At 40.3% G+C, this 72,089-nt stretch overlaps 3 protein-coding genes across 3 annotated transcripts; 1 reads left to right on the top strand and 2 right to left on the bottom strand.

Moving 5' to 3' along the window:
* Positions 1–20,260: 20,260 nt before the first annotated feature.
* Positions 20,261–26,984, bottom strand: LOC104606322 (ABC transporter G family member 15-like). Its single transcript, XM_010271459.2, has 9 exons — positions 26,640–26,984; positions 23,310–23,389; positions 22,731–23,192; positions 22,509–22,631; positions 22,207–22,338; positions 21,701–21,985; positions 21,341–21,613; positions 21,125–21,232; positions 20,261–20,806 (listed from the first exon to the last, which is right to left on the bottom strand). The coding sequence occupies exons 1-9, from the start codon at positions 26,881–26,883 to the stop codon at positions 20,456–20,458; spliced, it is 2,058 nt and encodes a 685-aa protein (XP_010269761.1). The 5' UTR covers positions 26,884–26,984; the 3' UTR covers positions 20,261–20,455.
* Positions 26,985–44,844: 17,860 nt separating this feature from the next.
* On the bottom strand, positions 44,845–54,390 carry LOC104606321 (ABC transporter G family member 15-like). Its single transcript, XM_010271457.3, has 9 exons — positions 54,007–54,390; positions 48,324–48,400; positions 47,764–48,225; positions 47,546–47,671; positions 47,332–47,463; positions 46,939–47,223; positions 46,577–46,849; positions 46,362–46,469; positions 44,845–45,387 (listed from the first exon to the last, which is right to left on the bottom strand). Exons 1-9 carry the CDS (start codon positions 54,245–54,247, stop codon positions 45,040–45,042), a joined length of 2,052 nt encoding a protein of 683 aa, XP_010269759.2. The 5' UTR covers positions 54,248–54,390; the 3' UTR covers positions 44,845–45,039.
* A 994-nt stretch (positions 54,391–55,384) lies between these two features.
* On the top strand, positions 55,385–60,535 carry LOC104606320 (wall-associated receptor kinase-like 2). The gene is made up of 3 exons (XM_010271456.2): positions 55,385–56,585; positions 56,704–56,766; positions 59,188–60,535. The coding sequence occupies exons 1-3, from the start codon at positions 55,778–55,780 to the stop codon at positions 60,387–60,389; spliced, it is 2,073 nt and encodes a 690-aa protein (XP_010269758.1). The 5' UTR covers positions 55,385–55,777; the 3' UTR covers positions 60,390–60,535.
* The last annotated feature ends 11,554 nt before the right edge of the window (positions 60,536–72,089 follow it).

The raw sequence follows: 72,089 nt of genomic DNA, 5'->3' as shown, positions 1-72,089 counted from the left end.
AACTCCAAGAAAGGAAACGTTCCTTTCAGGCATGGAGTCACTGTCTCCAAAGACTTCTGAGGAGATTGAGGGCATCAGAGATGTTCCCTATGCCTCAGCCGTCGGGAGCATCATGTATGCCATGCTGTGCACTCGCCCGGACATTGCTCAGGCGGTGAGTGTGGTAAGCAGATTCCAGGCCAACCCAGGGCAGGAGCATTGGACTGCTGTGAAGAACATACTCAAATACCTTCGAAGGAAAAAAGAGTTTTGTCTGGTATTCGAGGGTGGTTCACTACAAGTTCTAGGGTATACTGATGCCGATTTCTATTCGGATCCAGATGATAGAAAGTCTACATCTGGATATGTTTTCACGATAGGATCGTGTGTTGTTTGCTGGAAAAGCAGCAAATAGGGGTCCACTGCAGATTCCACAACCGAGGCCGAATACATTGCCGCAAGTGAATCTGCCAAGGAAGCCGTGTGGATGAAAAAATTCATACACGAATTGGGAGTGATTCTGTCTAGCACATCACCCATCCCATTGTTGTGTGACAACAATGGAGCGATCGCCCAGGCTAAAGAGCCTCGAGTCCACTTGAAGTCAAAGCACATCGAGAGGAAGTACCACGTACTATGGGAGATTGTTAGTAGAGGGGACATCCTAATTCAGAAGGTAGCATCAGCGGAAAATGTGGCAGACCCATTGAGTAAGGCACTGACACAGAAGGTGTTTAAGAAACACGTGGAAAGTATGGGACTTCGGCTTGTACCAGATTGGACCTAAGTGCAAGTGGGAGCTGTTAGACGGTTTTGTATGCCCTTAGCTTCAATCCAATTTGATGTACTTTTGACATTTAGTGTAAATAAAAAAAGTGCATGTTTGATTCATGTTGTTTGGTATAATTCTGTGTAAGACCCTAAAACTGGACACTTATAGAGACTCGTGTTAGTTTTAAATGTTCACAGCCATTGGATAAGTCTGGGGAGATTTATCCTGCCAAGGCTGATATTGGTGTGCCACCAAGTGTTGGGATGGCCTGTCTCGGCCACCAGGGTAAGACCCAAGGCACATGCAGTATGGGATTACTCGAATCCTTGAACCGGACCAGATTTCCAGTGTTACCCTGGACCTTGGAGACAAATGGGCAAAACTGGAAAGTTACAGCTGACCCTTAGACTCGATTATGACACTTCACTAGGGGTCGGATCGGGCTGTCTTTGATATGCCAATCAGTGAGATCCTTAGCGGGTATGTTGGGACAGTCCGAGAATTCATCTGAGTGGGTGATCATAGTGACAGGATCAGCCTCTTTGTCGGACAAAGGTAATGATCGGGAATGCACTCTCTCTGATGGAAACCAAACTGCCGACAGTTGATTTCAATCGTTGGAATTTTGTTTTGCAAAATTAATATATATATATATATATATGTATATGTACGGTTTCAAAATGTTTGCAAATGGTTTTAATTCCTGGGATCCATGTGAGTAGAGAGTGCGGCATTGTTCCTTGCAGCCGAGGGAGAGGTCCTCTCTTGTTGGGCAGTGCTTGATCATTAAGGGCTGAGAGGTTAAGTGTAAGAGCATTTAGGATAGTACCTGATGGGCTAATCTTGCACCTACTCACAGTCCCTGGGCTTTTATAAGATGGCTTGGCCTAGGGACCACTTAATGTAAGTGTTGGACTCATAGAGTCCATGTAATGGGCTCAGGGGTTTACTGAGATTTTCAGTGAATTCGGCTGGGCGTTGTAATAAAGGCTGGGCCGAACCCATGTGGCTGGTGTGTAGATCAATGCTTGGGTCCCACTTCATACAAAGAAGCCCAACTGGGCAGTAGATTGGAAACTAGTTAAGCACTGAACACTTAAATGGGCCAAAAGCCCATTTCGAGTTGGGCTGATATGATCACCCATCTATGGGGCATATCTGGGATTAAAGTTAGAAAAGGATAGGGCCTTTTAACCTTATCCACTCTAGGAGACCAAATTCAAATTAGATTTGAATCTGGTAACCTCCTGATAAGACCAGGAGTAAGCTAACTTAATCAACAGATAGGATTAAGATCATCCCCTATCCAAATACCGATTTGGATTGGGATAACTCCTAATTAGGAGGTTTCGTAATCAAGAAGAAATGAGGAAAACTTTAAGAGAGAAATCAATATCAGATTTTGAACCTAAGGGTTTTGAAAAAGCAAGAAAGCATCCTGCGAATAGAGATTGGATCTCATACAGACTCTAGAAAGAAGAGAAGATATTCCGCCATCTTCGTCTCAGGAGTTCTCCTGCAGCCGCCACCATTCTTCCTTACAAGATTCGATCTTTGAAGACGAAAGAAATCAAGAAATTGTTTCTTGACATCAGCTTTGCAGAAAAGACTGAAAAGAACTGGTGCTCAGAGTTTTCAAAGGATTCTTGCGAAGGATCTAGTGTGTATGACGCACTCTGCTGGTTCCGTTCCTCATACAGCTGTGTCATTTTCAGCAAGAGTGGATCTTGGTGTCCTCTTTGGGCGTGAACACCAACTTTGGGAGATACTGTTTCTCTGGATCAGGTATAATTCCTCCCTTTCCCTTTGGTTCAGATCTGGTTCGATTATGGTTCAAGTAGGATCCTTGAATATTGTATTCTAAATTTAGGGAATATGATTCCCAATTGAAAGAAGGTAGGAAAATTTTTGAAATTCGCTCACCCATTCCGCAACCTTCTTGGCGTCCATTTGATGGATCCTACCATTCTTTCATATCCCAGTTTTGACCCGGCCCGAAGAGGGCGATGTTCTAGAACTATATCTTTCAGCAAGTGACAAAGTGGTCAACTCTGTACTAATAAAGGTAGTAGATCGGGTCCAACGACCTATCTACTATGTTAGTAAAGTGTTGTAGGGAGTAGAGACGAGATATTCAGAAATAGAAAAACTGGCCCATGCGCTGGTCATTGCGACCCGCAAGCTCCACCCATACTTCCAAGCCCATACCATTATCGTCCTCACGGACAAACCCTTGAGGCAAGTGTTGCTCAAGCCCGAGGTCTCTTGTCGATTGACGAAGTGGGCCATCAATCTTAGTGACTACGACCTCCAGTACAAGCCGTGAACTGCTATCAAAGCCCAAGCCTTGGCGAATTTTGTTGCGGAATGCACATTCAGCTCCGAAGTCCCTAGCCCGGTTGAGCACGAGGCCCCCAGTCCGGGTGAGCTCGGTGCGCCCTGGCCGGTTGAGTCTGAGCACCGTAAGGTCGCACCTAGTTCGGTATCTCTCTAGTCAGGTCAAGCGCAAACTGGGATGAAGAGCCCTGGATCCTTCACGTAAATGGCTCCTCAAATCAGTTGGGAAGCGGAGCCGATGTAGTTCTTCACGGTCTGAGTGGCACAAAACTGGAGTACGCACTACGCTTCGAGTTCGCGGTATCCAACAATGAGGCGGAATACGAGGCATTGATATCCGGGCTATCCCTGGCACAAGAGGTAAAAGCGAAACACATAGTCATCTGCAGTGATTCCCAGCTTGTGGTCATCCAATTTACAAGCGAATATGAAGCCCGCAAACCAACTATGATCGCCTATTTAGCAAAAGTAAAGGAGGCTCTGCTTAACTTCCAGTCACACTTCATTAGGCAAATCCCAAGGTCAGAGAACGCTGAGGCCGATGCCCTGTCCCAGTTAGCCAGCACCAGTGACAACACCATGAGAACTGTGTACATGGAGGACTTACCTCGACCTGGCATTCTCGGGGGGGTAGAGGAGGTCGCTCTTGTCACCCAAGCAGAGCCGAGCTGGATTGATCCGATCACGAGCTTCCTGCTACATGGAACCCTCCCCATAGACCGCAACGCCGCTAGGAGGGTAGAGCGCTAGGTAGCCAAATACGCCATAATAGATGAACGGTTGTACCGAAGATCCTACACGCTCCCCTACCTGCGCTGTTTGCAACGCCGAGCTTGTACTCCACAACATTAATGAAGGCCTGTGTGGCGGACACCTGAGGGGCATGGCTCTCGCCCAAAAAACACTATGACAAGGGTACTATTGGCCAACAATGAAAGCAGACGCCATTGAGTTAGTTAGGAAATGCGATAAGTGCCAGAAGCATGGCAATATTCACCACCAACCCGCTGCCGACCTCAAGTATCTCACCAGCCCATGGCCCTTTGTGCAATGGGGCATCGATCTACTCGGGCCATTCCCGCCAGCAACGGGTGGGAGGAAGTTCCTAGTAGTGGTGGTAGATTACTTCACAAAGTGGGTTGAAGCTGAATCTCTCGTAACAATCACAACTCGAAACGTCCAGAACTTCTTCTGGAAAAACATAGTGTGCCGCTTCGGGCTACCTCAGATACTGATTTCTATCAACGGCAAGCAGTTCGAAGACATCAAATTACAAGAATGGTGTCAAGACATGGAGATCCGGCAAAACTTCACGTCGGTCGTGCACCCACAAGAAAACAGTCAGGCAGAAGTCACGAACAGAGTTATTCTCCGCGGACTAAAGGCCAGGCTAGACCGAGCTAAAGGGTTATGGGCGGACGAGCTGCCCAGCGTTCTATGGGCATACCGAACTACAGAGAAAACCGCCACCGAAGAAACTCCCTTCAACCTCACCTATGGCTCGGAGGTAGTCATCCCAACCGAAATCGAAATCCCCTCACTTCGATTGGAAGCATACAACGACAATACCAATAATGACGAGGTACGTACCAACCTCGACCTGCTCGATGAGGTGAGGGACCTCGCATACATCAGGACCGCGGCGTACCAGCAAAGGATAGCTCGGTACTACAATACCAGAGTCAAGAAGCGAAACTTCCGCGTCGGTGACCTGGTTCTTCGCAAGGTCATGGTACCTGAGCCCGACGTTGGCAAACTCGGGCCGAACTGGGAAGGACCCTACCAAGTAAAGAGAGCACTCGGAGGAGCGTACGAGCTCGAGACCCTGGAGGGTAGGCAAATACCCCGAGCATGGAACATCATCAACCTAAGGCAATATTACCTGTAAGTTACCGAACTGGGCGGACTGTGAGCCGCTCCCAGAGCCCAAGGGCCAGAATGCCGAGGTAACAAAGACCTCGACGCTACAAGACCCAGTCGCCTCTCCGGCATGGGCAAAACCTAGGAAAGTATCCTAAGGGCTAAAGCGCCGAGCTGAGGATGACCTCGGGACCTCATCAACGCAAACCAAGTGGTAGTGCCAAGAGAGCAGGCGGCACGGGTATGAAACCCGAGGTGTATAGCTTGCTCCAAGTCAGTCCTACTGAACTGATGTTTCCTTTACCCAGGCGGAGAACAAATTGGGCATATAGCCTTAATATGTTAACCCGCCTCAAGGAACCCCCTCGTTTCGGGGACCTAATTCTATGTAGCTCGGCAATACAGTCACTTCGGAAAAAAGAGAATAATTGCACAACACTTAAGCAAAAAAGGTACTTCATTACTGATGTTTACTTTACAGTATTCAAAAAACAAAAAAAAAAAATGAGCTCGCAGGCTTGATACATATCACTTCGGGCTCGTAGGCCCGATACACATCACTTCGGAACTACATCCCCCTTGCCCTCAGAAGTGACTTCGGCAACACTTGGGGGGTCAACCTCATCTTCAGAGTCTGGATCCTCATCAGCTGCAAGAGCCATCTCCGGAGTAATACGCAAGGTGGTGATGGCACGAGTATCAAGTTCGGGGTATGCATGCCTTATCATCCACCGGCTCAGTTTGAAGCCTCTTCGGTACGAGCCCACCATCAGGTCGTCGAAGTAGTCCGATGTTTTGTAATCGTCAACGGCCTTCACCTTGGTGTCCTCAAGAGCTTGGAAGAAGATCTCAGACTTCTCCTTGATGTCGGCCTTGAGGTATTCCACCTCATGCTCCAAGACCCCTTTCGAGGTCGCGAGGTGTTTCACGACAAGCCTCAGGGCGCCATTCTCTCTTCGGAGTCTCTCCAACTCACTCCTCTGAGCCGAAGTCTCGCCCTCAAGACGCTGGACCCGCTTCCAAGCTGATCCCAAAGCCTCTTCGGCAGTTTGTGCCCGCTTCAGATTCCTCTCTGATTGGATGATCAGGGCATGGATGGAGGAGTTTGCCTACCAAGCAAGGAGTCAGTTCGGCAAGAAAGTAAAAAACGAAGGAAAAAACACAAAGGGAAAAACCACGTGAACTTACCACCATAACATGAGACGCAACACGTGCACCGATGTGTCCCAGAGGAAGTTCGGACCATGCCACGACCTTGCTTGGATAGACGGCCTTCTGGCTCTTCCGGAGAACACAGCTCGGAGTCAGCACACTGCCAACTCCCTCTTGGCTCCCCGAGCTGGAAAATACTGTCTGCGTTCGGGAAGCCTCTGTAGTTTCAGCTTCCCGAGCCTCTGCGACACCGGGCTCTGCTGCCATTTTCGGGATTGGCCCGGCCGCCTCAGGTTCCCTGGGAATCTAGGTTGATGATCAAAGGATGGCTCGGGACTTCGGATTCCATGGCCCGAGGAGACTCCACACGAGCTTGCTTGGTGACCCGCTTCCTCGTCTTCATTCTGCCAAGTAGGTTGACACCGCGGGTCTTCTCTGCCTCCATGATACATGCGGAAAGAGCTCGGCATCAGTAAAAAAAGAAAAAAAACTGAGTAAAGAAGCCTACCCGGACTCAGACCGACCTAAATAAGCTTATCCTCTGAGAGGCAATCTCCGCACTCGAGCCCAACCTGGGCCCAAGACTGAAAGGTCTCTGCTATGTCTTTATCTAACATGACGCCGGAATCAGGGACAACCGCCCTCCAATGAGTAGGAAACGGCCACCCCGTAGCACTTCGGACCATGAAGTAGTCTCACTTCCATGCTGGGACCTTATTCGAAAACTTATGAAGAAGTTTAAATCCCGGGCGGGGAGACAGGTAGTAGGCCCACCTGTGCTCGGGAAGGAAGCTCGCTTGCTTCTTGAGCATGAGGAGGGCAGAGAAAATTTCTAAGTCTAAGGGAAGAACATACTCGCAGCAGAGGGATATGGTCCCGACTACGGATGGAGTTCCGGTGAAGTTGACCGACTGAGACGCCAAAGTGGTTCAAGACTTCAATGAGTAGGGGATGGAGAGGAAGGCGCAGCTCGGCAATGAGCTGCTGCAGGAAGATCATGATCTCATCCGGACCGTGCTCCCAAGGGAAGTTTCCCGTAGGTAAGCTACAAGCGTACTCCCCGGGCAGGTTGAACTGACGAACAAGGGACCGAAGTCTCTCAGACGTCGTAGTGGAGGGTTCGTACGTGTCCGGCATCCGAACCCGATGAGAAGTGGATTCCAGGCTACCAGGGGTGACCCGAACTGAAGGCCCTACCACGGGCTCATCTAGAAGGCTGTCGAAAGAGGCAGCCCAAATCGAGGTCTCCGCCTCAGGCCCTCCTAAAGGGTTATCTAAACTACCCGAGCTACTCGAACTAGACATTGCAAAAGGAAAGGAAAGGAAATTGAAAAGGCTAAGGGGACTCACCAAGGGAACGCTACCGAACTAGGGAAGGTGACGCGAGCTCAAGAAACGATCGCGGAATATTGACAAACGAAAAAGTGACCAGGGCCCCCACTATTTATAGCCGTTGTACCTACGCATCAACGGTCGAGATCAAAGCCATCCAATGGCTCTCAGGAAAGCTAGCTGCATGACGCCCGAGGTGAAATCAGTTTAGCGTGAATTTTTGATGTCTGAAAGCTAATAGATCGTTTGACGTCCGCGCGTGAGCTGTACGCGACCCGGGTTGACTCTGGTCGAGTTGCGCTGACCCTCGTTGAGCCAAGAACATAGGTGGGCCAGACCGGAGGATCTCTGAGCTGGATGAAGCACGCCACAGGGCAAATCCACCCGTCAGTCCGTGAACGCCCCACGCCGGGTCAAGACCCCAGGTACGGGGAGTGGGGGGCAATTGATGGAGGTAGATTTGGCCCGACCCCTTGGCTGTGCGACACGTGGAAGAAACCGGGTGAGACCTGGCAGGAACACCAGCTCGGCATAGTGACAGAGCAACGACCATATTCCAAGAAGAGGCCCAAGCTTCCCAAGCTCCCAAAGAAGAGGTTCGAGCTTCCTGAGCTCCCCAAGAAGAGGCCCGAGCTACCCGAGCTCCCTAAGAAGAGGCCCGAACTCCCCAAAAGGAACCCACACTTCCTGGGAGGTGAAACCTGAGCTCTCCCTAAGAATCCCGAGGCTAACAAGGAAACCCACGAGGGGCAAAGCCTGGACTAGCCCACCTCGGGTCAATCTGGGCCACACCCCGGCACCTCGGGACAGTGGGCCATACCCTCATCCGAACTCAAGACTTCACCTCGTGCCCCACTCTGGCACCTCGGCTCCAGGTCGCACGACTGAATAGTCGTACCTGACAGAGGTCCATACTCTGAGGCAACACGCCTGACTAGTCAGGATCTGACAGATGACAATCACACTCCAACGGCCACCTGCTACCGCCATCTCAGCTGTTGCAGAGACGGCCCTGACAGAGAGGACAGTGGCGGTTATGTTTGCCCCCCACAGAGGCGGTTACACTTGATTTGGCAGAAGCTTGGGAGTGAGTGCACCAGGTGGTTATAAAAGACCTTCTTCCCCTAGAGAAAGAGGTAAGTGATATTTTTGTGCCTTCTGGTCTTAGAATCTCTTATTTTTCCTTGCCTTCTCAAGAGTACTAACTTGAGTTTCGGAGCACTCCCACCGGGTTCCTCCCCGGAAACCTCTTATTTCCTCCTTGTTTCAGGCATCTTCAGCTCCGTCAGAGGCAGGGTTATCGGCAGCTAAGACCGACCGGATCGTGCATCATCAGAAACGTTCATACTCCTTGCATTCATAGCATTGAACTTGAGACAAATCCTTCTTGGGCCTGGATTTGTTCATCAAAAAAATTGTCTCTATTCCAGAATCAGATTTTAACTCATGATTGATTGAGTAATGAGCCTAGTTTCTTCTTTGAGAAGTTCTCCCAAAACTGTGTTAAGTGTGGGTGGAGTACTCCTACTAAGAATGTTGGATCTTTCACTTTCATACTCGGGTCTCAGATTCATTAGAAAGTGCATGATCTTCCTCCTATCAAAATATTCTTCCAGATTTTTGATGTAGAAAGCAGAAGTATATTCACCCATATGAACCAACGTAACATATATTCTATCCAAATTTCATGAAGTTAGCATAGTACTCCTGTATTTTCTTCTCACCCTAATTGTAAGAAAAGATTTCCGTCTCAATTTGATATTGACGAGAGATGTTTGACTATTGATGATACACCTTTTCCTTATAAGTGAGCATCTCACTAGCAGTTCGGAAACTTCTCATTGGAATAGTAATATTGGTTTCAATGGAACCAAGAAGCCAATATACTACTTTGGCATTATCGATCTTCCACTGTTTCAGCCCCTTGGAACTAGACTCATTGGGTTGTTTTGTGGAACCATCTACAAACCCCTATAAACCATTTCCCTCAACATAGAACTAGAAATGGAACTTCTAGAAAGCATTGTTGGTCCCATTGAACTTCACTAGGAGAATATCCCTTTTCTGCATATCCATGCCGAAGGCCTAAATAAAACAAGACTTATGACAGATGTGTGTCTAATCATACAATACAAAGAGGTATCAAAACCCAATCACAAATCAGCCAGTATAAGGTTGTGAATTGGTGACATTCCAAAAATGGTAAGTTTCCTAGATTGTCGAATAAGAAGGACAACAAAACACCCCTTAGTCTGAACAAGAAACAAATTGTAGATCTAAATAAAATTGACCTATGTGACTTTAGATTTGAAGTTTCAAAGCAATTGAAGTAACCAGTTTCTAGAAAACATACAAGAAACTTGTATTGATCAGTAGAACAACTAGAGAAATCCAAAGTTAAAGTAGATAGGTCGATCTAGTAGAGATTCAGTTGATCTCACAAAGCCAATGACATATTTCAATCAAAGACAGGTTGAAAGACCTGCTCTGATATCTTGTCAACTTAGTTTGAACAAGAGAGAGAGAATTAGTAAATGAAAGGGTGTGTTAATTCTCACACGCCTTAGAAAGATATCTAATATAAGAGAGTGTACAAAGATGAGAATGGACAATTGTGTCCCTCTCTTACAAAAGAATAAAACAAAAAAGATAATATACATAAGATACATTATAAAAGAGTGCTCCCAAGAGTCAAAAAAGGAAATAAGATATAAGAGATGTAAACATAAGGCACTTGAAGACTCACATTCATAAGTCTCCAAACTTGGCTACACAATTCACACTTAATGAATAGGTGATGAATGTTCTCATCTTTACCACAATGTGTACATGTCAGAGTTATGTTAAAACAACTTGCAATTAGTTTATTTTTTTGTGGGCAGCTTGTCATTAAATAAAAGGAAGTGAAAGACTTTAATTTTTGGAGAAACCTTAAGATTCCAAATTTTTTTTTGGAGTACCATTAGATAAAATATTTCCTCCATTAGATTTGCATTCCTCATTATGTGTAGTCTTTACAAAAAATATACCATCTAAAGTAAATTTTTGAACATGTCCTGTCCTCTATACCCATAGAAGGAATCAATATTGGTTTAATACGTTGTCAAATATGGAAGGGAATAATAGACTTTATGAAGTCTTTTTTCCAAACTTTATTGTCTTGGTTAATCAGACTGATTATTGGCGTATCTATATCAGATATATATTGTGGATTCACATCAACTAAAATCGGAGAGCTTCTAGCCCAAGTATCTATCCAGAAATTGACCAACTTTCCATCTTCAATTTTCCAATTAGAGCATTTCTTGAAAAGCTCTCTTTAAGGCCAGAATACCTATCCATGCCCAAGAGATGCCACTCTTTGGTTCAGTCTCCCAAAAAATTGTGATTATTTAATATTTACAACGTACAATCTTCACCCAGAGGTTATCTTTGCAAGTAATGACTTTCCAACAAAATTTTGCTAAGAGAGCCTTATTGATCCATTTAAGGTTTCTCACACCCAACCCATCCCAATCTTTGGACGTATAGACTCTCTTCCAATTACAAGATGGATGTGATTTTGGCTCCTTGAATTCGACCAAATAAAGTCTTTTGGGTTTTTTTCCATCTCACCAATGACATTGTTTGGAATTTTGAAAGATTGCATGACAAATTAATGAACCATGGAGGCAACATAATTAATTAGAGTGATCTTGCCTACATGGGAAAGGAAGATTTTTTCCAACTGGAAAGCTTTTTGGACATTTTTTCCAACCAAGATAAGTTTTGTTTTTACTCCTAAGGGGGATTTTAAGAATTTTTTACATGATTTTTGGTGCCTATTAGGAATATTCCTGAGAAAACTGATTTTGAATAGTTAGGAAGTTGCCTAGAAGCCCTAGCAAATTTATTTGGGATATCTTTAATTTTAAAACAAGCATTAATTGATGATTTAGCAAAAATTATACAATCATCAACAAATTGGAGGAAGGGGATGGAAGGGCCCCCTAAAGAATCATTACACCCAATCAATTTATCTCCATTTGATTTTTTTTTTGAATTCAAACTCATTGTTAAGGCCTTTGCACAAAGCACAAAAATATAAGGGGGAAGAGGGTCCCCTTGTCTGATACTTCTACTGGCTCTAATAGTCCTTGTAAGGGATTCATTAATGAGAATTTGGAAGGAAGTCGACTTGATACATTCTATCACGCAGTGCATCCATTTATTAGGAAACCCATATTTCTCCAAAACATCTATAACAAAATCCCATTCCAGCCTATCATAGACTTTCTCCATATTAATCTCATACACCAACATCCTAGTTTTGCCTTTTTTTTTATTTCTCATTGTATGCATCATTCCATGAGAAATAGGGATGTTATTAGTAATTTTCCTATTGGGAATAAGGGCACTCTAGAATGGAGAAATGTTATCATCCAAAAAAGGTTTGATTTGATTAATTAGAATTTTGGATATAATTTTATAGACCACATTGCAAAGACTAATGGGCTTGTAGTTATTAACTCCTCCAGGATTATCACATTTAGTAATAAGGGTGATCAATGTCTTGTTCAGGTTATGATTCATTTTCCCTAAATGAAAGAAAGCATTGACAATATTGCACACAAAATCTCCAACTATGTTCCAGAATTTTTTAAAAAATTAGAACATTTATCCCATCTAGTCTAGGGGCTTTCAACTCTTTCATGGAAAGAAGGTTGTTTTAGATTTCCTCATTAGTCACCTCCTTTCTTAAATTACTATTAATATCCTTAGTAGCACAATGAAGCTGTCAACCTCCTCAGTTCCTTCAGATTTAAATCTTTCCTCAAACTTATTGCATAAGTGTTCTTTTACAGCTTCCTCATCTTCTAACCAATTAACATTATCATCCTTGACTTTCTTGATTTATTTTATTTTTGCAGATTGTTGCAAAAGTATGAAATAAATCTATCATTCTTGTCTCCCAGCTTAAGCCAAACCACTCTATACTTTTGAGCCCAAAAAATTTCTTCTTGAGCAAGGGTGTTGTTGAGACACTTTTAGAGAGCATTCTCATGGTTAATAAGACTCCTATTATTTGAGTCCTCCTCTAATTTATTTTGAATAGATTGAAGATTTTTAATAATTTATTATTTTTTATTTTTAAAATTCCCAAAATTATGTTTATTCCAAAATTTCGATTCTCTAACAAGATTATCCCCTTTTTGCAAAATTGGCAGGCCCTAGTTCCATTGTCATCAATATCCCAAGATTTCTTTATAACTTCATTAACACCAGGTTCAAGGCACCACATGAACTTGAACCTAAATGGTTTAGGGCCATTAGATACATGGGAGTTAGTATCTGGAATCATAAGGGTATGATCTGAAGCCATGAAAGGTAGATTTACAAGTCTACTCGATGTGAAATCACATCTACAGTCAACATTGGTAAGAACCCAATTGATTCTTTCTTTAGTTGTGCTACTTTTCAATGTGAATTGGGACCCTTCATTTCCATTTCGATGAGGTTATAGTAGTCAATCATTTGGTTAAAATCTTTATTGTGGTGAGTGTAAATTTTCATACCCCATTTTTTTTTTTTATTTTCACTACTTCTAAAAGCATTGAAGTCTCCCATAAGACAATGAGCCCCATTTGTGTTGTTTGCAATTTCTTTAATTTAGTCCCATACTATCGATTGATCAATTTTATAGGGAGGGGCATAAACAAAGGTATTAAACCAACACTTCCTAAGTGTCTCCATGAAGTTTGATTACTATCCCCACATCTCTAAGGATCACTTCTAGGTCCTTCCTAGACTGGAACTCTAAATGAAGGCCAGGGAGCCTCACCCAAATATCTGTTTCCTCTAGTTTTGCTTTAAGAGGGTTATACCCAATCTTCTATCTCATAACGGACAAGTGCTTTTTCATTCACAACCCAAGGTCCTTTTGTGAGAATCTTGTTATAATCTAATTCAGTTGTGAAAGAGAAAAGGAAGAAACCATTACCGATAATTTGAATATTCAATTTGCTTTCTAATTTCCATTCACGAGCTTTATCCATGAGGACCTTGAGGGGTTTTGGATGGCCGAAGAACTTGGCAAAGAGACTTAGGGACCATTTTTTCTTCATAAGTCTCTTTCCTTTAAGTTCCTCAAGATTAACTATACAAACCACTCTGGACTTTTAAGTCTTAGGCTCCGTTTGGTTTGTGAGAAGATTTGGGTGGGATGGGAAAAGATGGGATGGAATGGAAAAGTGTAAAAAATTAAGTTTCCATTGTTTGGTTTTATTGGGATGGGATGGGAAAATGTAAAAAGGGGGAGAAGTTTACGAAGGAACACTATTCACCCTCGTCCTCCTCTCGACTGAACAAAGTGGCAACTAGGAAGAGAAGCGACGGATCTGAACCCATCTTCGGCTTCCCCCTCCTGCTCTCTCTCCCTGATCTTCTTCTCTCTTCTCCTTCTTCTTCCCCTCTTCCTCCATTTTCTCTCTTGCTCCGTTTCGTCACCGTTGCTGTAAGTTGCAATGGCGGTAGATCTGTGCATCCCGTCTCTAATCTCTCTCTTTCTTCTTCTTCTTCTTCTTCTTCTTTTGCTTCTTTTTCTTTTTCATTTTTCGTCTCCACTACTCTGTCACCATCGAACCAAAACTGATGAGAGTAGTGGCGGCGTACTAGTGGATCAGCATCGACTTTGGCATGGTCATTTTACGGGAGTGGCGGCGGCGTACCAGTGGATTCCTTCTCTGTTACGGGAGGAGGGAGATGAAAACTCGAGTTTTCTCACTGGGGTCACACGGTTTTGGTGCGACCCCAAATTTATGATTTTGGGATCTGACATCCTACACTTTTCTCATCCCATCCCTTTCTTTCCCTCAAAACAAATGAGAGAAAAATGAATATTTTCGAAATATTCCCTTTTTCTCATCCCATCACATAAACCAAACAGAACCTTAGCTAACTCCACCACACGAGATGCCTTCTCAGATTCCCTCTAAAAATCATCAGAGAGCGATGTTCTAGCTTTGCTAGATTCTCTAACAAAGAAGCCTGAGCTAGTATTGGATGCCATATTTGACTAAACCAATATGAATTTGGAATAAAACATCTAACCTGATCTATTTGACTAAATGTCTACATGGTCAGTCAAGAAACTCTTCCCCACCCACATGCACACTCCCCGTAGCAATTTCATTTGATTCCTTTTGAACTGATTAAATGAAGTGGTTGGCAAAGCCGGTACATAACCCCATTTAGTATTTTATAAAAAAAAGAAAATCATTGTCGTAAACATGTCTATCACTCAACTTACATTGACTATCGATCAATATTCTAGGATACTTAAAAATAATCCTTTTACCTGAGTTGGGATTTTCAAATGTTTCTCTATAGAAATTACATATTTTAAGATTATTATTTTACTAAATTCAGATCACAGGGAAAACATTCAAAAACATCTTTATCTTTCATTTGCTTTTAATTTTAAAAGCAAAGTAGATGCTTCTAAGAATTTCTCTGATTGAAATAGGCTTGGATAAGGAGGGCTTTAGTTTGTCTACAAGGTGTCTCAAGGTAGACGACAACTCTATTTCATGTTTTAGTAAGGGTAAAATTGTCTTTTTGTTCAAATCGTTTAAGATAACAGTGGAAAGGCATGTTTATGTCTATTATGAAAATTCAGGATATGCTTAAGTCAATAGAGATGAGGTTCTTAGATTCCTGGACTAAGGTATAGTGTGGGAAGATGTTAGGCACCCCACATTCATATGGTTTAATTGACCTCTAACTCATCACTGTTTCAAGGAAGATCTAAAAAATTGGGCTTTTAGTTATACAATTAGCACACATTAAGCAATTAATTTATCATAAATGAAAAAAAAACTCTATGTGAGATTAACAAAAATTAGAATAGATTAGGAAGAGATACGAGAAATGTTTATAGATTTGGTTGAACATCATGACTAAAAATGATTGGAGCTAGTGGTTTAAAATATTGATCAAACCAATGTTTACAGATTTGATGAGTAGGCCTTCAAGAACAAAGACTTGACAAGTATTCATATGGGCCTTATCACATTTCTTGTATGAGAATTGTGAGAACAAACTTATGAGAAATACAGAATAAGGATGGGGTCATGAACTTATCTGAGACATGGTTCAAGGTCCAAGAAAACATACAAGTTGTCATCTTCTTATATACTACGACTCTTTGTTCCAAGAGTGCTTCATACCCATCTCCATGGCTCTAAGCATGACCCCAACATTCTCTGCTGCTTGGAGATTTCCCTATAAAAGATGATTGATTGTTGTTAGAATGTGTGGTTTGCCCAAGATATGATAAAACCTGCTAGTGTCTTGGTATTCTGATGCAACACTTTTTTTGCTTTAAGTAAACCTCATGCTGTAATCATTGAGATTATCCCCGATCCCAATGACTTTGAAACAAATCTCCATCCTTGACCCCAATCCCCATTGGGGATAAAAGTTACCTCCTCCATCTTTGATCCTCAATGGGGACAGGCCCCACAGGAGTTTGAATCCCTAAAATTTTTTTATTAAAATTATATTTTAGAAAATAAATTTACTTAAAATAAATAAAAATTTTAAAATATCAGGGTGGGATGGGGACTTCACTCCTCATCCCCATTTCCGCCCCTGCCAAGGCAATCTCTATCCTTGACCCGATGGGGTCAAGGAGGTTGGGTACCCAACATGGATGGGGAAAATTGACATCCCTACTTTTATTGCATTTGCAAAACCATATTTTGAACTTTTCTCATCTTTTTTCTTTTCATTTGTTTAAGAGAGAGGGGAGTTGAACGAGGTAGATTGTCCATTATTGTTGGTTCTAACTAGCTTAGAGAACTCAATATAATAATGTTTGAACTTTCACAACCATGGATCCATGATCTTAAATACTATGCACACACACATACACACACATAGTAGAATTTTAAAACTTGATTTTGGAGTTGCAATAAAGGATAAGGCGAAATGATTTTGTAAAAGTTTAAAACTAACAGAATGCTAATGGGGAAGTAGCGTGTTGGGATAAAGTTAAGGGTAGCTCCGTTCATAAATGAAAGTTTGGAACCAAAGTATCACTACACCGTCAAGTACAAGGTAGGTCTTTGTATTTTAGCCTTTCTTATTTTGAAAAAAAAGGTAATGAGCATGAACAAAAAGCTTCTTTATGTTTGAGAAGTTCTCTAACTAAAATACAAGCTTCTTCATTTGAAACAATAGATGAATTAGGGTACAAACTTCTTTTTTTTTTTTAATTAAGAGTATAAACTTATATGGTTAGAGTACACACTTTTTGTTTGAGAAAAGCCTGTAATAATAGTATAAAAACTTGTACCTAGTGAGTTTACACTTTTTTTCTTATTGAAAAGCTTTTCAACTCCTTTATAGGAAGATCCGATTATTTTTGACATAGACAATGCTGCCTCAACCAGCCTTTCATCATCATATATTTTTCTATTAAAGCTTTTGCAGCAAACCTATAACCAAGACCCAGCTCAACAACCTATAGCTTGACTTTGAGAGATTGAAACTTTGGTAATTAAGACGTATTAGAGAATACAAAGGAATATCTTGATGAGACAAGATTGACAGACTAACAGCTAGTTATGGCAGAGTTTGAGATGGTTTAAGAGTTTGAGTTTGAACCGCATTTGTGTCTCAAAGTTTATAAATTGTTATAATTCTGATAGTTCAATAATGCAAGATTTTTACCCATTTTCCGTTACTTTTACATGGTATCAGAGCAGGTGAATTATACTTGATTGAACTCTCAACTCAAGGTGTTTCTCGCGATTCCCGTGGGTGGCTGACATCTTTGCCACTCGCCGGCTCGGGTGTAGTATTGTATTAATTAGTTTATTTCTGTTTTTTCTTGTTCCCTTCAGTCTTTTGCTTCTCATATCCATTAGGATTTATTTTTTGGTCTTTCTCTCACTGAAGCCAACAGCCTCCCTGTTTCATTTTATTACCTTGGTCTTTCAATCAAAATAGTGAGAAAACTTGTTTCCACGATCATCTAATTAATTAGGTTGAAGAGTGAATCCGCTGTTGCACCTGAGAACGTGAACAGTATTAGTATTCAGATTGTCCGGAGCCATAAGAACAAGCCCTGTTTCAACCTTGCACCGGTGAAGAGTGAATGGATTTGCCTTGGCCTTTCTTACCTGGATCCTGATCTTGGGGACACAGACACGACTCCTCCCTACACCTCACCCCAATCACAACAACCATTTAGGTTTCTTAGTTGTTGAGGCCGTTGCTATCTAATGCTGCTCGCCGCTTTGCTCTTCACATCAATTCATCTGTAACCTCTCAGGATCCTCTGCGGGCCCAATTATTCATAGCAACTGTGCTGATCGTATTCTTTCCCTGCATTGATTTCCTTCTCACCACTTCTTTCTGGTGACAATGATTTTCCCGCACTCTTGGTTTTGGTTTATTGTTCATCAACATTTAGCCCATTGGGGATCCACTGGGGTCTTTATGATTGACCCAATGTGGTCTTTATTGGCTGTTGTTGGCCCAATGTGACCTATTATTTGATCAGCTCAAAAAACCAACCTATAGAGGCTTTTTGAATGATTCAATAAGGTCTTTAATTTATTGGCCAATTTAATACAAGTCCATAGGGTCTCTCTCTCTCTGTCTCTTGAAGAAACGACAAGATTATTGCCATATCATCACAAGATTGCCACATCACTATAGCTGGCTAGCTTGGAGGTTTGCAAGACATCATTGTTGCAGCAATTTTATCAATCACTGCAAATCTTTGATCCCCATGTATTTGAAGGGGTATATTAGAGAACACAAAGGAATAAGGTTGAGAGACTAAGAGTTGGTTATGATATAGATTGAGAGAATTGGGATAGCCTAGGATATAGTTTAAGAGTTTGACTTTGAATTGGATTTGTGTGTCAAAGTTTATAAATTGAAGTAATTCTCATAGTTCAGTAATTCAAGTTTTTTACCCATTTTCTGTTGTTTTCATAAGATAGAAAACAGTTTTAACTCTCTAAATTTCTTTGTTCTACAGGCATGGTGGAACCTATGGAGTATGGACACACCCAACTTTCTCTTGTACGTAGTTTGTCTTTTCATGCACCTTGCCGCTATGCAGTTGTTTTCTAGCATTTCTTTGTCTTTTTTCTTCCCTTTTTATTCCTTCTCTTTTTCGACTGTTTCTTTTGGTGCATAAGGTGGGAGTTGATTGGGTACATTTCAACAAGCAAGAGAGCTAAGACAAGTAGGCATGATCAAATCAACAATCCTCAAAGACAATATGACATATGTCTCACCAAGAGCATTTCTCATCCTTTTCATAAGCAGTCCAGATCTGCTACCCACATGACACTATACCCGGAACATTGAGAACATATCCCGTGAATGACAAGATACAAGTATGAGAGATGTTTCCATGCGTGGTTGTATTGTCTTGTGGCCAGGGTTTGAGTAGCAAATCTAAGCTCTTTCATAAGAGAACCATCTGTTATGAGTTTCCGTTTGGTCATCCCCCTTCTAGGAGCAACTTAATTTGGCCCAAGCCAGACAGACTGAGGCCAGCCTAGAAAAGATGTTTATAGTACAGAGCTTTCATTGCAAGACTCAGCAGACTCTGAGCCAAGGCTAAGTTTGGTTCACAGGAATAGGGGTCTGGAATCGCAATCAAAATGGGCTATTCCGATTCCAACTATTTGGTTGGGTGGAATCGAAATCCCATTCCCATCCCTGCTGGAATGGCATTCCCCCATTTGAGGGAATGGCCATTCCCTGTCCTTCCCTTGGGAACAAAATCCTATTCCTGCTGATTCTAATTCTCATTCCCATTCCTGTCTGAACTAAACAGACTATGGGAATGGACCATTCTGATTCCGATTCCGGATGATTTCGACTCCAACTGCGAACCAAATGGACCCTATGTCTTTAGCCCAGTCCATGGTTTAATCCAAGATTTAAAGCATCAGTATTCCAAAGAGTCTGAATTGTCTCCATTACCATCCACCAGTACAGCTTTCTTTCATCTTTAAGATCTTAAAGAGTTCTTCCTGCTATGTCAGCAACATCAAATTCGAGGAACATACCATAATTGGATCCATTAGTTATAAGTCTTAAACTTTACAATATAGATTATTGCAATCATATGGAATATTTCAATTGTTCTATATATGACCCAGACGTTTGTGTTATTTTTGGATTTGACAATTTAACTTTCCCAATGTAACAATGACAGAAAGAAAATTGGTTTCCTTTTTTTCTTTTTACTTATTTTTAATTCAAATCACCTTAGAATCTAGATGTTCATTTTTTAGGCATCTTACATAACAATTACAAGTGGCGGGAAGTAATACTGAACAGAAATCCAACACTCTTACCAGTAAAATGAGTTCTTCTCATGCCCATTAGATTGAGGTTAGTGTTAATCATTTCTGAAATATCATGTAAGAAAAATAGGTTGCTTGGTTTGCCAGCCCCTCACATATTTTCATTAGATTGTACATATAAATTTCATCCAACTATGGGGTTGAAACTTATGACGGCATTTGCACTGATCACAGTTGGTCCGTTAGGGGTGAACTCGAGCTCAGTGATTGTTTATGAGCTGGGGGTTAACTTGTTCTAATCCAGCTAAATTGACTGGTCTCATTCTTAACCATTTTTATCTAAAACTGTGATAATTAGATTACTTGTTCTTATTCAGTGGTTCATGCTTACAGATTATATTCTCACTTTCCCTTCATTATATTTCATGGTAATCTGTAACCCACATCATTGGTCATGTCAGTGCTCTCAGTCTACTGTAATACTATCAAGAAACTTTGGAGGTAACAACCAAGGGAAAAAACCTTCAGTACTAACAGCATTTCAATAACTATGAACTTTTGAATGGTTGCCTCAGCGTTTAAGCTATACAACAAGAAATGGAATGTCTATTTTTTCTCATCCTCTGCTTCACTCTTATGAAGATAAAATATGAATTCATAACACAGATCACAATAACTTTAGCAAGTCTTGAAATTTCTGTTTCTAAGGGAGTGGAGAACTAAGACCTTCTTGATAAGATAATGGGAAGGATGGTTGCCTCTTGATTGTGGATGGTTTTCTATTGAAAGAAGGCCTCCTATTTAGCTGTTGAAGTATTTTCTTGGTGAAAATGGTATGGAACAATGGTGACGTTCTCTCCCTAAACTTCAGTATGACAAAGAAAAGTAGTCTGCAGGATATAAGAATAATAAAAACAGCAGTCAAGTCCATCCACTTGGAGTGATCCATCGGAATCCCAAACATTGTTGTGATGATTGTTTCTCCCTTGAGTTTAGGACCACCAGGTATAAAAGGATCAAACTCGAGCCCAATCAGATCGTTCTTGTACTGTCCCTGCATCATTCATTACAATTACAATAATATGCAGTTTTGGATGTAATCAATACAAGAAAATAGGCACAGGGCATGAGCAAGGAATTAGTGCTGAACAATAAATTAGATCGCTAAGGCCTTGGTTCAATCACAGAAATTGTTGGGTTCTTGAAGGATTCAACAAATTGAAGGGTAAAATCATGCATTTTGATCAATATTTTGCCTATAAAATTGAATAATCCAAACTTGTGTAATGATGGGTAAATCACCTGAACTGTTGTGTTCAACATGAAAATATTAATTATGGGAAATGTTAATAAGGTGCCTATAAAAATTTACCTGTAACGACCATGAAGTGTAACTGATATATGACATTGGGTAACGCCAAAATAGTTTGGGAAGATCGGGCAGCAAACGAAAGAATCCAGAGTCCAAATTCATAATTCCCTACACAGAAAAACCATAGGAGATGAAGGATGAAGCTTGTGGAGGTAATTGGTGATGACAGATGATGAAGATTATGATGAACAGGAAGTCTAAAACCGGTTTCCTTACAAGTATTGCAATTCCAACTATGACACCCATCAAATAGTTTGGTACCAATGAAGCAACAACCATCATGATGCCTTCTACAGTACCAATGCAGCTTAGTAGATTTGTGTAGGTGAAAAGAAGGTTAGAGAACCCTGGGTGGAATTTCACCATGTAGAAGGTTATTGAGCCAGTAAAAAGAGACACTGCCAACAAGAAAGGGAATGAGGAGAGAAAATTGGACAGGATGAAGACTGCATTTCCATAATGTCCATTTAGCCTTTCACGATAAAATACCTGCTTCAAATAGAAAATTTGTTAAAATTTAGTAACACAAGTTCCATTTTTTCTCCCCCAGTTCCCCATTGAATTGAGATTACTTGCCTTCATTTCTTCAATGAAAGATGGGAAGCCTCCAACGGAGAGGAATGTCATGAATCCTACTATGAAGGCAGCGCTATTTCCTCTAGCCATGATTGCATTAAAGCTAGTTCCAACATCAAAATACATGGTACCAACACCTAAGGATACCACAATGTAGATTATGATCCTTATCCAGTAGTATCCAAGATCCCTAGACATGTTTGAGAGAGACCTCCTAGTCAATGTGGAGAGCTGTCTCCACCAGCTAGCATCACTTCCCCTGTTTGATCCAATTACAGGTCCTTCCTGCATTGAACACACACTTGAGCTTACATTATATGAAATTGCTTTGACTACTCTATTTGATTCACAAAAAAACTCATTGGTTCAAATTGATTTCAGAATATTTCAGTCTTAAGACTATCTCATGGCATTGAATAATATTTGATCGCATCCTAAGCTTGCAATTCCTTCTGATGGTTGGGGGTAATAATTATGTTTCTGCAACTGGAGTTTGAAATACCTACAATGCATGAGAGTTCTCTAATCCGTCTTCTCGTATTTGTTCCATATTCTGATGTTTTATATTTCTCAATAAGTATCTTATTGATCTCTGAACTTGCCATATTCATTAGAGGATCTGATGATGCTTGAATTGCCTGTAACAAAGAAAAGGTCCCCATGCCATAAACAAAGTAACAAAGTACAATAGGATCATAAAATGGTAATTGCATGCATCAAGGAAAGAAATAAAACATTGAGGAATTTAAAGACTTTATGTTGTTAGCATAGGGAAAATAAATGTAGAAGAGCTACCATGACAACATACACGAAAGCTCAAAGAACCCCTTAGAGCGGCAGTTATAATATCGAAGTCGGTATTGATACAACGAAGGAAGTGGTCTGAAGGGTTTCTTTTACTTGGACATGGGAATCCAGCTTCAGAAAAGAACTGCATTAGGTAATATCAAACATAAAAGAGAAAACCCATTAGAGGTTTTAATCCTTAAGTGATATTGTTTGATTTTAGGATTGTTTAATTCATGCTTACATTGGCAGCCATCTGTGCTTCTCCAAAATAAATAGCTTCTCCACCAGAGAGGAGAAACAGATCATCAAACAATTCAAACACCTCACTGCTAGGCTGGTGTATTGAGGAGATAACAGTTTTTCCATCACATGCGATGTTTCTCAGAGTTTGCATCACAAAGAAAGCCGCTGCGCTGTCGAGTCCAGTAGTTGGTTCATCAAGAAACAAGAGATGAGGACCTGTAAGGATCTCAAGCGCAATGCTAAGGCGCTTCTTCTCTCCACCACTGATTCCTCTCAGATGCCAGTTTCCTATCCTTTTGTCTGCACAATCTTCCAGACCCATTTTGAAAATTGTTTCTTCTACCACCTCATTTACCTCCTCTTTGCTTAAAGAATCAGGAAGCCTTAAGAGGGCCGAGTATGTTATTGTTTCTCTGACAGTCAGAGTACCCAACAAAACATCCTCTTGTGTCACATAGGCCTAAATATGTGGAAACACACTTATATACTCAATTAAGAAGACGATACGAGATATATCAGTTGGAAAAAAAATCTATCAAATAGCTAGAAATTTGGATGTATGAATTGCTTTACTTACAAGCACTCCATAGTTTAAACTCTTTTTCTTCCCATTCATGAGGACACTCCCAGTCATAATAGTATTTCCTGCAAGTCTCCCTAGTGGAACCTCAAAAAGTATCAGTGAAGGTGAAAGTAAAATAAGAGAAAGCTACACCATTCCAAGTTTTCCACCTTAATTAACATTTACTTCATCATATTTTCTTCGGACTTCCCTCTTTTTTTTGTTTCTTTTGTACACTATTTCTATAAAAACTATAGTGCCTTAATATTCAGGTTTTTGGGTAACTTAGGCCATGTTTGGTTTAAAGGAAAAAGTAGGGAAAGGAAGGGCCCTACTTTTTCCTTCAAACCAAACTTAGCATTAGAAACCTTGCTTTTTCCTAAGGATGAATTTGTTTAGCATCTTCTTTAATTTGCTGCAAAGAATAACTAAGGATGAATTTGTTTTGAGTTTTAACCATTAAAGCAATCCAAGAAATGGGGGTGATCAGCTTATTAATGATATTTATCTTGCATCATAGTAAGAGCATCAAATTTATTGATTCTATTTCTATCTGTCAGACCTTGAGTAATAAATATTTATATCTACCAGTACTGTTCAGAACTATCCAATTAAATGCAATCCCTAGGATGGGTAATTTGATGAAGTGGGTGAAACCAAAGAAAAGTTTATACAGGCTGTGCTCTTTCAGGTGAATATTTATGAAGAATGTTGGTGCATTTAATTGATAGATTCAAGATTTCCACAGAAGGCGACTATTCAAGTTCTGAATTATAGAAGGGCAAAATCTAACGAGGCCCAGATCTAACATAGCTGCCAACTGAGGCTCAGTTGGTAGGTTCTCTTGTTATTTGTAGATCTCAGGAGGGGTGTTAACGGTCTGATTTAGTTTAGTTTGGAGATCTCAGGCCAAACTAGTAAATTACAGTTTGGAAAATTTTCAAACCAAATCAAATCATTTTAGCATAGAAATTAAATCAGATACAATTTTTAATATGATTTTTCCATTTTATTGGGTTTAACCCAACTAGAAAGCCCACATAACATGCATACATACATGTTTAAACACATTAGTCAATCCCATATAATTGGGATAAGGCATGCATGAAGATGATGATGATGTATTTAAACACATGTATAATATATTATATACATTAATAAATATATCATTAATAATTCGATTTACCTTTTAATCTGATTTCTAAAATAAAAAAAAAACAAATAAAATCAAAGCGTTTTAAGGCCAGTAAGATCCAACTACCAATTTTGATTTAGTTTGGTGTGGTTTGCCATTTAGACTATATAATGAACATCCATAGGGTTTGGGGATGGGTTACTCTTCATTATGCATCTTCTTTCAATAGAAAAAAAAAAATCTAACGCACTTGAAACCCTACAATTCCTTTTTGTGATGTGACATATTTGCGACTGACAAAGAGCGATGGTAGCATTGAAGAATACAAAATGAATGATGTCTAACAGGTACACCATCATGATAGCTCAACAAGAACTTGCTAGTGTGGTCACACCACAATAAATAGGCCACCGGTTTGTATTTTTTCCAGACCATAGAAAATTTCCTTTGAGGATCCAAGAGTTCCTCAAGTATTTAAGCTAAATAAATAATAATTTATAAAAAACATTACTAAATTGATTAAGTGGTAGGTATAATGCAAAATTTCAGCTAATTCATTACTAAATTGATTAAGACTTCCTCACTACCCTATATTCAAGCATCAAATTTCAGTTAATGTTCTAGAAAATAATTCAAAATAATCCTCTTTTTTATATATGTATATATGTATGTGTATATCATAGGATATGACTTTTCATTTCATGGAAATTGAGATCTAGTGGGTGAGAGAATAAGATCTGATATGGGATTAATTCTTCATTGTTTTGTATCAATCTCATAACATATGGCTGGGTATTAAAAATATCTTTTATACTTGATGTTATCATTCATGGGAAGATATTTTCAATACATAGTTGATCTATCTACAGTATGGGGCTTGATAGAACGGTAGTTGAAAGCTGACAACATAACGGCCCCAACTGAATCCTTGGGCATTTCAGATCAGCAATTAAATATGCTGATTGGACAAAATCTAGAAATGGTTGAAAGAGGAAATGCTATCTCTCTCTCTCCATTGTTGGTGCACATCAAAACCGTCCGAGTGGAACCATGAATATGGGTGTACAAGACGTTGCACCATAGTTAAGGGTGCAACTTTTGCCGATTAGGGTTGAGATTCTGTCAAAATTTTAATGGGCCCAACCCAAAATCTGGGCTCATAACAGTTGTAAGTGACATTAATTGAGGCAATAAGAAATCTCCAGTATGAATTAATCTTTTTTTTCATAAAAAAACCACATATTTCCATTTGAATGGGCTCCATTTGATTTTTTAGGTTGAAATATTTCCATTTAAATAGAAAAAGTGAAAAACAAACTTTAAAGGACAAGATCCAATTCACGCACATGGAACATTTATCTCCATGTACCGGAGAAATAAATTAAACACAACTAATAAAAACTAATTCTCATTAAGTTCAGTTTGGACAACACCTAGTTTGTACCAAAAATACCTATATATTTTTTACCCAGGAAACATCAAATTTTACATTTAAATCATTTACAATGTCATGCTTTTGTATCAGTGCAAATTTATTTGCAACTCAACCAAATACAGCCTTATGTTACTTTTTATTAACAGTTAAATATATCTTTATCTAATGTAAAATATCTACTTTTTATTATTTTTTATCTTTTACGAAGAGGTTTAAAAACGAGAAAAAGAAATTAAAAAAAATGTGAAGATAGGGAAGAAAAAAAAAAGAAATATGAAACTAATAAGGCTCAATTTGAAAGGAATACAAATACAAATATGTACAATGCAAATACATACAAAATAATACAAAATACAAGGTTTTGCACTCTATATATTTGTATTTGTACTCCTTCCAAACTGAGCCAAAGATGCATATAGCTGCCTCCTAAGACTGCAAATGAACATCTTGCAACTTTTACACACAATTGGAAGCAGGATTCTAAAATTTATCAAATGGGCTAATTTCCCTTGTTACTGAGGCTTGAGCTGTGAGTCAAGACATCAAAGCTTCGACCATCTTGTACCAAATTTGTATTGCTATGTGTAATTCAAGGATGGTCATGCACCAGACTCTTTGCAGGGGTGGTAGAGAGATTAGCACAACTTGAGCTGTCTTAATACCACTCCAAGGCTGGAAATGATTTGTGATATTGCTAAACAAGGAGAGAGAGAGAGAGAGCAGCCTTGTCAAGTAAGTATATGGTAGGAGTAAGGGAAGGAAGGGGATTACGTACCAGCCAAGGAGTCAAGTAGTGTGGATTTTCCAGACCCAGAAGGACCCATGATAGCCATGATCCGACCTGGTTCTTCATACCCACTAAGTCCTTTGAGCAGCTTTCTTGGTGGGCTGTTCCCCAAGTTGGCCACCACCACCGACAGGTCTTCCCATACTAAATACGTCCCCATCCTGTTTTTCCTATTCCAAACACCTCCTTCCGATGAATTTGCAGCTATATCATCTATCCCGTCGATCTCCATGCCTGACGACCACCACCACCAGCAGCAGCAGTTAGCACATCTATCACAAAACTCCTGAGTCCCGAGTATAACTACAAACTGCAGTAGTGGTGATATAATGCTTAGATATGGGCGAGAATGAAGTACAGAATAGGGGAAGGTGAGGGGATATGAACGTGCCTATAGTACACGATGGATTAACTCATGTGCCCACAACTTACAATGTTGCTTCTGTCACCTCAAATTAAGTAATTAAAAAGAGGTACAACGAAATTAAAGCAGAAGAGAATTGCCATCCTTCAGACTCTATGGCTAAGTCGGAAAGGAGTACAAATACAAATATATACAATGCAAATATATATAAAATAATACAAAATATAAGGTTTTATATTATATATATTTGCATTTATACTCTTTCCAAACTGAGCCTATGGCTGTTTGAAAATAGTATAAATATGTACAGTATAAATTTATACAAAATAATATAAAATATAAAGTTTTACACTCTACATATATATATTTGTATTTGTACTCCTTTCAAACTGAGAAGGCTCTTTTGTAGATCAGGGGACCGGGGAGCAGTGAGGCCTTAAATTTGTTAATACTAAATAAAGAAGGTACAACCTAACTAGATGAGAACTGAGCATTACCCCATGCCCTATAAATATGAAGGAGACATAAACAATGCCACCTAACCAGACCCAACCAGATGATCCAATACGCCTCTATGAATATTTTCTGCCTGATGAGTATTTCTTCACACCAATCGATGAATTGGTCACCCCACATCAAGTTTGGCTTCTGTCAGAGCAACTCGGTGCTGACACCGTTCAAGCAGTCCCTTGCAACTTTGCACTGAAAATATCTCTTATAAAATAAATCACATAAGAATGGAGATATTCCCAATGTAAGACTGTAAAAGTTGTTGGAACGGGCTTTGCCCTGATTGAAGCCGGATTCCCCCACATCTAAGGCAGAGTTTGGGATTACTTATTTGAAAAATAAGTGCTTAAAATTAAGTTCTTATATAATCTAACAAGTCTCCATGAGTGTTTAGTGAGAAATCATTTATTTCAAATAGTTGTAATATAGGTATTTGCAAAATGGCATGATGGGCCAAGACAGGCCAAAAAGGAAATAAACACTTAAAAATAAGCTAAAATTTTAGACTTCTTGAATAAGCTCTTATTCTCAAGAATAAGTTCAACTTATTTCCCAAATACAAATAGGTGTTAATTTATTCGAATAAACACTTCCAAACTGTAGACTAAGAATGGCTCACTGGCCACAAGTAAGATTAAGAGTTGACAAACCTCATGATCAAGTTAGAGCGTATATCATCACTATCACTATTGGAGTTGACAACTTCTAACATGGAACTTCATTATTTTCTGAGGGTTGTGTTTTCTTCTTCTTAATCTGATGTAGACCATCCTTCAATATTATTGATCATCTAAGTGATTGGTATGAGGAAACACTCGTACAGTATGAATTAAAATGTCGATCAACTATCACTATAAGGGACCCAGATCCACCAAATTAATAATGGGAACCTAAACTTTTACTCTCTTCCCTCCCTCTTAATTAAAATTTTCAAGGTTTGTATACTTGTTGGTGTGTTCACCAGACCTTGGGTTAGAGCTGATTCTTAATGGCCGTTGAATTTGTGGAGCCGAATTGGGACCGTTATGCTTCAATCCAGAATCTGTGGCAGAGGTTTAGAATCAGAGGAAGAGGACCTAGGACTAGGGATGCTAATAAGAACCAAAGAACCAAACCGAAAAATGTGGTTAACCAAATCGATTGGTTCAATTTTCGGTTAAGATAGAAAAAAAATTGGCAGTTAACTGAATCAATCGGTATATATATTTATATTATACATATATTTTTAATATATGTTACATACGATCTAAATAAATATATAAATAAATACATATATACTATATTTATAATAATCTATTTATAATTTGTAATATATTATAAATATATTATATATATTATATATCTATACTACCTATAAAAGAGCGAATGTCCCTTCTTTCTGGAATTTTCATTAGACGTTTTCTACCCCTTATCTAAGAAGCATACAATGGGCATAAAGAGGGCATATATGTCCTTTACTCTCACTCCAAAAACTGCCCACTTATAGCAGTTTAGAAACTGTTCACTTATAACTATTCAAAAACTGCCCATGAATTATAAATAATTTTATCTTAGAGATGCTGCCACGTGCAAATGCACATATATGTTTACTAGTATAAATTCCCAATAGCTACCCTATACTTTAGGCTGAGTGCCAATTTAGTATCCGAACTTTAAAATGCGACAATCTAGTACCCGAACATTCACTTTGGGACAATATAGTACCTACCCTTAATGGACCATCAATTATGTATATTAGGTGCCCTCATGTGCGATTTAAGAATTTTGAAAATATCAAAATTACGCTTAGAAAATACATTGTTCATCATCTTCTTTCTCTCTCTACATCTCGAATTCCTCAGCCACAATGAAACTCCACCGCTCCATCTCCTCTCTCACATATTCTTGCAAAGCGGTTTCCTTGAGATACAGTGTAAGCCACCTGATGCAAACCAACCCAACCCACGTCCACCTTTCACTTCGTCATGTGTTAGCTACTCTTAGTTCATCTGATCCACCTACGATCATGTCAAGTTGGGCGTTCATGTCAAGTCAGGCGTAATTGTCACTGGGCTCCTGCCACAGCCGTTACTTGCCAAGACTGCGCAGGTGGCGGTTGTGACGTACTTCTCGCCCGGGTGAGTGACACGTCTCCAAAGTGGTAGGCACGCCTCCGCCTGCCGAGAGATGTAGATGCAGACTGTCGAAAGGACAGGGACTGCGTCATCAGTAAGGGACGTGGCGCAGTCTGATCGGTACGGCCTATCAGATAGAAGCTTCCTGAGGAGTGCTCATGCGGCTCATTTGCGAGCTACTTTGTAGAAAGCTCAGAATACTTAAGGGTTATCCTTAACAGAATTGGTCCTGGGGGTGACTTGTCTGCTTGGAAGCTCAGGCGAGCTAGTCCCCCTAGCTCGCGAGCTAAAGTTGCCTCGGAGTATCCCTTTAAAGGTAGCTCGGGGAACCCAGAGCTCGTGTTGTGGCAAGCTCCTTTTGCTCGCTACAATGTGGCGAGCTGCTTTAGGGGCCTGTCACTTGGTTGCGCTAGGATACAATGCTGAGCTGTTGCTCGTACTGAGTCAGTGTCCATGTGTCACCGTGTCATCAGTCGGGTCAAATCGCCCTCCATCAATTGCCCCCCACTCCTTGAGATGAGAGCACTGCCTTAGCGCGAGGAGTTTATGAAGCATGATGGACTGATTTGACCGGAATTCAAACTCGATTGACTACCCACATTAAATGTATTCGCGGGAATCAAGGGATTTTCTGGCTTTCCTGACTTTTCGGATTCCGAAAACATGCTGGAGTGGCTCTTAACTCCAGACGTCATGCGGCTGCCATTACCTTAATCATGGAAGACGTGCCGCCAATCACCTTCAGTTTTCAGAAGGCGTGCGGCCAGTGCGCCTGCGAGCCGTTGGATCTGCTTTGATCTGGGCCACCGATTTGGGGGTGTGGAGACTATAAATAGAAGGGCCTTCTGAGCCTCATTTTCTCTCATACCATCTTGCTGTCTTCGGATTCTGAGGTCACACATTCATCTAGTATACTCGAGTTCCTCAGTTTATTTTGTTTCATCTCTTCCAGTGAGTCCTACTCACTGTCAACCATGTCTGGGTATCCATACCGCACCTACCACCGGGGCGATAACCAGGACGATGATGCTCCCTCGAGTTCAGGGGGAGCTTGGGAGCAGGTCCCAGAGTCTCAGGAGGCCTCCGGTGATGTAGCATCTTCTTCTCGGGGGAGGGAGCCTGACACTTTTGGCCCTTCCTCCATGACAGAGGGGAGACTTAGGTCTCTAATTAGTTATTTTCACCTTCTCAGGGATCTCACTTACTGCCTTCCCACCGGTAACTTTCCGTGGGAGCATGGCCCCAATGAGATAGTCATCTTCCAGGAGCAGCTTGAGGCTGGCCTGCGTCTCCCCCTGCACCCCTTGATAGTGGAGGTGCTAAACCATTTTAACGTCACCATCGATCAGCTTCATCCAAATGCCATTCGGAATATGGTTGGGACTATATCTTTGTGTTATGAGTACTGTCTTCCCTTGCACCTCGAAATTTTTGTTTCTTTTCTTTATATAAAGAACACTGCTCTCGGGGTTCCACCGGAGAGGCGCTTTTACTACCTCTCTCCCCGCCGCAGCTATAAGCTCTTGTATGAGCTACCGAATAAGATTTTGTTGGACAGTTTTGTATGCCCTTAGCTTCAATCAGAATGATGTACATTATGAATTTATTGTAAATGAATAAAAGTACATATTTGATTCATGTTCCCTTGGTATGTTTCTGTGTAATACCCTTAAACTGAACACCTAATGAGACTCGTGTTAGTTTAGAATGTTCACAGCCAGTGGGTCGGTCTGGGGAGACCTATCCTGATAAGGCTGACACTGTGGTGCCACCAAGTCGGTTGGGGTGGCCTGTCTTAGCTGCCAGGGTGAGACCCTAGGCACTTACAGTGTAGGATTAATTGAATCTTTGAACTAAATCAGATTTCCAGTATTGCCCTGGACCTTGGAGATTAATGGGCAAAAACTTGAAAGTTACACCCGACCCCTAGACTCGATTATGATACTGCACTAGGTGTCGGATTGGGCTGTCTTTGATGTACCAATCAGTGAGATCCTTAGCGGGGGTCAAAACCTGGGTATGTTGGGACAGTCTGAGAACTCATCTGAGTGGGTTATCATTGTGACAGGATTAGCCCCTTTGTCGGACAAAGATAATGATTGGGGATGCACTCTCATTGATGGAAACCAAGACTGCCGGCAGCCGATTTCAATCGTTGAGATTTGTTTTGCAAAATATATTTTATATGAGATATAAAAGTATATACATATATTATGGTTTCTAAAATGTTTGCAAAATGTTTCAATTCCCGGGATCCATATAAGCAGAGAGTGCAACACTATTCCTTGCAGCCGAGGGAGAGGTCCTCTCTTGTCGGGTAGTGTTTGATCATTATGGGCTGAGAGGTTAAGTGTAAGACCATTGAGGGTAATACCTGATGGGCTAATCTTGCATCTGCCCACAGTCCCTGGGTGTTACAAGGTGGCTTGGCCCATGGACCACTTAGGTTAAGTGTTGGGCCCATAGAGCCCATTCGATGGGTTTCAGGGGGTGCACTGTCCATAGCAGTGTATTCGGCCAGGCGTTGTAACAAAGGCTGGGCTGAACCCATGTGGCTGATGTGTAGATCAATGTTTGGGTCCCACACCATACAAGGAAGCCCAACTGGGCAACGGTTAGGAAGGCTAAGTGAGTACATAAGCTTAATGGGCCTAAAGTCCATTTCGAACTAGACTAATTTAAACAAGTTAAATATGGGCGAATTTTGAGATGGATCAGCAGATAGGATAGGGTCTTAACCCCATCCACTCAGAGAGTTCAAATCTGAATATGATTCAGATCTAGAAACCTCCTAATGAGATTAGGAGAAGGCTGATCTAATCTGCAGATAAGATAAGGGTTTATCCTTATCACCTAAAGGGATGTCTGATCCAAATATGATTTGGATCAGCAGCTCCTAATTGGATTAGGAGCTGATCTTTTAGGGTAATAAAAGAAGGAAGGGGTGGCAGCCTTTAGAAGACATACATACTCACATCCTCTTAAGAGCTGAAATCACAGAAGGAAGAATTAAGCAACCCTGCAGAATTCTTTCTTGCCGCTTCCTTGTTCTTGCCGCCCAAGTTTGCCAGTTCGATCTCCAGTTGTGGGAGAAGTCAAGATTCGATCTTGACATCGGTTCTTTGTGAAATGATTGATAGGAAGCTGTGCTCACGTGCCATCCTGTTGTTTCTTGCGAAGGACAGAGTTCTTGAAGAAGAACACTGCTGATTCTGCTCCATCCTACACTGCGCCATTTTCAGTGGGAGCAGTCTTTGGATCCTTCCTTGAGCGTGAACACCTTCATTGAGAGATAATATTTCTCTGTATCGGTATACCTCTCTCCTACTCTTTTTGGTTCAGATCTGGTTCAGTTTATGGTTCAAGATTGATCCTTGAAAATATGATTTTCTAAATAGGGAATGCAATTCCCAATTGAAGGGAGAGAAAAATTTTTGAAATTCGCCCCTTTATTCCGCAAGATTTGGGCATCCATACGATGGATCTCTCATCCCTTCAGATTTCTGCTTAGAAGTAGGATTACTTTGTGGTCCGTAACCCCGAGGGGTGGTCCTTCCCAACTTCTTGGAGGGGCGCCATCCAGGATCCTGGGGCCGATCTGGACCCTGAAATTCGAAAAATGATGCTATCCTGGGCATCGGTAGGCTTCCTCTGTTCGGACTACTTGGCCGAGGAGAAGCTCGTGCAGGCCGGCCTGAGCCTGGGTAGGTTGTCCTTTTAGGTCGTGTAGTTTTTGTCACGACGCGTTCATATGCATATATAATTCATTCTTACCGAGCTAACACTGATTTCTTCTTGGCAGCCATTTTGTTTAGTATCGACTCGCGCCGTCTTCTCTCAAGCAACCAAAGGCGCAAAGTGAAGAGGTTGTGCCCCGACCGGACTCCCCCCTCGGGGAGCACTGAGTTTGGTTCTGTTGTAGCCGGTTTTGTCCTCGCCTCCACCTGAGATGCCGGCACCTCCGCCCGAGGGAACTAGTGGGGCTGGTGTCGGGGGGGGATGAGCTCCTTTAGCAAGGGGCAGCTCCCAGTAACCCCCTCCAGCCATTCCCTTACCCTCCGTTCCCGGTGGGGAACTGGGAAGGGGTGAACGACTACCTCGTGGCCCACCGGAGGAGCCGGAAGGCGGTCAGCAATGACGAGGTCGCTCACTGGGGGAATATGGAACCCAAGGCGCTCGCCGTGTTTGCCGCCTCCCACTGCATGGTAGTAAGTAGTCCTTTTCCTCTCATCCTTTCATTTCTTTTGCTATTTTCTGACCTTAGTCCCTTGTTCGGCAGGTGAACACTGCCATCCACGCCATGGCCCTCCAAACTAACATCCACTCCGGCGACGCTCGTAACCAGAGGACCCTCGTTCAGAAGCTCTAGGGCGAGCTCGACTAGGCCCGAGGTGAGCTCCTTGACACTCGCAAGGGGAGCGAGGCCCAAGAGCTGCTCGAACTCGTACCGCTCCGGATTCAAGCTCTGCCACTGGTTGGTCCGAAAGAAGTTCTCTAGGCTCAACCTTGACGGCATCACCATGAAGGGCCTGGCTCCCAAGACGGTGGACCAGGCGGAGAAAGAAGAACCTACTTAGAACTTGAGTAATAAATATTTATATCTACCATACTATTCAAAACTATCCAATTAAATGCAATTCCTACGATGGGTAATATGATGAAGTGGGTGAAGCCAAAGAAAAGTCTATACAGGCTGTGCTCTTTCAGGTCAATGTTTATGAAGAATGTTGGTGCATTTAATTGATAGATTCAAGATTTCCACAGAAGGCGTTGAATTTATTCGAATAAACACTTCCAAACTGTAGACTAAGAGTGGCTCACTGGCCACAAGTTAGATTAAGAGTTGACAAAAAGCAACCTCATGATCAAGTTAGAGCGTATATCATCACTATCACTATTGGAGTTGACAACTTCTAACATGGAACTTCATTATTTTCTGAGGGTTGTGTTTTCTTCTTCTTAATCTGATGTAGACCATCCTTCAATATTATTGATCATCTAAGTGATTGGTATGAGGAAACACTCGTACAGTATGAATTAAACTATCACTATAATGGACCCAGATCCACCAAATTAATAATGGGAACCTAAACTTTTACTCTCTTTCCTCCCTCTTAATTAAAATTTTCAAGGTTTGTATACTTGTTGGTGTATTCACCAGACCTTGGGTTAGAGCTGATTCTTAATGGCCGTTGAATTTGTGGAGCCGAATTGGGACCATTATGCTTCAACCCAGAATCTGTGGCTGAGGTTTAGAATTAGAGGAAGTGGACCTAGGACTAGGGATGCTAATAAGAACCAAAGAATCAAACCGAAAAATGTGGTTAACCAAATCGATTGGTTCAATTTTCGGTTAAGATAGAAAAAATTGGTAGTTAACTGAATCAACCGGTATATATATTTATATTATACATATATTTTTAATATATGTTACATATTATCTACATAAATATATATATGCATTATATATAAATAAATACATATATATTATATTTATAATAATCTATTTATAATTTATAATATATTACAAATATATTATATATATTATATATTTATACTACCTATAAAAGAGCGAATGTCCCTTCTTTTTGGAATTTTTATTAGACATTTTCTACTCTCATACAATGGGCATAAAGAGGGCATATATGTCTTTTACTCTCACTCCAAAAACTGACCACTTATAACAGTTTAGAAACTGTTCATTTATAACTATTCAAAAACTGCCCATGAATTATAAATAATTTTATCTTAGAGATGCTGCCAGGTGCAAATGCACATACATGTTTACTAGTATAAATTCCCAATAGCTACTCTATACTTTAGGCCGAGTGCCAATTTAGTACCCAAACTTTAAAATGCGACAATCTAGTACCTGAACATTCACTTTACGACAATATAGTACCTACCGTTAATGGACCGTTAATTATGTATATTAGGTGCCCTCATGTGCGATTTAAAAATTTTGAAAATATCAAAATTACTCTTAGAAAATACATTGTTCATCATCTTCTTTCTCTCTCTACATGTCGAATTCCTCAGCCACAACGAAACTCAATCGCTCCATCTCCTCTCTCAGATATTCTTGCAAAGCGGTTTCCTTGAGATACAGTGTAAGCCACCTGATGTAGACCAACCCAACCCTGCGACAAGCCCTCTAGAGCTACGGTCGAGGCCAACTCCAGAGCCATCCTCTTTTCCACCGGAGGTGCCTGCAACTCGTACAACTCCAGATATCGAAACCATGCCGCTGCCTGAAGTAGGGATCCCCAATCCTCCTCTTGCTCCTCCATCTCAGATACCGCCGAGGCCTAATCTTGGGCCGGAATTTCAAGGATCCCCAATTCCGTCTCCGAGCATTCTTGACATTCTGATACCAAGGCCGTCAGATGTAGTGCCACCTCAACCGCTGGATCAAATACCGCCTAGGCCTCCAAGTATCGACCCACTACCATCGCTGCCTCCTAATATCATACCACCCACGGGGCCATTTGTAGTTTTACTACAACTAGTTGGTGAATTGTGAGGATTCTTCTTTAATTAAGTTTGATATATATAATGTGCTTATTTACAGTGTACATAAAAGGGTAATATTTCTAATTGGTGAGCATTATGTTCGCTTTTATTTATTTATAGTTTTTCAAAGAAAAAAGTTTCCATCGGAAGAGTCGCAGAACAGAGATCAAATCACAAATAGGAGGTCAAAACAGTGGCGGAGAACAGTAGCGGTGGACAATATGATGCGGAAACCATGGTTCGAACTGGAATAGTGGCAGTGTACATTGGTGCATAGGCTGGAACAGTGGCAGTGAACAGTGTGGGAACAATGGCGGTGAACTTTTGTTTAGTTTTGACTCTGAACACTGATTTTCTTTCCCTGGTTTTTTCTTTTGTGGTGGAGAACAGTGGCGGTGTTCAATAAATAGTATAAAATTAAATAAAACTTAAGGGGTATTTATGTCTTTTCCCATAACACTTAACAATGAGTTAACATCAGGTATTAGATTGTTACAAAATGAAAGTTCAGGTACTAAATTGAGACTCAGCCTAAAGCACAGGGTACCTATTCGGAATTTTCTCTTATCCATGTGGGACAGTCACAATTGCAACAGAAGCTGCAAGCAAAACCAGGACTCTTATTGGTTACTATGCTTAGGATGGGACTCACTAAACCCTTGAACTCATTAGTGATGCATAGAACTGATCGAGTACACCTCCCCTATCATTTCTAATAGGGTTTTACACCTCCCCCATTAGTATTTCATAGGAATTCTTCTATCCTTCTAGCTATTGTTGGCTAGCAGCTAAAGAGAAATTCTTCAGGGATATGGTGGATTTTGGGATTTTAGAGGAAGGTCTTGCGTTGATTTGGGTGCTTGGAGGTTTGATCAAGGTTGTGTAGCTGAGAATGGGGTTTGGGATCATGAAACCTTCCTCTGTAGATGTTTGATTTAGCATTTCTCAAGAGGCTTCCCGTCAAATGAAGAGGTAGAATGTTAGATATCTCATCGGTGGAGGAACCTGCAAACTCCGTTTGTTTAGAGACTTGAAGGGAGCAAGTGGTTCATCATTTTTGCTTTAGAGGAAGAAGCATGTGGAGCTCTTCACTCCCTAAATATCTTTCTCAATGGGTTGTGGTTAGTGTTCCTCTTTGAGTCTAGTGCCCAACGATCTTCAAGGAGATTGGAGACACAGTTAGTGGAACTTACTTATTTGCTTTGGGGGTTGGTGCCTTTATACATGCATTTGTCTGCGAGGTCGTCTAAGTTGTTCGAGATTTTTGGAGGTAACCGCCATGCACGTTGACCACCCTCCAGATAGTTCGGCACGTGGGCCAACTTCCAAGGATCGTGGGAGTGTTTGGTTATGCATGTCGAATTCATCGACGAGCATGTCTTGCAAGTCGCCAGGTCGCGCCTGTGCCAGGCTGCCAGGGTGCGCCAGGCCGCCAGGTGGGGGCGCCTTAGAGCTATGAAGCGAGAGCTTCAGTTTCTTTGAGTTCATAAAAAACGGAAACTACAGAGCGAGAGCTTCAGTTTCTAAAAAGGGTGAGGACTTAGCTTTCTGGAAGAAGAGGACTTAGCTTTTTGTAGGATGAGAACTTGGCTTTTTGTAGGATGAGAACTTAGCATTTTGTAGTGTGTTCCCACAGACGGCGCCAAATGATGTAATCGTTTCTAGTCACGTATCAATTTTTGTTTGGCTAAGTACCTCGTCAGCTCGTCTTCTCCCCAGTGGCCTGTGACTCAGGGGCTGAAGTGGAGCTCCCTGGTGGCGAGTTGCTTGGTGGCGAGTTGCCTGGTGGCGAGCTGCCTGGTGGCGAGCTACCTAGTGGCGAACTGCTTGGTGCTGAGCTGCCTGGTGGTGAGCTACCTGGTGGCGAACTGCCTGGTGGTGAACTGCGTTGATGAGTTGCTTGGAGGTGAGCTACCTTGATGAGTTACCTGGTGGCGAACTGCCTGGTGCCGAGCTGCCTGGTGGTGAACTACCTTGATGAGCTGCTTGGAGGTGAGCTACCTTGATGAGCTACTTGGAGTTGAGCTACCTTGATGAGTTGCCTGGTGGTGAGCTACCTTGATGAGCTGCTTGGAGGTGAGCTACCTTGATGAGCTGCTTGGAGGTGAGCTACCTTGATGACGAGCTGCTTGGAGGTGAGCTACCTTGATGACGAGCTCCCTGGTGGTGAGCTACCTTGATGAGCTTTGTTGCTCTTTTAGAGGCCTACAAGGAACCAGATGTCAAAGGACCCGGGGGTGTTTACCCGGTGAGGTCACTCCGATGGTTAAGTCAGCACTTGGTTACGAGCTGAAAAATAACCTTAGAGAATGAGAGAGAGAGCGAGAGAGAGCTAGAGAACAGAGATTACCCATCTTCTTCGCATACATTTGCCCCTAGGGGATGAGGTCTTTATATACTGGAGTCCTCATGGGTTAGGTGGAGCAGTTCCTGTATTCCCACTATGATGGGACTTGCTTTCGTGTTAGGTGGGGATAAAGCCACCAACTGGTAAGGTTGCCCATTTCCGTTTGACTCGGGGAGTGGGTGAGCTAATATAGCCGTTACAAGTCACAATCCCGTAAAATGCAAGGTACGGTGGTGAGCTCCTCGGGGTTGTCAGGATGGCGCCTGTGTTAGGCCGCCAGGTCGGTGCCTGGGTTAGGTCGCCTGGTTGGTGCCTGGGCCAGGTCGCCAGGTCGCACCTGGGCCAGGCTGCTAGCTCGTGCCAAGGCCAGGTCGCGCCAGGGCCAGGCTGCCAACTCATGCCAGGGCCAGGTCGCGCCAAGGCCAGGCTGCCAGCTCGTGCCAGGGGCCAGGTTGCGCCAGGGCCAGGCTGCCAGCTCGTGCCAGGGCCAGGTCACACCAGGGCTAGGCTGCCAACTCGTGCCAGGGCTAGGTCGTGCCAGGGCCAGGCTGCCAGCTGGTGCCAGGGCCAGATCGTGCCAGGGACAGGCCACCAAGTCGCGCCTGTGCCAAGCCACGCCTGGTGGGACACCATCAACTTAGCGAAGGCAAGTTGTTGTCATAGTGGTCCTGGGTGTCACCTAGTTGTTTTGAGGTGTCAGGTGTCATAATGTCGTTGGAGGGCCAAATCTGCCCTCATCAGATACCATTTTAATTATGTTACTTGGCTCATCTCAAACTTCTCTTCCACCTTTAAATATGTTTAAATGTTAATATTCAGGGTGATATCTTTATTTGTAAATATAGAAATTTGATAAAAATAAAAAGAATTATCTTACAACAGGGACGTAGTGATTTGATAATTTGAACTAGTTTGCATTAAAATTTGTTTCATACATGTGTGTATATATGTAACATTTAAATATGCATTTATGTATGTGGTAGGGGTGCAAGTTGGGTGGATTGGGTCAGGTTTACGGTCAATTCAGGCCCGTTCCTAAAATTTGGGCTTAAGGCCTGAGCCCGATTGTTTTTACCCGAGCTCAGCCAACACTGTAATTTTGGTGCATTTGGATTGGGCTTGGGCCTAGGCCGAGTTCGGGTTGGTCAATGAATCCACTCTAAAATTGTATATATGTAAATAGTCAAGCTGTTGTTGAATTGGGCTAAGGTCTATTAAGCTTGGACTACCAAATGGGTAGGCATTGGCCTTGTTCGAAAAATAAAAAAGCCTGATGTTTTGGGCCCAGGCCCAGCCTGACGACAAAAAATCCAAACCCACCCATATATGTTTGTGAACTGGGTCGGCCTGGGGTTGGTATGGACCCGCCCCAACTGGCACTCTTAGAGGTTCCTTAGACCTACCTCCAAGAATTAATTTAAAGTATTTTTTTCATAAAATGTATTAATTTTTAGGGAAGTGATAAGAGGAATGGCAGTAAAAAACATCCTTTTTAGTAAAGCAAAAACAAGGGGATTGTCGTCATGAATACATTACCATTTTATGGTTTTAAAATTGGAAAGAACTAGATTAATGTTTTGCCTAATAGTTTGAAACCTGGTCTAACACTGGGTGTTTAGTAAGACCTCTTTCTTTACTATGTAGGCCGACATGGACCAAACCAGACGGTCTGATTGCTTGGACCTGAACCGGCAGCCAAAACAACTTTTGAGGTGCCCTTTTATTAGATATGTCAACCTTGTTAAAAAAAACTCTAACACATGTATTAGGCAGTGTTAGGTATCATTGCCAATTGCCATGAGAACATTTTGTATGAATATGTCTTGAAAATTGGGACAAACATTTTTTTTTCACTTTATCACAATTAGGCGCCACTAAGTATCACATATGCCAAACAATAGAAAACTCCTTACAATCGGAGAAAAAATGAGGCAGCCACTTTCCTTAACCAAACAAAAAAATGAGGCATCATTGCAAGAAATGCCTACTAATTGGCGCCATTTTTTTGATAAATGGAAATGGTGCCAGATGAGGGCGGATTTTGCCCTCCAATGACATTATGACACGTGGCACCTCATGACAACTAGGCAGCTCGCCACCAAGCAGCTTGGCACTTCACAGGCAGCTCACCACCAAGCAGCCCGGCACTACACAGGCAGTTCGCCACCAAGCAGCTTGGCACTTCACAGGCAGCTCACCACCAAGCAGTCCGGCACTACACAGGCAGCTCGCCACAAAGCAGTTCGGCACTTCACAGGCAGCTCGCCACCAAGCAGCCCAACAATTCATAGTCAGCTTGCCACCAAGTAGCCCGACACTTCAAAGGTAGCTCGCCACTAGGCAGCCTGGCTCCTTACGGGCAGCTCACTTCCTAGTCAGACCGACCACCGCATGAAAACTCTGAGGAGCTCGCCACCGTACCCCACATTTTACGGGATTATGACTTGTAACGGCTAGTATTAGCTCACCCACTCCCCGATTTAGGCGGAAATGGGCAACCTTACCGGTTGGTGACGTTATCCCCAACTAACACGGAAACAGATCCCATCACAGCTAACTTAGCCATCGGAGTGACCTCACCGGGTAAACACCCCCGGGTTCTCTGATTCAATTCTTGCAGATCAACCACGTCCACCATCTACAAAGATGAGTAGATCATCTCCTACAGGGAGTAGCCGGGTTGCGCTACACTAGGCAGCTCCACTTCGGCCTTTGAGTCATCTACCACTTGGGAGCAAACCAAATGACGAGGTACTTAGCCAAAAAAACTGATATGTGACCAAAAAGCGGAACATCATTTGGCGCCGTTTGTGGGGACTGCTACTAAAAAAAAGCTCGTCTCCATTCAAAAATCTCAAGCTCAGAATCAAATCCATGGCTTCCTCCAGCAACGCCAGACAAAACAACGAAGTGAACGTCTCTGAAGGGCAACCTCAATTTCCGTCTGTCTGCATAGGTCAGTTCACCATACCGCTTACTGCGGCTGGGGTCCCAACGCTGACGATGCCCCAAGCGATTGTACAAGTGAACGCGCCACTCCCTCCTGTAGTCAGCGCGACGTTCACTGAACCCTCTGTGGTTCAGTGGGAAACACTACAAAAAGTTAAGTTCTCATCCTCAAAACGGATAAGTCCTCTTCTTATAGAAAGCTAAGTCCTCACTTTTTAGAAACTAATGCTCTCACTTTATAGTTTCCATTTTTTATGAACTCAAAGACTGTAGGAAGTTGATAGCTAATAGATTAAACAGCTCTACCAACTTTACTTTCAATTCGCGAGGTCCCCTCTACAAAGATGACCTCTTCGTGGCTTCCACGGGAGTTGGCGGCCAATAGACTATATGGGCGCCCTTGCTGGTCGAGCCTTCCAAGGCTCCCATGCGAGCTGGCGACCTCAAGTTAGTAGTGCTGCCCACGAAGGCTGAGCTCCTAGTAGCTTCTTGTAGGAGTGGGTGACCGGCATCACGAGGCTGATGCAGTGCAATCATAGCTCTAAGGCGCCCACCCGGCGGCCTGGCGCGGCCTGGCATGGCTTGGCGCGGCCTGGCGACCTGTGCATGGCCTGGCAACCTGCATGCGGCCCGACGGCCTGTGCACGGCCTGGCGGCCTGGGCAGCCTGGCACATGCGCCGACCTGGCGGCCTGGCCCAGGCGCGAACTGACGAATTGATAAAAGACTTCCTCATCACATAAGACCCAATCGCCTCTTCGGCATGGGAAAAATCAAGGAGAGTGGACTATAAGTCGCTCCTAGAGCCTAAGGGCTAAAATACCACATAAGATCTAGTTGCCTTTTCGGCATGGGCAAAATCCAGGAGAGTGGATTACGAGTCGCTCCCAGAGCCTAAGGGCTAAAATACCACATAAGACCCAGTCGCATCTTCGGCATGGGCAAAATTAACGAGAGTGGACTATAACTCACTCCCAAAGCCTAAGGGCTAAAGTACCGAACTGGCAGAGACTTCGGCACCACATAAGACCCAGTTGCCTCTTTGGCATGGGCAAAATCTAGGAGTGGACTGCGAATCGCTCCCAGAGTCTAAGAAATTGAATCAGTGCTTACGAGCTCGTCGAATTCCAGGCCAAAAGGAGAAATCTACTCCCTTCATTGAGTTACTTTCAGCTCGGCAGTGGGGGGCAAATGATGAGGGCGGATTTGGCCCTCCAATGACATTATGACATGTGGCACCTCATGACAACTAGGCAGCTCGCCACCAAGCAGCCCGACACTTCATAGGCAGCTCGCCACTAAGCAGCCTGACACTTCCCAGGCAGCTCGCCACCAAGCAGCCCGACACTTCACAGGCAGCTCGCCACTAGTCAGCTCACCACCAGTCTGCTCTCTAGCTCTCTCATTTCCTAATATTATTTTCAGCTCACAACTAAGTGCTAACTTAGCCATCGGAGTGACCTCACCGGGTAAACAACCTCGGGTTCTCTGATTCAATTCTTGCAGATCAACCATGTCCGCCGTCTAAAAAGATGAGCAGATCATCTCCTGTAGGGAGTAGTCGGGTTGCGCTACATTAGGCAGCTCCACTTCGGCCTTTGAGTCATCAACCACTTGGGAACAGACCAAATGAATAGGTACTTAGCCAAAAAAACTGATACGTGACCAAAAAGTGGAACATCAGTACCAAACACTGCTTAATAAATGTTAGGGTAAATTAGAAGACCCTCTGTACTATGGGGTCAGTGACAAATACCCCCTAAACTTGCGACAAATATTCCCTCAGTTAGAGTTCTGTTGGTTAATTTCGAAAAAAATCTTCATTCAGCTGTTTAAAATTTTTTATATCCTCAAATTACCATTTTCTTTTTTTGAAATATTTATGATTCCATTAGTTTTTCTAAATATAATATCGAAGTACTCTCGGTTGTCCCAATAGATCCTTGTAGATTTCATGCTGGATTCAATATTCAAATAAAATGGTAGAGGATTTTTTATGATGAATATAAATTTATGGTTTCATTTGGCTTTTTTTTTATTTATTGGAAAAAGGAGTGGATTATTTTTATATTTTCAGATTAAGAGAAAAGGGTGAGGAAAAGAAAATAAAGAAGGTTCAGGTGGGCATTATGATAATTTAACACATTCAGTCATCAGATTTAAGGTTCAGGGGTATTTGTCGCAGAGTAAAAGATTGGGGGGTCTCTGTTTTAAATGAAAGTTCAGGAAGGTATTGTTGCATCCTTGTTCACACAAGATGTGAGTTCGCTATTGATTTAAGCCTATTTTAAACTTTTGATGCAAATTAACTTTAGAAAAATAATCTGTAACCATTTGCATTCTTTTTTCTTTTTACATTTTTAATTTGAGTGAATCAAATGGCAGTTGAACCATTCAACCCATGTCCTAGTGCCCAATATTTAGATCCTGGTCCAAGTCTAAGGGTCAATTTGGTTTGCAGTCAGAATTGGAATGGAAATCCTTCAGAATCAGAATTGGAATGGTCTATTCCCATAAACTGTTCAGATAAGAATGGGAATAGGAATTTGAATCAGCAAGAATGAGATTTCATTCTCAAGGGAGGAATAAGGAATGGCCATTCCCTCAAATGGAAGAATGCCATTCCAATAGGAATGGGAATGAAATTCTGATTCCGCCTAACCAAATGGTTGAATTCGGATTCCAGACCCCTATTCCCACTAACCAAATGGGGCCGAAGAAAAGATCCCGAATCTGTTGTGAACACTGAAGCCAAAATAAACATTACTTTTGGATTAAAATAACCAATTGCTATTACCAGCACAATTGCATAAGTGGTCAAGTTACAACTCAAATTGAATGAAATTACTAAGAAAGCTTACAATGCAATAACATTATAGCTTAAATTGATTAGACTTGCCATCCAAACTCTATTTACCATAGTTTTGAAAACTGGATCGGACTGGATGATCAGACTGGTTGACCCAGGAACCGGTCAGGTAACTAGTTCTGTTTCACCCTAAAACCACTCCTGAACTAAACAACCATTGATTTGGTTAGTGACCCGCTGACCTGGACAATTAAACCGTCGACCCATCGATCTGGACAATGGTTTCTTGCCCTTTTTATTTCAATTTTTATTTTTTTAAATCAGAATGGGCCATCCATTTCAATTAAACGGTCGGACTGGTTTTTAAAACCTTGATATAAGGTCAAAAAGGAAAACTAATTATTAGATAAAAGATTAATCCTCTTCATTTTAAAGGGTTGTTACGATTATGATCAGGGTAGGGAATATAATTCTTTTTTTGGCATGGCAGGGAATATAATTGATACTTAATAAACCTAAATACAATGTTGAATTAAAGGCCGTCGTTGGCCCGGATTAATTACACATGGAGCAAATTTACGGTAAGAATTTAGAGAACAATAAGAATATGACATTGAATTACGTATCCACATTCTCTGTAAGTACACGATATTTTGTTGTAAAAATACAAAAATTCCAACATTTCTCAAACCTAAATCCATTCAGGAACATAGTTAATGAAGTTCATGAGACATGTTACAGGAATTATTCTGAGCTCTAACAGGGATTTGATTGCTGCTGTCTCTAAGGGAGTGCTGAGTTGAGACCCTCTTGAAAGGACAATGGGAAGGACGGATATCTCTTGATAGATGGCTTTCTCTTGAATGAAGGCCTCCTCTTAAGCTGTCGGAGTGTCCTCTTGGCATAAAGGGTGTGGAACAATGGCGATGCTCTCTCTTTCAGCTTTAGTACGACGAAGAAGAGTATCCTGTAGCATACGAGAATGACCATGACAGCAGTCAAGTCCCACCACTTGGAGTGATCCAGCGGAATCCCAAACATTGTCCGGATGATTACATCTCCCTTCAGTTTAGGATCACCAGGTACCAGAGGATCAAACTCGAGCCCCAGCAAATCGTTCTTGTATGAGCCCTACATTTGGATTATAAAGACAAATCTAATTTGCAGAACTAAATTGTGATTAGAATTCATGATTGATGAACTGGGTTTATTGAAGAATTGAATTGATTCCATTGTAATTAAGTAGAACTGATTTGATTTACTCTTTTGGGGAAAGTTGGTAATTAATGGGATCTGGGTTTTAGTTGACCAAAAAAATTCATGTCCTTTTTTCAGATTAATGTAGAGATCAGGGAAAGTATACTTTTTAGGTAAGTGATACCTGTCTCCCATGCACGTAAATAATTTTCTCTCTCAAGAGAAATTTGTCAATACTTGGATGTGACAAAAATTCTCCCTTAATAATAGATTTTTGGGAGAAGTACAAATCAGCCAGATCAGAATTCTCTAGCCCCAAAGTACAGGGGGAATGCATCCTGACTGTGAATTGATGCCAAATTCACAGGCAGGATGTGGTTTATAGGGGGGCAGAGGGCTAGTAGTAGGGGGGCTGGAATTCAGAATTGTGCATCGTGTGTTTTTGTACTTCTCGGTAGATTTTTATGACCAAAGTAGACATCTTATTTATCTGGGAAATGAAAGAATACTGGTAAATGCATTTATTTGGATAAATAACTTACCGAAAAGCAAACAGGGCCTTGCTTTAGAATATAAAACAAGCTCAGTATATCAAATTATATCCCAAATGTAGAACTTAGGGCCCATTTGGTTCATAGGAATGGAGGTCTGGAATCGGATTCCAATTGCTTGGTTGGACAGAATTGGAATCTCATTCCCATTCCTGGTGAAATGGCATTCTCCCATTTGAGGGAGTGGCCATTCCGATTCTAACTGTTTCATTGGACAGAATTGAAATCCAATTCCCATTCCGATTCCTGTCTGAACCAAACAGACTATGGAAATAGATCATTCCAATTCCCACAGTGAACCAATCTGACCCTTAGTTAATGGAAAATATGAATAAAACCAGTTCCAGAGTTAATTACCTGTAACGCCCATGCCCCATAATTGATATACGAAATTGGATAGCGCCAGAAGGCTCTGGGCAGATCAGGCAGCATTCGGAAGAACCCAGAAGTCATCATCATGATTCCCTGAGTACACAAGCGCCCGTTGGATATAAAATCTGTTATGGTGATTGTTGAGTGAATACAATAACAGAAAGTTTTGTTTTAGGGAGGCTATGGTAGTAGTTTCTTACAATAATTCCTGCCCCAGTGATGATGCCCATGAGAAAATTGGGTACCAGAGCTGCAACAACCATCATGCAGCTTTCTACAACAGCAATGCAGCCAAAAAGATTAATACAGTAAAACACATAATGAGAGAACCCTGAGTGTAGTTTCACCATGTAATATGTTATGGTTGCAGCCACCACAGACACAGCAACCAAGAAAGGGAAAGAGGAGAAGAAGTTGGATAGGATGAACACTGCATTGCCGTAATGCCCATTGAGCCTCTCTCGAGAAAAGACCTGTTTCAAAAGAAGAGACTTCGACAGCTCAATAAAACAGAACTAGACCAAATTTCTTGAGATGGGTTCATCTCATTAAAGATTACTACCTTCATTTCTTCAATAAAAGATGGGAAGCTCCCTATGGACATGAATGTCATGAAGCCAGATACAAACCCACCACATGCTCCTCTCGCCAAGATTGAGCTATAGCTAGTGCCAACGTCAAAATAGATGGTGCCAACACACAGAGATACCATTATGTAGACTATTATCCTTAGCCAGTAGTACCCAATATCTCTGTACATGTTTACAAAAGACCTCCTTGTCAATGTGGCCAGTTGTTTCCACCAGGTGGCCTCGCTTCCACTGTTTGATCCAGTGGGAAGTCCTTTCTGCATTGACAGAAGATTAATCAGTAGCAGTTCATCAGAAACTTTTTCTTTTTGGGGTTGAAGGGTAGAGGGTGGATCAATCTGTTTGCTCGAGTTTGAAATTCTTACAACGTTTGCGAGTTCTCGAATCCGTCTTCTTGTATGTGTTGCATACTCTGATGTCCTATATTTTTCAACGAGGATTTCTTTTATCCTTGTAGCTGCCAAATTCATTAGAGGATCTGATGCTACTTGAATTTCCTGTAAACAAAACAGAATAGGCTCAAATTCTGGAGGCCATACCAATGCATCACAGAGATTTAATGGAATTTGTATCACATACTCGACGAATCCTCTGAGATCCCTTTAGAGTTGCATGTACAAGGTCGAAATCTCGATTGATACATCGAAGAAAGTGATCAGAAGGGTTTCTTCTATTAGGACAAGGGAATCCAGCTTGAGCGAAAAACTGTATCAAGAGTTACTGAATAATATATTAGATTATCATTGTATTGTTCTTTTTAAGTTCTCTGATGGGTTATTTCATTATTTCCTAATTACCTCCACAGCTTTCTTAGCGTCTCCAAAGTAAACAGCTTCTCCACTGGAGAGGAGAAACAAATCGTCGAACAGATCAAACACTTCACTACTTGGCTGGTGTATAGAGCAGATTACAGTCCTCCAATCTCGAGCAGTAGTTCGTAAAGCTTGAATAACAAAGAAAGCTGATGCACTATCAAGCCCAGTGGTGGGTTCATCGAGAAACAAGAGACGAGGACGTGTGAGAATCTCCAGTGCAATGCTAACCCTCTTCTTCTCTCCACCGCTGATTCCCCTTAGATGCCAGTTCCCTATCAATTTGTCTGCACAATCTTGAAGACCCATCTCCAAGATTGTGCCTTCAACCACCTCATCTATCTCTTCTTTGCTCAAAGTAGTGGGAAGTCTGAGATGAGCAGAGTAAGAGATAGTTTCTCTAACTGTGAGCGTTCCCAACAGAACATCCTCTTGGGTTACATAAGCCTGATGAAAATTTGAACAGAGATATTCATGGGTATGAAATGATGAACTAGTAATAAGAAAGAATATATACATACAAGAGAAAATAGACTGCTACTTACAACAACTCCAAAGTCTAGTCTCTTCTTCCCATTGATGAGAACATTCCCAGTCATGATAGCATTTCCAGAAAGCCTACCTGTTAAGGGATCAAAGGTCAGTGATTTTCGAGGTAAAGTAGGCCTCTTGTATATTTAGGTACATGTTAATACATGTGTGAATAAATTCTTTAAGCTTAGTTTGTTTGCCGTGCGAATTTCATTTGAATTGGTCTGAATGCATGCGAGTGCAAATTGGCTGAGTTTTAATTCTGGTTTACTTTTTCTTCATATTTGACTTTGTCTTGTTTGTTTGTGAGAAGTAAGATAGGAAGCAAAATAGTCTCCTGTTTTTTGGGATTGAGGTAAGAATGAGGATTATGCTGTTAGTCTCCTGTTTTTTGGGATTGAGGTAAGAATCAGGATTATGCTGTTAGTCTCCTGTTTTTTGGGATTGAGGTAAGAATCAGGATTATGCTGTTCCCACTTTATATGAGAGAGAATTGAAGTGGAAAGAAGGTGATGTAAATTTTGCATCAGTCTTAGATGTAAAACATGCACTGACTGTTGGTGCAAATGAGACAAAGTACAAATTTTGTATCAGGAGAGACTGCAAATCATGATTACAAACAAACAAATGCAAAGCTGAACCAGGTTCAAAATTTGTATCTGGTTAGATTTGTGTCAAAACAAACAGAGCCTTAAGAAAAAGGTATTTTTATAGTTCACTCCACCCTAGAGCTAAGATTTCTAGGGGTGGATTGAATTCTGCCCGTGGATTGATGCCAAATTCACGGGCGGGATGCGGTTTATAGGGGGGGGCTACTAGTAGATTAGGAGGGGACTGCAATTTCAGATTTCTGAGATGGATTGCAATCCACTTATCCCTAAGAAAAATCATTTTGGCTTTTTCTTTTTTGACAAATTCCAAAAACCCCCTTAACTATGGGCTCAGTGACAATTACCCCCTTGAACTTTCATTTGTGATAAAAACCCCTTAAACTTTTACTTTGTGTTGAACACCCCTTCTATTAGATAACTTGCTCTAATAGACCCTTGTAGATTTCTTGCTGAATTCAATATTCAGATGAAATGGTAGAGGTTTCTTTTTGATAATAAATTTAAGATTTCGTTTGGTTTTTCTGTGGTTGATTGGAGAAAGGAATGAGTAATTTTATATTTTAAGATGAAGAGAGACATTTATATAAGTGAAATGAAAGAATTTAAAGAAACTTGTTTTTCTATGTTAGTGAAATGAATCTTGTTATTTTAGTTGGTTTCATTTGGAGAGAAATGGAGGTATTTTTGGGTTAATTAGGGTTTAACAAAAAAAGGGCAAAGTAAAGAAATAAGGAAAATTGAGGTGGATATTTTAGTAATTTAATACATCCATCGTATAACTTAATAGCTAGGGAGTAATTGTCACAAAGTGAAAGTTCAAAGGGGATCTTTGAACTACCATGTTTCCACCACAAACCAATATGAAATTTTGCCTTCGCTTTGTCTCAACTTAATTCGGAGTAGGTTGCAACAAAGAATTCAAGCCACAACTATAATGTATTATGCTTTTAAACCAAAAATTGACTCACTTAAACCATCCATTATCTTTATTTTCTGGAAAACCAAATATCCTTAATTTTGCAATAAGCTTCATGACTAAGGCTTTGTTTGTTGCAGCACAAATCTGAATCAGTTGAATCCAGATAAGTTCTAGAGAATTTTTGACAACCTTATTTGATAAGATTTTTTTCATATTATTGATCAGAGTGTATCTTGTTTGGTTATTGTTATAATTAGTATATCGAGGAGAGGTTATTGTCTTTTGATGTTTCCATCCTTTAGTTGAATCCAGAGAAGTTGTAACCCCATTATTTAAATTGATAGTGTAAGTTTGGGCTATGGTCCCATGGTTTTTACCTTCACATTGTCTCTTGTTGTTTTTGATATTTTGTCTCATTGGACTTTGTTCTTTATCTCGCCTTTAGATTTATCATTATTGATTTGCATACCCCAAGTGGTAATTAGAGTTTTGTTTAATGTATTTTGGGTGTAAATCATGGATGTTGGTACAAGTCATATAACTATGTCTAGAAAAAAAAAATAGACTATTTTGAAACCAAAAAATGAAAGATCTATTCTATTGTAGGGACTTACATGGATTTATTGAATGAAAAGAAATCAAATCAAATCAAAAGAAATGTCCATTGAGGAATGCAAGAAACTTGATCAAAATTTATAAGTCTTCAAGAAATGAATTGAAGATAGCATTTTCCATCACATTTACATAGAAACTTTAATAAACTCTTTAGAAAAGTTGAATCTTTTGCATAAAAAAAATAGGTAGTAAGGCTTTCTTGATTAGGAAGCTTGTGAATTTGAAGTTTAAGGAAGGTATTTCAATTGTTGAACATTTGAATAAAATGCAAAACATTGTGAAATTATGAAGGTGTACTTATTAATTACTTCTAGGTGCCCTGTACTCAATCCTAAGAAAACGGGTTTTGATTATTAAGATGTGGTTTCTTGAAAGAAAGAACTATGTGTATCTTGAGAGCAGTGCATCTACCCGCATATTGGGAATATCTCCCCATAATTTAATGTACAAGTACATGAAACATTTCCAATCTGAGCCTAACCAAATTTCTATTCAATGCCATGTATTTTCTTGGACTTGCTTGCTAGTTACCAAATAATTAAAAAGGTCTAGCAATGTGTTTGAATAAATAATTAAACCACTTTACCAAGAAGAGGAAAAAAAAAAAAACTAGAGTTCAACTATGATACCTGAAACATATAACCAATCAATCTATATGTCATGATAAGGTCACCAATCAGGTGTCATTCATCAAAAATGAGGGTTTTACTTGTTTATTTATTTTTGGGTAAATTATAGTTAAGTACCCTGTACTTTAGTGAGAGTGATAGATAGGTATCCTGAACTTTACGTTTGAGTACCTTGAATTCCTACAAATCAACTCCATAATCCAACCATCAGTGTTCTCTTAAATATCTGAAGTCATGTGCAACTTTAAACATTTCAAACTCCAAAAACTACCCTTTTGTGTTTTTTAGACCATTTTGTCTTTCTTGGAGTGTATGGAACTGTAAATTGTAAATCTGTTCTCCCTATTTTCATTCTCAAGTTTGAACTACAACATACATGGATCAATCAACAAAGAAGAGAAGGTTTTCATTCTCAGTAGATTTGATTTTTCTTAGGGTAAATTACATATAGGTACTCTATACTTTGGGGATAGTGACAAATAGGTACCCCCTGACCTTTCAAGTGCAACATTTGAGTACTCTAAACTCAAATAGACACCCTAGTTTATTTTGAAATCCTTATTTTTCTTCTAAGATTCTGTTCTCAGCCTTGAGCAAAAGAAACATGGATCAATCAATAATGAAGGAAAAGGGTTTCATACTTGGGTTTGATTTTCTATTATGAGATCTTCGTTCCCGAGTTCTTATTTTTTAAATACTTATTTTTCTTGTCAGCTTTCATTCACAGTTTTATTATCAGGTTTGACTATTACAAATCATTCCTATGTAAGAGAAGTGTCATCTAACTAGGTTTTAGGTACTCAAGTGTCATCTAACTAAGTAGCTATCTGTCTCTACTCCCAAAGTATATCTTACCTATCTATAATTTACCCTTTTTTTCGGTAAGTCAAGGATGATTTTTAGGAATAGCGACAAGGCAGGGTGAGGCTGGGTTTGCATGCTTCATTCCCATGGGAATGGGGATCCCTTAATTTGCCTTGCCCAACCCCATCATTCCTACATGCAAATCTATTTTTTCAATTTTGTTGAAACCTACGTAGAATTATTGTAAGTATTATGTTCTGTAATATAACATAAGATAAAAGTTCTATATATATATATATAGTCCATACTTTTGGTCGGGGTTAGGACTGGATGGACACATACCATCCTTGGTCACCTAAGTTTCAGATTTCCCCAACATCCACCTAAAATCCGATCACTGGTCAATAATCCGACCCCAACTAGGTAGGGCAGGTTGGAGCATGAATCATGACGAGTGAAATTGTCATATGGGTTCAAGGAGTGTTTTATAAATTAAACCGTACTTTCCTCTCTAGACTTCCCAACCCATACCGTTTCCAAAAACCATTATGGATTGAATGTTTAGAATTTAAATCTTTTCCGTATATAAAATTGCAAAACCCTATTCTCCTTGCATTTAAGGCTGAGGTGAGTTGGATGCTGGTTAGGTCTAGAATCCGTCATTTAATTTTTTATAAGTGAAATAACATGAACAAACGTCTAAATTTTTAATTATTTGATTAAACATGTAAAAAATACATAAACTACAGAAAAAAAAAAGAAAAGAACTCTCTGTTGAAGCTGATTCGGACCGATACCCGCCGGGTAGAGTAAAATTAAAGATTTGTAAAAGAAAATGAAATGTGGCTGGACGAAGATGGGCCAGCTCACATGATTACAATTGTCCGATTTAATGCACTGGAAGGTATAGTTAATGTGGTTGGATCAGGGTGGGCCCAGGAGTGACAGTCTCGTAATTATGGTGGGGTCTCTATATAAAAGAATAACGAATTGGACGGTCACGATCAATAGTATTGCCCGTACACTAAGAATTAGGTTTAAGGGAGGGACCACCGTCATAGGATTAAACCCGATGCGTCGATATACTTCATTCCCACCAACTTTCAAATTCAGTCTTATCATTTTCTCTAAAATTAATGAATACTGGCCTTTATATGAAATTCACATCGAGTGCGTCCCACAACATATCCCACCGTGCATTAGGAACATTTTCCACTAAGAATTTCAGAAGATGTTCTCAATGTACGCTGAGATATGAGGTATTTGTCGGGCATAGATATTATCTCCTTTATATGACTAAATCGAACTTTTTTCCAAATTTGTCCCAAACACCAAGCATGTTGAATATATAAATGGTATGAAGTGAACACTCGAATTAGTGTGACGTGTAATTGTCTACATTAACAGGTGTCCCTTCGGATAAAAGGGTTTCAAACTAAGGTCATGGGAGGGGATGAGTTCAATCCTCTACAGTCTTACTCGTAAAATCGGTTCTCTTATGAGGCTCGATTCCAATATTGGAACCAGATAACTGAACTTACCCATTGATAAGAGAAAAGGGTAAGTTTTGAAGTTTCATTGTCTCGTTGGCTTTACGCAGTATAATTCCGATTGAACTGGTGCAAAAGTACCGGAATACAAATGAATTGAAATTAGATTTTTCTTTCGGAGTTGGTTTGTATTGTTTTGTTTGATGTGCAGATGAAGCAAAAGAGAGATGAAATAAAAATAACGTAAAACAAAACCAAAAATAAACTAGAATTTGCATTCTTTCAATCATATCATTTGAATTCTTATAATTGTATCAATGTAAATGAAATTGCACTGTAAATAAATGGATTTGGAACCTAGATCTGTGTTTGGTTGCAGTATAATTTTATTTGCATTAATATAAATGCATAGGAGTTTAAATGCAAATTCTGGTTTAATTTTATTTTCACTTTCACTTTATTCTGCTTGAAGTCTTATTTTACTTTATTTTCATTTATACTGCAATCAAACGAAATAAGATAAATTTTAAAATAAAAATAAATTATAAATTCGTATTGCAACCAAACACAGCAAAAAAAGGCGATTAGATTATACGTTCATGAGAGCTGAGAGGGAGAAGCTAGCTTACCTGATAAAGAGTCAAGTAGTGTGGATTTGCCAGACCCGGATGGACCCATGATGGCCATGATTCGACCGGGTTCAGCGTAACCACTGAGGCCTTGGAGCAATCTCCTTGTTGGTCCTTTGCCAAAGTTGGGTAACACCACCGTTAGATCCTCCCATACCAAATACGTCCCGATGTCATCTCTGCTGCTCGAAGAGCCCATCTCCGATAAGTTGCCGATTGTGCTTGACACCTCAATCTCCATTTCTGACTCTTGACCGGCGCCACCTCCACTGTCGCTGCTGCCACCGCCACCGCCAGGTCCGCCACCACTAGACCCACCTGAATTTTAGAACTCTAGCTAGCTAGTCCGAGGATTGATAAACAAAGAGAAGATGACAAAGAGTTTTCTCAACTACCAAGAGTTAATGCGTTTGATCGATTAAGCAACGCCTCTACCGACGACTCTGCATGCTATTATTGTGGCAGCAATGGAAGTTACAAATTTGTGGTGGATGCTTTGACGTGTTATCATTTTGCATCAGAACAATAATTAATGTAGAGGCTTTCACGTGATTTACAGAAACTACGAGTGACGAGTAACGACTAATGAGTAATGACTGATGGCGGTTGTGGGCTTGTAGTGGATCAACTATAAGCCATGTACCGTGTAGGAGGCTATGAAATGGACCAACCCAGGCCCAATTCCAATTTCATCTCATATATATTGAAAGGTGGGCCGGTCTAACAGCTTGAGTTAGTATGCTTGGGCTTTGAACTAAATTGGGCCCATTTGTGTTCAAGGTCCCGATGGAGGAGTTGGGTCTAGATTGGACTTGGATCCAGCCCCATCAATGCTGGTGGGGGTTTCGGATTGGGGAGATGAGCTAATACTACCCCCGTTGTAGGAGCCCGGATCTCCTGTACTTTTCAAGCGTATTATGAAGTTCGTACTAGTCTGGATTAGTGTTTTCAATTCGCCGATCAGTTTTTTTAATTTGCCGTTTATCCAGTCGGTTGGATCATTCAAACTGTATCTCGGCTTCGATTTTGGGTGTAGTTCTGTTGAAATTTGAAATCTGCCTTTTGGTAAAAAAATGTTGATTTGGTAAAAAATTGTTTGATTTGGGTAATTCAAACATTGATCTTTCGGCCTAGTCACCAAGTCGTAGGTAGGGGTGCAACTTGAGCAGACTCAACCCGACCCAGAATTTTACATAGGCTGGGTATGGATTTTCGATCCTCTGCCCCCTATAAAGCACATCCTGCCCGTGAATTTGGCATCAATTCACGGTCTGCATTCCCCCTATACTTTGGGCCTAGTAAATTCTGAGCGGGGCTGATCGGTACTTCTCCCAAATTAATCTGTTATTGGGATCAGTGGGTGCAAAGAGGATTCCAGGCCTAATACAGTAATACATGAATGAGAAACATCAAGGAATCTGTGCAACTTTGCATGGCCCCATATAAATCAATCAGTCTCGAAGAAACATACACATTGACTAATTCAGGCACCAACTCTCAAGCCAGAAATTTCATCTCTATTTTAATTGTACCGTAGACCTGCTGCTTTCGACTTCTTGTTTGTCTCTAGCAGATCCTGGACGTGGCTTATTCAAAGATTAGGTCAAGTCTTCTTTCTAGAAGAATTGAGCCTTCCACAAAGTCTTGTTTTAGCAGGAAGACGAAAATGTCATCTTTGATCAGGCAGAAATTTATTAGAGAAGGTTGCAATTTATGATAAGAATAAACATTGGTCACGGGTTTGACCAACCCTCACCGAGAGGAGAAGAGAATGGCTCTGCGTCTCGTGCTCTGGTTCTTTTTCTCTTCATTAACGATACTGTTATTATGGCTTACAGAAGCACCGGCCGTAGAAGCAACACCCTTGGCGAAGCCTGGGTGCCAAGACAGATGTGGGGATGTCAGTATTCCCTTCCCCTTCGGCATTGGAGACCGATGTTCCAAACGCAAACAATTTGAGATAACTTGTGATCGATCTTCTAGCCATCCCACACCTTTCCTGAGCTTAAGCACTGGTCGCTTCCAAGTTCTGAACATATCGATGAATGGAGAACTGCGTATCAACGTCCCAACATTCTCGAGCCCCAACGAGACAGAAGTCCATGGACGCATCAGTTTAGAAGGAAGCCCATTTTTCTTCTCACAAAGCGGCAACGTCTTTGTGGCAGTCGGCTGCAACAACCGTGCCTTCGTCCATAACCATCACGACAACAGTACGGTAGGCTGCATCTCGACTTGCTCAGGCAGAGACGTCAAAAAGAAAGGTTGTTGCGGCATCAGCTGTTGCCAGACCCCGATTCCGTGGTCGCTGCAGACCGTAGATGTGACCATCACTAGTGCAGGTATCTGCAACGAAATACTGGGGTGCAAGTCAGCTTTCGTGGTCGACCAGCAGTGGTTCGTCGTCAACTTACCAAACCCTTACGATGTCAGGAATATGACAGAGGTTCCGGTGGTGCTAGATTGGTGGTCAGATTGTGGCCCCAATTCCTACCCTATAAGTTTGTCCTCTTTGAGGAATACTTGCATTTGTAAGTATCCTTTTGAAGGGAATCCCTACCTTCCCCATGGCTGCCAAGGTACAATTTATTTGCTTGTTCATACATACACAGTTTCAATATTCATTTGTTAAGGATTAATTTATGTTTGAAGTATTGATGAACTGAGCAACTTTAATTGGTTTATGAATCATGTCAGGATGCAAGGTTGGACATCGTTGCGAAAAGGGAAAAGGGTATTTGGTGAAAGCGATCAGCCTAGGTAAGATTCCTTGGTCATGGATTCTTCTCATGGGAATAGCATTATTAGTAGGACTTGGGACAAATGGTAAGGTTGTCTTTGGTTGCAATACAAATTTGGTTGACTGTCTTATTATTTGTTTCTGAGATTTTAAATGAAAAGTCAGTCCCGATTTCCTACCAACTTCCCTCTACCCCCCTCTCTACTAGCCCATTAAAATTAGGGAGAAGTACCGATCAGCCCAGCTCAAAATTTACTAGGCCCAAAGTACAGGGGGAATGCATCTAATGTCAAATTCACGGGCAGTATGTGGTTTATAGGGGGGAGAGGGCTAATTGTAGAGGGGGGCTGGAATTCAGAATTCTGCATCGTGTGTATCCGTACTTCTCCCTTAAAATTATTCCAGCTGTCACCAAGTCCTATATAGTGTAACGATTGACTAATGCCTTAATTAATCCCTCTGTTAGATACTATTTTAAAGAAATACCTATTTTATGCATTAATTAAATATTTTTAAAAATAAAAATATAATAATTTTGGGTGGTCTATAACTAGGGGTGCTTACGGTTCGGTTACCCTTTTTTGTGAATCGAACTGGTAGTATCGGTTTTTGGAACTAATAATTGGAACTGAATTGAAACCAGTCGGTTAACCGCTTGACCGGTTTAGTTCATCGGTTTTTTAGTTTTTTTGACTTTATAATATTTAATATAAAAATATATAACTATATGATAAAAAATTATAGATATAAATAAAATATTATATTTTAAATAATATATAATATATAATATATTATAAATATACATATATTTATATATTGCGTATTTATTAATTTATAATATATATATATATATATATAGAAAAACATGTATATTGGTCGGTTTTGTTAACCACCGATTTTTTAGAAACACTGAACCGACTAGTTTGGTTAGCCGATTTTCAGTTCAGTTTCGATTGGTTTTTTCAGTTTTTTTTGCTCACTCCTATTTGTAACTCTTTTTCTATGCATGAATTTGCTGTACTAGGCTTAGAAAAGAAATACAAATAAAAATATCTATTTCAATTATATGCAAATTTCCCATTCTCTCTTTAATTAAATGCAAGCTAATTCTCTAAGCCTTGTAAGCAAATTCATGCATCGGAAAAAGAGTTATAGACCACTCAAAATTATTATATTTTTATTCTAAAAATATTTAATTATTGGATTAATTAAGACATTAGTCAATCGTTACTTTAGATAGGACTTTGTAACAGCTGGAATAATTTTAATGGGTTAATAGAAAGGGGAGTAGAGGGAAGTTAGTAGGAAATCCAGACTGATGGAAAGTAATTAAAAATGCATCGACAATACTTTAAATGAAAAGGAATGGAGGTTGGAGAAGGATTGTTAGGGCTGCCAACGGGCTGGCCTGGGTTGGGCCCAGGACTCCTGGTAGATCCGGAACCAACCCTGCAAGAAACATTAAGGATTCAGAATTGCACCCGATAGGGTATGTAATTTTAGACCTAGAATCAAATTGTGGTTCTTGGGGCAATCAGGTCTGACCCGATGGACTCAATTATAATAAATCCTGATCCCAGTCCTATGGGGATCCTTGTTACTCTCTCTCTCTCTCTATATATATATGTATGTATGTATACATGTATGTATATTTTTAATAGGCTTATAAATTTTAACTATATTATATTTAATTCTTAAGATAAATGAAAAACAAAAACAAAATGATTGACATTATAAAAAATCACGGGGAATAGGGATCCCCGTGGGAATGAGGATGGGAACCCCGCCCTATTGCCATTCTTAATCGGGTTTGTCGGCTCCAACCCAACCCAACCCAACCCATTGAAAGCCCTAATAATTGGTATTAGAGTAAGGTAGGATGCAAGATGTTGTGGTCTCTAGTTTATGGAAAATAATTGAAGTGGGAGGAAGGTGGTACAAATTTTGCATCAGCTTTTGAGATGCAAAATTTGTAATGCCAATGAATAGAAAAAAGACAAAAAAATACAAATTTTGTATCAGATAAGAATGTAAATTATAACTAGGAACAAATAAAAGCAAATCTGAACAAAGTACAAATTTTGCACCTGATCAAAATTTGCATTGCAACCAAACGCCACCAAACACTAGTCTCATTTATTCTCATATAGTTGTTGCTTTAGCAGTATTAATAGTCACCAGTCCTAAGAATTCTTCTTTTGCACCACAAATTCCCCCACGGTTATAAAAAGTCTCCAGTTATCACTCCAATAGTTGCATTCCCGTCCCACTAAAGCATCCGGATTGATGCTGATTTTCACTACATATTTTCTTGTCATAAGTTGAGTTGGATAAAGATAAAGTTCGTTTAGAAAATGAAAACATTACTATATTATATCCTTTAAGATTGATATAATCTTTTTCATTAAGTTTCTATTTCTTTGTTTCCACTATTTGTGCAGGTGTAGGATTGGGGTTTGGACTACTATTGATGTTTATTTTTAGCTTTTGGCTATATAAAGCACTAAAGAGAAGAGAGATCAAAAAGGTCAAAAAGAACTTCTTCAAACGAAATGGTGGATTGTTGTTACAACAACAGATGTCTTCACAAGATTGTGCTCCTGAGAAAATAAATGTTTTTACTGCAGAAGAGTTAGAAAAAGCAACTGACAATTATAATAAGAATCGAATTCTTGGCCAAGGAGGTCAAGGGACAGTTTACAAAGGTATGCTATCAGATGGAAGAATTGTAGCAATTAAGAAGTCCAAAAAGGTAGATGATGACCAAAGTGAGCAATTCATCAATGAGTTTGTGATACTTTCTCAGATTAATCATAGGAATGTGGTTAGATTATTAGGTTGTTGCTTAGAGACAGAAGTTCCTATGCTAGTGTATGAGTTCATATCTGGTGGAAACCTTTTCAACTACATCCATGATCGAGATGATGGTTTATCATTTTCTTGGGATAATCGCTTAAGAATTGCCATTGAGGTTGCAGGAGCACTGGCTTACTTGCATTCAGCAGCTTCAGTACCCATTTATCATAGAGACATTAAGTCCTCAAACATACTTTTGGATGATAAGCTTAGAGCCAAACTATCAGATTTTGGGACTTCTAGGTCAATAGTAACTGATCAAACTCACTTAACCACCATGGTGAAAGGAACCTTTGGGTACTTGGACCCAGAGTACTTTCGGTCAAGCCATTATACAGACAAGAGTGATGTCTATAGTTTTGGAGTAGTTCTCATAGAGCTCTTAACAGGTGAGAAAGCAGTTTCTTCTACCAGACCCTTAGAGGAGAAAAATTTAGCTGTATATTTTATGTCTTCATTAGAAGAGAACAATCTTTTTGAAGTTCTTGACAATGAAGTTGTGAAGGATAGTGCAAAAGAGGAGCTCTGTATGGTTGCCAACCTTGCAAAGAAATGTTTGAATTTGAATGGGAAGAAAAGGCCAACAATGAGAGAAGTTGTTGTGGAGCTTGAGGGGTTAAGATTGAGGAAACAAAATTCATTAGTTCAACAAGATGATCGAGAGGTTGGGTATTTCCCAAATGAATCATCGAGCCTATGGGACACTTATTCAACTTCAAGTGAGAATAGAGATTTGGATCAGTACAGTATCACATGGCCAAGAAACAACGCATTTGCTACCATTTGACAATGCATTATTTCAGTCGCCATAAGTAGTGCAGAGGGTAGAGGACATTCATTAATTTTCTGCATGCATGATACAATTTTGGGTTGTAACTATGCAAATGTTAATAAATTCATATATTTTTGTATAGCCTTCTTGATTTACTTTAATGTTTAATTTATTGTTCTATGTATGTATCAAATTCATAAATTTCTTATGTGAAATTACTGATATGTAGACTTTCTTTAATTTGACGTAGAAAGTTTCTATGAACTGTGACTTGTTCAAACCAACGTAATAAATTTAATTTTGGATCTCTCTTCTCATTGGGTCCTAACAAAAAAAAAAAAAAAAAACTATTGTTCCTGCGTTATTCAACAAAGGTTATATATACCCAAAGTAGTAGAGTTTGGATGTTTATGATCATCAAGATGTTAAACAACAAGTTTATGATCGAACAAGCATTATTAATATACCTATATATAAGCCAAATAAAATTGAGTGAAAAGGATGAAATAATAATACACTTAGCCGATAGGTGTTGTTTTTTTGATAGTTAAAAGATAAGCTACACAAGCCTTGGGGTAGCTCTTCCCCTTACATCCGAATCACAAATGAAAATAAAATCACTAAAACTAAGACCCCTATCACCCCCTGCTGAAAAGAGCTTTATGAGCTAATCAGTTTGTCGATTGATTTGCTTCCTAATACGCATGCTTGAATTTGATATTTAAATTCAAAAAGTCCACTAGGTTTCAGCGTTCTTTGATGACACTTTCCAATCTCCACAGAGGCACAAGTCTACCATTGAGGAAGTCGTTAACTAGCTTACCTTCAATGACGATTTTCTGATCCCTATAGTTGATAGCCATATTAATGGCTTCCCAAGCTGCCCAAGCTTCAGCAAGATTGATAGTCAAAATTCCAATTCCAGTAGGTTTAGATTCTAGGACTTAACTTTATGTTTCCTAGCTATGCAACCAATTGCACATTTGCCACCATTCAAGCAAGATTTGTCAAAGTTAATCTTGATGCAGTTGTGTTTGGGCCTGAGTCACTCAATGTGGGTTACCATTTTTCTGTTATTATTAACCAAACAAGAGGATATCTCTTTAGTCTCATTCCAGTAGGCCAAGACTATTAATGATGGTCTCCACATCACAAGTACAACCATTAAAACATTTACTATTTCTGTTCTTCCAAATGAACAAAGAGACAGAAGCAAATTTTTCTCTAATGAAGTAGTCTTTGAAGATACCACTAGATTTACATAAATTATTCCACCACATGTCCATTGAGATAGAAGAGCTCACAAGAATTGGCAGTTCCCTCCAAAGGAAACTCCAAACTTGCTTAGCCACACTACATTAATAAAAAAGTGGTCAATATTTTCAACTTCCCCACAAAAGACACATGTAGGACCCAACCCAAAATCCCTATAAATGAGGTTTTTTGTAGGAAGTCTATTATTAAGTAAAAAGAATAGGAAAATTTTAATTTTTAGCAGAAGCATGAGATTCAAAAAAAATTTCTAATAGTCAGAAATAGAATCCGCACCACCATTAAATCGACTTTCCTCCCCATAGGCCGATTTAAAAGAGAAGTTCCCATCCGGGGTGAACTTCCAAACTCTTTTATCTTTAGAATCCTCATGGGGAATAAGGATAGGTTTTATCAATTTCCAAATCTACTGGTTGGCAAGTGACAGAATGCTATCCTCATTCCATATTCTTCTTTCAAAATCGATTACCCTACAAATAGTCATATTCACATCAGTAGGAACACTACTGTCCCTCAATTCTATTAATAGGTCTTTTCCATCCCATGAATCTAACAAAAAATTCACACTTCTACCATTGCCAATCCTCCACATAGAGCCCCTTCTAATAAGATTTCTTGAACCCATAATACCTCTCTAGGCTCAAGACCAACTTTTCTTCTTATTTGCATCCCAGAAATTACTATTTCTAAGATATTTATTATTTACAACCTTGACCAAAAGATTATCATGACAATTTAAAATTTTCCACCCTATTTTAGCGAGAAGAGTTTTATTAAGCCATCTGAAGTTCTTTGCACCTAATCCACCCCACATTTTGGGAGTATAAACCCTATTCCACTTAACAAGATGAATGGGGTTTTGACAACTCTCTTTTGCCTAAAGGAAATCCCTTCTGTTTTTATCTAAATCAGCAACAATAATATTTGAGATTTTAAACGATTGCATAACAAATTGTGTAACCATGAAAGCAGAAGCATTAATTAAAGTTAACCTCCCAACAAGTGATAGAGAATATTTTTTCCAACCCGCAACTTTATTAGACATTTTCCCATTCAAATATTTAAAAGTATCCTTGGATACTTAGCCAATAGGTGTTAAACACATAACAACTCTGATCTTTAAAGTCTTATTTGGTTAAAAGAATGGTGAAACCCATTATAGGTCTTGTTAAATGTAAATAAACAAAAAGAGAAAATAAATAGGTGAGCAAACATATCGAAAATGCCTTTTTGTTTTACTTTTTCGAAGGCCCATAGGCTAATTATTCATTCATCAATCTTGATAAAAAGAGTTAGCTACAATAATAGTAGCGAGAAAGTCAGGGATTACAGATAAAGCAACTATTTAAAGTGAGTCCATTCTTTTGCTGCATAGTGAGCTGCACCATTAATTTGCTTTCCCAGGAACATATATTATCTGACCAAGAAAGAAGGATTGTGGAGAAGAATACTTCTGTAATCTGTGTAATCTGAGACTACAGTGTGAAGTCTCCACGATGGGATACCAGAACCAGCCAACAGAATATTGACTATTTGTAGAGCATCATCCTCAAAAATAACTGCGAAAATTGCATGTCTAAGGCACGGATAGGCCATGGTAGAAAGTTGTTTGCTCGGCTAGATTAGGTTCTCACACAGAGAGCTAGGGGAAGCATGAGCAAACAAGAAAGATCCGATATGATCTCTGACCACAAACTCGGCCGACAGAAGCTGTTGTAGCACTAACGGCCGCATCAACATTAATTTTTACGGAGAAGTACGGATACATCCAATGCAGAAATTTGATTCTCACTACACAGCTATAAATATTCAAAACGACCAAAAAACACACCTTATGTACTCATACCCGTTCATGAATTAACATCAATTCCGAACTGGCACCTACCTCATATGTACTTTAAACCTACAAATTTTGGCACTAGGAGTATCAGCCATTCCCCCTTTTTAAGGAAAAGTACAGTTACACCCAATAGGGGGTTTTTTCCGGTGCACCATCTAAGGACTAGGGGTAGCAGTCTTGATAGGATGCTGGTCATTGCTATTTAGAGCAAAGATATGGGCATGGGCCAAGGTAATGATCTTATGTTGATCAAAATGAGCTCCCTCAAAAATCATGGCATTACTAGCTAATCAGATTTGCCTCATAATAATTGCTCCCATAAATAAGCATTTAGGAATGGCAAAGGGACGAGTTCGCGGTGGGGATCATATTCCCTGTTCCTACCTCCGATTTTGAAGTTAACCTCTATCCTCATTTTCGATCTCTATTAGGGATAAAATTTGTCTTCTACCCCCGATATAAATTCCCCACGGGGACCCATATCCCTGCAATTTTTTAAATAACATAATTTGTTTTGATAAATAAATTACTTAAAATAAATAAAAATTTTAAATTGAGGAAAATTATCATCCCTAAAGCATCCCTTCTCATTATCATTTGCAGGTACGTCGAGCTTACACCAATGATGGACAAACTCAGATACTTTTGTGGACTGAATTTCCAGTGGTTTGAACTAGAGCCAATAGCTAAACCACACAGGCTGGACTCTTGGGCAAAGAAAAAGACAATGGATGTTTGTTTCTTCGACGCCACTATAGACTAATCTCTCTTGGAGTGGAAAGAACCTGCATATACTATTTCTTGTTGGAAAAATATTAAGAAGACTCTTCCGCACATACAATTTGTTGACTTGAAGTAGGAGTTTTAACCTCTAGAGTTGATTCCACTTTATCTCAGCATACAAAAAACCAACGGAGGACCCACTAAGGACGTCCTTGTTTGAGAGGAGTCTTCTAATTGAGGATGTAGTTAGATTTCCCCGTTTTGTATAGGTCTACACCAGTCTATGTTGAGCCATAGTGCTGTGAGGCCTAGGGAGTGAAATATTGCAAATTTTACTTAGAGAGTTGAACCATATATCTATGAACTGTTGGAGTCTATCTATATGCCAAACACCATCATCAGGAGTTCAGGATCAATGAAATTGGCTTCCTTACCTGGGTACGAGGGATGGTTTCCTATGCCACTTAAAAATAAGTCATGTTTACACCACAGGTCATGGAGGAAATCAACATGCCATCCTCCCTTTCTCAATTTATCTCTGCACTTCAACATCCTACCCAAGGATAGGAAGAGTGATTTCATATTAAAATTCCCAATATTGGCACTCTGTAAATAGTTTTCTTCAGGGATCTTTGACCAGAGAGAATAGTAATGAATCTTCATAGCAGTTTCGAAATGAGGGCCAGATTTCTAACTTCAACACGACAAAACCCAAGCCCACCATTATCCTTCAGAGTTGCAATTTTATACCACGTCCTAGAGTGAAGTCTTTTATTTTCGTCTGATTGTCACCATCAGAAATTACAACAAGTGGAGTCAAGTTTTTGGCAAATCTCTTTCAGGAGTAGAAAATATTGCATATGGTAGGTGGGTATAGACTCTAGAGTTGATTTGATTAGAACCGATCTTCCCATTTGTGATGGAAAATTCATTTTCCACCCACCGAATTTTCTTCTAACCCGTTCAATTAACTCATTCCAGTTATGGCATTTAGATTTACCAAAGAACATGGGACTTCCAAGGTACTTCTCAATTAGAGGCATCAATTTTATGCCTAGGGTTGAGGCTTTGGTGTAGATTCTTGCTGAAAGAGAATGCTGATTTTTGATAATTAATAATTTGCCCCGAGAATTTCTTGAAAAGGTCAATGGGCTTTGATTCCATTGTAATCTCTTGATTTGAACACCTTCCAAACAAATGCATGTAATCAACAAAAAATAGGTGATTGAATTTCACTTCTGTGCAATCAAATCATATACCTCCCAATTGTCCCATATTTATGGGACTGAGTAAGTTGCCTTGAGAGGATCTCAGTGTAAAGAATATAGGTCAAAAAGCACGGTCAGGACTTCTCTTTACTAGTACCCCTAAGCCTAAGCTTGTAGAGGAAATAAAGTGAAATAATTTCACAGAATTGGAGCACAAAACCTAAGGAAGAGAGAATCCTCATGATAAACTGCCATTCAATCCTATAATAGGCTTTTGATAAGTCTAGTTTAAGTAGCAAATGGCCCTGTCTTCCTTTTTGCTTCTTCATTGTATGTATAACCTCTTAGGTGATGATAATATTATTATTGATAAACCATTTGGGAGTAAAGGCATTTTGATACAGAATAATTAATGATCCTTTCAAGAAAGGGTTTAATTCTATTAACAATAATCTTAGCCACCGAAGATTATAAATCTTTCCCAGTTAAGAAAAACAGAGGAAACCCAGAATTGAAGAATATGATAATCTAGGTGGTGAGAGTGAGCACCAGCCTTGTGCTATTTATAAAGTAAGTGTTTATGAGAGAATAAGTCTACAGGATCAGGAAATTTATAGATAAGGGATATAAGGGATTGTATAGGATAAACATGATAACTGATAAGGATAGACCTGCGATAGAGTTGATCCATGCATGAACTTTATCCTGATCCAATCATATGAGTTGGATCATTATTCTTAATATGACCCTGCAAGAGAAACGACTTCGAGAAGACGTGTAGCTTGGATCGAAGGTGCAGAAATCGCGGTGTTGGTAGGGCCTTTGTCATGATGTCAGCAATCTGATCCTTTGATGAGATGAACCTGACTACTAGTTTCCGTTTGAGGATTAAGTCACGTAGAAAGTGGAAGTCGACCTCTACATATGGAGTTAGATGTGTAGCTCCAACATTGTCACACCATGCAACCGAAACCCATAGTAGCTCCGTTATAGAATTGGCAAGTGCTCGGAATTTTACTTCAGTGCTTGAATGATCTATAGTGGCTTGTTTCTTAGCGCTCTAAGCTATGATGTTGGACGCCAAGTATATGCAATACCCACCCCACCGGTGGATTTACGATCGTCAGGGCACCCAGCCCAATCAGCATTACTGTAGGCATGTAGCTGAAGAGAAGGGGATGGAGTAAAATGAAGACCAACATCTAATGTGACTTTGAGGTAATGGAGAATCCGTTTGATTGTAGTCCAATGAGCATCAGTGGGAGCATGAGGGAACCGACAAACTTTGTTGACCAAATAGGCAATGTTGGGTCGAGTGATGGTGATGTACTGAAGTGCACCAATGATACTCCTATATTCTGATGGATCTGAAAAAGCTATTCTTTGAAGAGAGGACAATTTGAAAAAGGGTGACATGGGAGAAGATATGGGCTTGGCATCAGCAAGTTTACTCTGCCATAGTAAGTCAAGGATGTAGCGGTGTTGAGACAAAACTAACCTTGTAGATGTAGGATTATGTCCAAAAATAAATGCAGACGGCCCAAATCCTTCAATGCAAAGGTGTTGGATAGAGCTGAAATGATATGAGAAACAATATGAGAAGAAGATCCAGTGACTAGGATGTCGTCGACATAGACTAGTATGAATGCAGTGATCCCATCATGTTGATAGATGAACAAGGAAGGATCAGCTTGAGAACATCGGAAGCCAAAGTAGATGAGAGCAGTACTTAGCCGAGAAAACCACACCCTTGGAGCTTGGCGAAGGCGTACAATGCCTTATGCAATTTACAAACATGTGTGGGATTGGATGGATCTTCAAACCCTTTGGGTTGCTTAACATATATATCTTCATTGACGAACCCATTTAAAAAGGCGTTGTTAATATCAAGTTGCTGGATGTCCCACCCGAGAGAGAGCAATCACAATGATAGTATGCACAATTACTAGTTTGACCACCGGACTGAATGTATCAGTGAAGTCAAGCCCTGGCATTTGACTGAAGCCTTGTGCTACTAGGCGGGCCTTGTGACGATCAATTGTCCCATCAGATTTATGTTTAATTTTGTAAATCCATTTGGTACCTATTACTTTCATGCCCGAACAATAGGGAGCAAGCTAAGAAGTATTGTTGTTCATGAGAGCATTGTATTCTTGTTGCATAGTGTGTTGCCATTGTGGACTCTTGGCTATAGTGGAATATGTTGTTGGTTCACATTTGTCTGGGCTAATGTCAACAAGAAGAGCATTGGGAATAGGATACCGAGCAGTTGTCTTGGTAAGAGACGTGGAGGAGCTCATTTATCTCGTGACCATGGGATGCGTTCGTCATTGATCAGGGGCCAACACAACTAGAGTGGAGTCAAGGAGTTCTTGAACCAGTCTAGTGTGTTGTGGTGGTCCAGAAGTAGAGGCTGAATTACTTGAATTAGTCGAACCTACTGGGGAGTCTGAAGACAACTTGGGTGAAGCAAATAAGGTCTCGGTAGCTACTGAGACATCCAAAGAGGGAGGTTGGACATCAATCACTGGTGAGGGTGCCAGTGGTGGGCAGATCCGAGGTGGTCCTGTAACGGGGCCAGCTGCAACACCTATGGAGAGTGATGTAGTGTTAATACTTGAATTGGAAGAAGAGAGTAACTGTGTACTGGGAAAGTAGTATTTGCCGAATACAACATTTCAACTGATATATTCTTTTCCACTAGTTGGATGAAAGCACCTATATCCTTTGTGAGTGGCACTATATCCGAGAAAGAGGCACTGCTGAGATCAGAATTCAAACTTATGGCGATTGTAAGGTCGGAGTAATGGGTAACACACACATCCAAAAATTTTGATGAATTTATAATTAGGAGTCCAATGAAATAATACTTCATATGGAGATCGACCTTAAAGAGTAGAAGAAGGTAGTTTGTTGATCAGATAGACAGCCGTCTGAGCAACATCAGTCCAAAAGGAAAACGAGAGAGAGGAAGAAGCCAGTAGAGATAACGTAGATTCAATAATGTGTTGGTATTTTCATTTAACTGCGCCATTCTGTTCATGAGTGTGGGGACACGTCAGCCGATGTAAGATGCCTTTAGAGTCAAGGTACCAAGAGAAAGTATGAAACTCTCCTCCCTAGTCAGATTGAAAACTCTTAATTTTTGTAGCAAACAACCATTCTACATGACGTCTAAAGCTCAAGAAGGCATCGATAGCTTTGGATTTCTTGGTGAGAGGATACATCCAGGTGAACTTAGAATAATCATCCACAAAAATAACATAATATCAATGACCTTTATTGGATTAAGTTGGGGTTGGTCCCAATACATTAGAATAAATAAGATCTAACGGCTGCATTGAAGTAAATGAAGAGACCAGAAGATGTTGCCTACGACTCTTACCCATTTGACAAGACTAACAATTAAATTTACTAACTCGACTCTCACAAGGTAAATCATACATGGAAATGACTTGACTCACTACTTTGAATGCAGCACGACCCAACCATTGATGCCAACCTGAAACGGTTGTGCATTCTCCAACAAAGACAGTCACTTTATTGTTGACTTGAGTCCCCCTTGGCAACTGGTAAAGACCATCTCTACTGGTTCCTTTGACTAGAACTCTCCCCGTATGGTCCTTCACAAGAAATAAATCACGATGAAATTCAAAATAAATATCATTGTCCTTAGTGAATTTGCTTATTGAGATTAGATTCTTCGTGATTTGAATAACATGATAAACCATATGTAAAGTAAATTTATGATAGTTGTGTTGTAAGGATAATGATCCTGAATGTAAAATCTTCAAACCTGACCATTACCAATTGTAACTTGATCCTGACTCGTGTAATCTGAACGAGTCTGCAAACCGAATACCATGCTGGGTCAAGTTCATTGCTGAGACTTGAGTGATATGCTACTGGATTAGGAGTCTGTTGTTCTCCTTGATAGGACAGATCATAACATCTCTTGCATGTAAGTGTGCCATGTCCAGGTTGTTGCAAACTTGACATATAATCAAAGAATTACCTCTACCACGGCCACCATTGTTACCTCTGCCGCTAGTGGACTAATTAGGGTTTCCACCATGATTCTGACCACCACGACCCCTACCATTAAATGGAGCAGAACTACCACGATTTGTTGTGGCTTGAGAATTCCAGTTATTTTTATTTTTTCCTTGAGTGGCCAGATTTGCTGAGGGAGGGTTATCATTAGTGGGTTGGTTATGTTGCTCCAACTAGGATTCATGATTCAATAATAACCCCATTACATTATTAATGGTAAGATGATCAAAATCGGGTCTATTTGTAATCACCAATGCGTTTAGAAATTGCAGCTAGACTATCAGCTATTCCCTTAGCTTTCTTAACATACTCTGTTATGGACTGAGAGCCCTTTTCTATGCTTTGCAACTGCCTTTTAAGATGAAGAACCCTCGATCTCGAAATGGTAGAGTATGTTGCTGATAGAACTTGCCATACCTTGGCTGAAGTAGTTAAACCAATTAACTCAGTTACCACACTTTTAATTAGTGATGAGATAATCCATCCGAGCGCCAGTTGATCTAGCTGCACCCAGTTGTCATAGTCAGGATTCACCATTCTCTGACTGTTTGGCCCATTAACATGAGTTGGAGGTGGTTGCATGGTACCCTCCACGAGTCCCAGTAGCTTGTGCGTTCTAAGAACAAGAACCATATGCGCCTTCCATGGAAGATAGTTGTCATGATTTAGTTTGATAGGAGAGAATGAGAGATGTTGAGAACATTGGATACCCGTGATCCCAAGGCAGAACTCAGAAAGGGATTTGAGCCACTTGAGTTCGAGCTCTCTGTAGAATGCATGCGGTTGTGAGCCATGGCTTTGATACCAAGTTAAGAAAAACCTAGGAGACCCATAATTGAAGAATATGATAATCTTGATGGTGAGAGTGAGCACCAGTCGTGTGCTATTTATAAAGTAAGTGTTTACATGAGAAAAGAAGTCTACAGGATCAAGAAATTTACAGGTAAGGGATATAAGGGATTGTATAGATAGGTTAAACACAATAAGGATAGACCTGCGATGGAGTTCATCGCATGACTGATCCATGCGATGAACTTTATCCTGACCCAATCGTATGAGCTGGATCATTATCCTTAATACTCCCTCACGAACTCATCCCAACCCCATACAATCCAAGGACAAAAAAAAACCTAATTACATCCATCTAATCCTAGTAGAGTGAAGACCTATTCGGTCCTCTAATGCTGAAATTCTGGTTCTTTCTAGGAGCTCAATGAGATTAAAATAAATTTGAAACGCCTCTTCATCAATAACCTGTATTCGCTAAAATGTCAGCTTACTTGTTCGCTTCATGGAACGTATGTATGAAAATGACATTCATAGAAGAAACCAAATCTTTAATCTTGAGAGCAGTATAATGAATGATCCATGGAACTGAGATCAAACCGTTCATCATTTCAACCAAAGCTTACTATCTCTCCACTATTGCTATTTGAAGCTGAAGTCGGAGGCAAAGAGTTAATCCATCAAGAACTGCAAATAACTCTGCTTGAGCTAAAGAGTAAAAATCATAAAACGCCAATAAGGCTGCAACCATCCTGCCAATGGGAATTCTTTTGATTCCATTCTCTCTCGATAGTCCTATATTACCTCTAGAAGTTTCGTCTGTTTAAACTTGAAAAAACCATTTGAGGGAGGTATCCATTTTACCGAGGTTTTATTGTGACTTGGATTAAGTAAGTCCACGGATGGTTTGATTCTTCATAATGTGGAGGAGGAGAAGCCTTGTTCAATTCCTGGATCTTTTATTTTTTCAATGAATTTGGTGGCTGTTATATATACAAGTGTTTTCACAAGTTCTTTGACATTTTTCAAGCCAAACTTCCCAAGGAATTGAAGGATTGAAGGAATAATTTTTAACACTTCGTTTGAATATCTCTATCACATAGATCCGTGGTTTTCAAACTGCTGTTGATTCAGACGGTCGGACTGTTTGGCTCGGGAACCGTCTAAGCAATCGGTTTCATTTTATCCCAAACTTGGTCCCTGGACAAAAATCATTGAATTAGTCAATAATCCATTGACCTGGGTGATTGAACCATTAACCTGTCGACCCACCCGTTCAATAGTTTTGGCCATTTTTTATTGTTAATTATTTTTTGTTCTTAAATTTTTATTATCAGAAGGGCTATCCTTTCAAACCAGATGATCAAACCGTCAACCTAAAAACCAGTGGCCAGAACGATTCCGTTTTTGGGTCATTTTTTAAAACCACGGATAGATCCCATCGATTGATGTTCGATCTCTGACATGTTGAGATCTATGTATAAGAATGTCAAAAATACTTTCAAAGTAGTCCAACATTTGAAGGCTAGCACTCAATTACCAAAGAGATGATCAAACGATTCAAGACCTGGTGCACTGCAACACCTACACTTGGAAACCATATAGACAACCTCTTTGTCCACCACAATTCTTTTATGCATAAAATGCCACATCAAAACCAATGCCTGATTTACAAACATGTTTATACCACTACGACACTACAAGGAAAACGGTCAAAGCCGATGGTCGGAGGACCACCACCTTAGAGGTAAGGCGACATTCATGAGTTTGTCCCCTAAACCATTGCCAGCCTAGGTCAAGACCACCGGCTTAGAGAGAAAAGACTGCTGCCTT

This window comes from Nelumbo nucifera, chromosome 2 (genome assembly GCF_055504915.1).
Source record: "Nelumbo nucifera cultivar China Antique chromosome 2, China Antique-T2T, whole genome shotgun sequence".
NCBI classification, from domain to species: domain Eukaryota; kingdom Viridiplantae; phylum Streptophyta; class Magnoliopsida; order Proteales; family Nelumbonaceae; genus Nelumbo; species Nelumbo nucifera.
Note: the sequence above shows the minus strand (reverse complement) of the source record. Positions and strands in the feature narration are given on the sequence as shown.

Excerpts from the sequence above, each read along its gene's own strand:
- LOC104606322 (XM_010271459.2), bottom strand. The coding sequence starts at position 26,883 with ATGGAGATCGACGGGATAGATGATATAGCTGCAAATTCATCGGAAGGA. Across the intron at positions 23,390-26,639 it reads ACTACTTGACTCCTTGGCTG|GGAGACTTGCAGGAAATACT; the intron begins GTACGTAATCCC and ends AGGTTCCACTAG. Across the intron at positions 21,986-22,206 it reads TTAGAGAACTCTCATGCATT|GAAGGACCTGTAATTGGATC; the intron begins GTAGGTATTTCA and ends TGTTCAATGCAG.
- LOC104606321 (XM_010271457.3), bottom strand. The coding sequence starts at position 54,247 with ATGGAGATTGAGGTGTCAAGCACAATCGGCAACTTATCGGAGATGGGC. Across the intron at positions 48,226-48,323 it reads GACTAGACTTTGGAGTTGTT|GCTTATGTAACCCAAGAGGA; the intron begins GTAAGTAGCAGT and ends AATTTTCATCAG. Across the intron at positions 45,388-46,361 it reads ATGGGGCATGGGCGTTACAG|GGCTCATACAAGAACGATTT; the intron begins GTAATTAACTCT and ends ATCCAAATGTAG.
- LOC104606320 (XM_010271456.2), top strand. The coding sequence starts at position 55,778 with ATGGCTCTGCGTCTCGTGCTCTGGTTCTTTTTCTCTTCATTAACGATA. Across the intron at positions 56,586-56,703 it reads CCTTCCCCATGGCTGCCAAG|GATGCAAGGTTGGACATCGT; the intron begins GTACAATTTATT and ends GAATCATGTCAG. Across the intron at positions 56,767-59,187 it reads GGTGAAAGCGATCAGCCTAG|GTGTAGGATTGGGGTTTGGA; the intron begins GTAAGATTCCTT and ends CTATTTGTGCAG.